Below are 72089 nucleotides of genomic sequence, written 5' to 3' on the forward strand. Positions count from 1 at the left end.
TATTTTAAATATCACCAACAGAAGTTCCAATATTAAATCCCACCAACCTGATGTAGGTTCCATTTTCCATTGCCTAAGCAAGTAGCTTTGTCCAGAGAGTTGCAATGCTTGGTTAACCTAGATTGAGTTGTATGTTAACTCCCATACCCGGTGTTGGGATGAGCTTCACTCAAAGCACCTTGTATTCGTCAGATTTTACTTGATTATCCGGCAGTAACAAAGACCTTAAAATCAAAGCTCACAACAGATGTTTCTCCTTTGTGAAAGCTGTGGATAGGCTGTGGCTCTGTTTCTGCCCATGTATCTTCTCCATTCTCGGATCTAGGCTGAAAGAACAGCTCTATTTGGGACATGTCACCTTCAAGGTAGAGGATAAAGAGCAAGAGTTATTTCTGTTTGTTTGTTCTTGTAAATGACTTGAAGTTTCAGCTTGGTACTGGTATATACTACTTCTACTTACATTATATTGACCAAAGCAAGTCATAAGGAAAAGCCTAAGAATGGAGTAGGGAAATATTACATAATATTTCTCTCACTGAAAGAAACCATCATGGCAATGGGCAGGGGTGAGAAGTCCTGTTCCTAGAAAAAAGAATGAATGTAGGATAATAATACAATCTACCATGTACATACTTAAAGAGTCAGAAAGTTTCATTCCCCGAGTAGATTTCCTACAAAATTATGGCACATTTCCACTACGATCATCTACTCTCACACTCTGAAGCTCCAGCTGAACTTTCACTGCGGAGTATCTCTCAATCCTAAGAGACCTAACATTAAGGTTGTATATGTCAAAGACTAGTCAGAATGTTGGGTGTCCCGTACAGGCTAGATAGGATGATGTGTAGCAAAATTAAAACAAAAAGGGAACGATGTGCCTCAGGAGCTATTTGTAAGCAGAGTGTGGAAGATCCAGAGTGAATAAGTGGACAGCAAAACTTAAAATCTGAGCTGAAACAGAACAGAGGTAGATCTACATGGATTGATTTAGCAATTTGAAAACAGTAAGTGAAAAATACAAAATGAAAACAGGAAGAATGGCAAGTTTGGGACTAAACTCCAATATGCTGTTAAGTTTAGTACTTTAGTACTTCTTCTTTAGAACTTTAGCACTAAAGTATTAAAGCACTTCTTTTTTAAGGTAAACAAAACATTATTATAAGTGTCCTTTCTTCCAGATTCTCTAGACTTTTTTCTTGGACTCAGGGACTATTTTCCTTCATATCCTATGTATTTAATCTCTGTCTTATTGATCTCATTGATTGATATCTAAGCTCTAATTAATCTATATATCTAACTGATTCAGGACCATTTATCACAGTAGGAACTTTTCAGTAAATCAATTGGCCATATGGGAGTTTTTCTAGGCACTCTAATTTTCTCTATTTTTAAAAAATTAATGTTGTATCAATGCCACACTCTCTATCACTAGCAACTTTTGATCAAAAATTGTACCTTTTGACATTGGTCTAATTAGTTATTACACAGTGGGAATTTACTCACAATTAAAGAACTAAGCAGCAGCAAACACATTATCCATGTATTGACAAACAAGATGCTTATGCCCAACAATAAAGCTTTTAGGAAGGCAAGAAATTTATGTGTGACAGCTCTTCATTTAGAAATCATCATGATATGTGACCACCAGCTCTAGGATCACCATGATAATTTGGATCTTAAGGAACCATGGTGCTTTTTTTTTTTTTTTTTTAGATGGAGTCTCATTCTATCACCCAGGCTGGAGTGCAGTGGTATAGTCTTGATCACTGCAGTCTCTGTCTCCTGGGTTCAAGCGACTCTCCTGCCTCAGCCTCCAGAGTAGCTGGGACTACAGGTGCCCACCACTATGCCTGGTGAATTTTTTTATTTTTAGTAGAGACGGAGTTTTACCATGTTGGCCAGGCTTGTCGGTGATCTGCCTGCCTTGGACTCCCAAAATGCAGATTAGAGGCGTGAGCCACCATGCCTTGCCTGAAAGAAAGCATTCCTCAGAGGAATGTACTTGCAGCTGATTGTTGATGATGTATACACCAGAAAATAAATAAAACTGCCAACTTGAAAAGAAAAATGAGACGTACAAAAAAAAAAAAAAAGCTGCTCTTTTCTCAATGAAACTGGTAATTAAGAGCAATGCAGTTTGTTCTGCTACTTATATTACCCATGTTTCATAATCAACATTTTTAGGCTCTTACCACTTTTGACTGTTTTGCAATTGATCTGATTCTTCTAAAGAGTTATGTATTTCTGAGATGAGTTTTTTTATTTGTTGATTGCCAAAAAATCTGCAAATGATAATACATAAAGGCACCTGAGTTAATTTGAGTGGCTTTTCCAGGGCTTCTCAAACTTTAATGTGCATATGATTCACTTGAGGATTGCGTTGCAATTCAGATTTAGATTCAATAGGTCTGGAATGGGACCTAAGTGTATGCATGTCTGATAAGCTGGTCTGATGTTGATCAGCTCACAAGTTAAACACCATATCAATGTTGTTGGTCTGCAGACCATACTTTGAGTAGCAAGTGGTTACACAGAAACTTAGAAATATTAAGTCAGCATCAGGCTGGGCTTAGAAAGTGGAATACAGGCACCACTGGGAGGATTGGAATCCCATTGTTCAAGGGCTGGCAACTCACTGGCTTAAACTGAAGATTTTATGTACTATTAAATAAGAGATGCCCTACCATGGGTCTCCACATCTTTGCCTCTGTGTTATTTGGATCCTAATCACCTCTTACCCCAATCAGTACAGCAGCCCATTAACCAGTCTCCCTGCTCCCTCTTCTGTCTTTTTAAAGTTCTTTCTCAGGCTGGGTGCCGTGGCTCATGCCTGTAATCTCAGCACTTTGGCAGGCTGAGGCTGTCTATACTTCATAACTATCCAAAATCTTTTGGCTATTGCTACATTTTTATTGCCCTTGGACCTTAGTTTTTTGTTTTGTTTTGTTTTGCTTTTTGAGACAGGGTCTTACTCTTCCACCCAGACTGTAGGGCAGGGACGTGGTCATGGCTCACTGCAGCCTTGACCTCCTGGGTTCAAGTGATCCTCCAGCCTCAGCCTCCCAAGTAGCTGGAAACATGGGCACATGCCACCATGCCTGGCTAATTTCTAAATTTTACATAGAGAGACAAGCTCCATATGTTTCCCAGGCTGGTCTCAAACTCATGATCCTTCTATCTCAACCTCCCAAACTGAACCTTACATTTTAAAAAATCTTTTTATTGCCACTTCCTTCTACTGCTTGACAGATAATACTCCATCTCTTAGTAGATGCTTTGAAGGGTGGCTTCCTAGTTCATTTAGAAAGACATACTAATCTTTTTTTTTTTTTTTTTTTTTTTGAGACGGAGTTTCGCTCTTGTTACCCAGGCTGGAGTGCAATGGCACGATCTTGGCTCACCGCAACCTCCGCCTCCTTGGTTCAGGCAATTCTCCTGCCTCAGCCTCCTGAGTAGCTGGGATTACAGGCACGTGCCACCATGCCCAGCTAATTTTTTGTATTTTTAGTAGAGACGGGGTTTCACCATGTTGACCAGGATGGTCTCGATCTCTCGACCTCGTGATCCACCCGCCTCGGCCTCCCAAAGTGCTGGGATTACAGGCTTGAGCCATGGTGCCCAGCCAAGACATACTAATCTTTGATAAGGCTTTAAAAAGGGACATAATCTTTTAGTGTCTAATCAAACTTTAGTACCTCATCTATTTAATCATGTGGCCAAAGGGTATTGGGAAAATGTCAAAGCCATGGGCTTGAATGTACCATGGTGAGGTCTGGATTCTAGGATCTTTGTGTCTCAAATTTCCTAACTCAGTGGAAAAGTACAATATTTGCATGACTTTAAATATAGTTGATGTTCAACAAGCATTTGGAAAACAAGTTAAATGCGTGATTGGGTTCGTAAAAGAATATATGTAACTTATTTCCAAAGGCCATTCCAAATTGAGTGTCAAAAAAGTGAGTATTAGTGGTTAAAGTTCAAATAATGGTTTTGATTCTAATATATATCTTAAATATGTGTGACATATATTAATATTAAGTTTGTAAAGTATATCAAATATATATTTGTTAAGTGTATGTATATGTATATATTTAATATGTATAATATATATTTAATGTATGTGTACATTATATGTATACATGTAATGTATGTATGTATAAAGAATACATATAACATGTATGTATAAGGTATACGTATAACACATAACATATGTATGTATAAGGTATACATATAAGGTTATATTTAATGTATGTATATACATTATATGTATACATGTAATACATATAGCATATGTATGTATACATAATTAAATATGTATGTATATATTTAATATATCTACATATGTATTAAATATATATATTAAATATATATCTCTACATATGTATTAAATATATACATATGTAGATATATTAAATATATACATAGAGAGAGTGCATGTGTGTAGAAAGAGAGAGAGAGAAAGACAGGATGAGAGAGATTGATTTAGTATAAGGAATTGGCTCGTACAATTATAAAGACTGACAAGTCTGAAGGTCTACAGTCAGCACAACAGAGAAGATGTAGTTCTAATCAAAGTCCAAAATCCCAAGAACCAAGAGACCTGATGGTGTATGGTTCTAGTCCAAAGACAGGGGGGAAAAAGAGTCCCAGCAAAAAGACAACTAGGCTTAAGGAATACTTCCTTACTCAGCTTTTTCATGCTATTCAGTCCTCAACTGATTGAGTGAGGCCCATCCAAGTGCAAGAGGGCAGTCTGCTTCCCTGAGTCCATGGATTCAAATGCAACGCCCTCACAGACACATCCAGAATTACGTTTGACCACGTTATCTGAGCACCCTGTGACCAAGTCAAGTTACATAAAATCAACCGGCAGGAACACTTAGCACAGTCCCCAGACCATCCTAAAATGGATGAATAAGAACTATTATTAGGACCCTGAATTCAGGCTTCATGTCTCCTGGGAAGACTTACTCCACTCCCTTTTAAGCAAGTAGCTGGCTCCTGCCAACTCTTCTTTCCATAACAGTTATAGTGCTCTAACGTTCAGTACCCAGCTAGGAAAACAGAGGCCACTCTGAAGCAGAATATTTAAAGCAGAGATAATTAATATGAAGAGCTACGTGGGTGAGGGAGGAGCTGGGGGGCCAATCAGGGTCGGGCTGTGTAAGAAACGGAAGCTGTGCCACTGCTGGGCTGGAGTGGCATCTGCCGCACAGGTAGGGACCTGCGCACCTGAAGTACTCTAAGCCTCTGGAGACAGCTGTAGGCACAGAGAAGACGTGACCCCACGCATTGAGGTATAAGGAACAAGGAACGCACTCTCTCACAGCCTGATCTCTGACCAATGTCCCAGTGAAACAGCCCAGTCAAAAGCCAGTTGATCCAGATCTGAAAAACATCTGCAGCAATTTGGTTCCTATCATTAGTAGATTACAGCAGAGGCAGGGTAAGGAATAGATCTGAAGCAGACAGGAACATCACCCACTCTGGCCACATTCCCCACAACTGTCTCTCATTCTCTCAGCTGCCCAAGACTGTAAGCTGCTTTGGAAAGGAAACTCTATGTATGAAACTCTGAGTATAACAATTTCCACAAAGTAGGTGTTTCCTGAATGTCCATGGATTTTGCTCTAATTGTTAATGCGTTTTTTAATTCTTTCCAGGTAACATTTGTTCTCTTTCCCCTTTTTAATACTTAGGGTGAGATTGCCAAACGCAGGAGGCTCCATTCCATTTGAATTTAAGAAAATCAACAAATATATTTTTTTTTTTTTTTTTTTTTTTTTTTTTTTTGAGACGGAGTTTCACTCTTGTTACCCAGGCTGGAGTGCAATGGCACGATCTCGGCTCACCGCAACCTCCGCCTCCTGGGTTCAGGCAATTCTCCTGCCTCAGCCTCCTGAGTAGCTGGGATTACAGGCACGTGCCACCATGCCCAGCTAATTTTTTGTATTTTTAGTAGAGACGGGGTTTCACCATGTTGACCAGGATGGTCTCGATCTCTTGACCTCGTGATCCACCCGCCTCAGCCTCCCAAAGTGCTGGGATTACAGGCTTGAGCCACCGCGCCCGGCCAAATATTTTTAAGTATAAATAGGTCACAAATATTGCATGGGACTTACCTACCTCCCCCCAGAAAAATGATTCCTTGTTTATCTGAAATTAAAATTTAACTAAATGTCTTGTATTTTTATTTGCGGCGTCTGACAGTGCTAGCTTTGGGAAATGCAGAAAGAATGCATCCCTGGCTAATTGTGATGTCTCTGCTTCACTGCATGTGTGTTGTGTTGATCTGCTTGTGCAGGTCTCTTTCAGTAACAGAGGGCATAAGAGCCACCAGAAGGTGTGATAATAAAGTCATTGCTGATGAAGACCAACAGGTCCTCTGACATTTTTCACAGTCTTTGAGGGATTTCAGCTGGTAGAGGAAAGAGCTTCAGTATTCTCTATGGGCTCTTCACCCTGCCTGCAAGGCGTAGGAGATGCCTGCTCTGTTAGCCTCACAGCAGATGGCCTAGCCACTGCACCAAACTTGCAAGTGGGTCACTGATGCCAGAAAGAACTGGGTTTGATTTCTGCGGCTGTGGCTGAAAACTACAGGCCAGTTACTTAATCACAGGATGTTATACTGTTCAAGTAGGTTACAAGAAGAGACTGGGTAGGTTTCAAACCCTGACTCTGACACTTAGTATCCTTGAAATTTGGGGCAAGAAGTTTACAGTTTCTGTGGCCCTGGTTTTCACATCTGTAAAATTATAATAAAAACAAATAGGCTGGGCGGGTGGTTGACGCCTGTAATCTCGATGTTTTGGGAGGCTGAGGTGGGTGGATTGCTTGAGCACAGGAATTCAAGACCAACCTAGGGAACATGTCAAAACCCCGTCTCTACAAAAAATACAAAAATTAGCTGGGAGTGGTGGTGCATGCCTGTAGTCCCAGCTACGTGGGAAGCTGAGGCAAATGAATCACTTGAGCCAAGGAAGTCGAGAATAACCAGAAATCTGATAGTCCCTCTTGCCACCTGGCTATATTTTCCCACACTTCAATCACTAAGTCTTGATGATTTTATTTTCAATACGTTCTCAAAGCTTGATCTTCCTTATGGTCTTAATTTCCATTAGTTCAATTGCCTTAATTCAAGTGGTTATCATTTTTCTCCTAGATCACAAATTGTTGGGTTCACCTCCAGGCCAGCTCTGCTTCCTCCTCATCGGGGCCTCTAGAATCACCTGTAGTCTGAAGCATCACAAAGCACGCTAGAACCTGATGGGTTTTATGATGTGTTACAAGCTTTATTCAAATGGTGATGAAAAACTATGGAAAGTTTTCAGGCATGTGAGGCATAGGATCACACTTGTTTTTATTCTTGCCACTTTCCTCTTTTATGCTACAGCAAAAGAAAATTTATAGTGATTTTTATTTACTAAAACTCTCCATGTCTGTGCTGAGTATTTTTATTTTTGTTTTTGTTTTGAGACAGTGTCTCACTCTGTCACCCAGCCTGGAGTGCACCGGCACAATCTCAGCTCACTGCAACCTCGGCCTCCCAGGCTTAAGCGATTCTCCTGCCTCAGCCTCCTGAGTAGCTAGAGCCATAGATGCACACCACCATGCCTGGCTCTTTTTTGTTTGTTTGTTTGTTTGTTTGTTTTTTGTAGAGACAATGTCTCCCTATGTTGCTCAGCCTGGTTTTGAACTCTTGGCTCAGGTGATCTGCCCAAATCAGCCTCCCAAAGTGCTGGGATTACAGGCTTGAGCCATGATGCCCAGCAGGCTGTCCTAATTTTTTCCCTCCAGTTTCATTCTTCTTCTTTCTCTTGCTTCAGAAGAACAGGATTCTCACACCCTTTGGCTTTGTCTTGGCTTCAGCTTATAGGAAATTCTAGAAAATCAGAGGGCTAGAAGAAGCGGAACTAAGGCTGTTTGTTCCCTGGCTTCTTTCCGACCAGGCCACGATTTGGCAATGGCTATTGTTTCTCTGATGAAGGGCATATTCTTCTTCAGGGCCACGACTACGGGTCTTGTTGAGTGTAGGTAATTGTTCCTTCATCTTGTGCCTTCAAGCCTAAGCGTGGTAACAACTCCTAGCTTTTCCCTTGCTGATTATCCTTGACCCTGTATTTAGATTCACAAATGGTCCCTTTCTTAAAGTCTCCTTGATCACCCCTATGGTGTGTGCTACCTGCTGAGACTCTGACCTATATGATGCTTTTGACCAAAACATGTTTCCCACTTTCCTATTCCCCATTTTCCTTGCTATGACTGGCTCATATTCAACTTTTGAGACTCACCTGAACCTGAAAATCCAGAAAAGCTTATCTGGAAGGAAAACACCTTTGAAATATGTGCCAAATGTCTTCTTATATCTTTACAATTGCATTTATCACTCATTATTTTAATGATCTATTTCCTCTACTGGAAGGTGAAATTCTTTAAATTGAAGTTACAAATAGGTGAAATTTGTTTTGTATACTGTTTCTAACACAGTCTCATACATAATAAGGTGCAATTAAATAAATAAATGAGTTGTTGAGAAATTTTTTGATCGAATTCCCATCATATAATACTTTCTGCAGTTTTGCCTCAGACTTCATTAATTGCACATCTCTAGGATACCCTCTTTGATAACAGACATTCATCTTTAAAACTGAAACTATCACAGGAACATTAAAGTGATATTAATCATTTATATATTGGTATAAATTAACTTAATAAAAATCTATCTGTTAAATATTAACTGATAGTGATAGAATAATAAATTTGATTGAAATTAGGAAATAATTATTTGGTGCCATTAAGCACTTTGAAGTTTAGGTAAAGCACAGTGGGGTATTTTAGTGATGATCCCATGGTTAATAATGAACCTATATTTCTGAGCATTGGAATAGAGGATCACAAGAAATTGAGCAAAAGGACTGAACTTGGAGAAATCTGATAGCTGATTACACTTCTGTTACAAAATATTGCCTGGATTTGATGGAGAAAAAAATAGATCACTTACTTTTCCTCCTCCTCAACTTGGACTATTTTTTTGCCTTTTTGCTTTATTTGCTGGTAGTTAATAAAGCATAAAGTCTTTGTTTTTTTTTATTACCAAGACAGTTTTAAGAACGCAATTCATTTACAAACTGTAAATTGGACTGCCAGTAGTTTTACCTGTTAGAGGAGGACACATGGGAAGTAGACAAGCCTCCTGTCCACCCCTCAGGTAGTCAGGTTTCTTGTTTTAACCTAAATGTAGCTTTAGCTTTGTGTAGTGCCATGATTCCTCTTTTGGCCTCTGGTGGTGGAACCATCCAGTGGGTTCTTCCTGCCTGCTACACAAATAAAATCAATTCACTGAGATCTCAGCATTGCAGTACAGAAAGAGTTTAATTAACACTGGCCCATGCAGGAGAGCTGGAGTTATCACTCAAATCAGTCTCCCTGAAGGCTTAAAAGTTAGGCTTTTCATTGACAATTTGATGGGCAGGGAGCTAGGGAATGGGTACTGTTGATTGGTTGGGGATGAAATCATATGGGTGTGGGAAATGGTTTTCATGCACTGAGTCTGCCTCTGGGTGGGCCTATAGGAGCAATTGAGCCATCAGTCACAAGTCTAGATGGGGTTAATCTGAAAGGTATCTCAAAAAAAGCCATCTTAGCTTCTGCAATAATAATGTTATCTATAGGAGAAATTAGGGAAGTCACAAATCTTATGACCTCTGGCCACATGACTCCTGAGCAGTAATGGATTATAGAAAATATGCCTACGTCTTAGCAGAGTTCAGATCTCTCTCATAATCCTATTCTTGTGGCCTTTCTTTTGTGCTATAAAGGCAGTTTTTGGACCCTGAGCAAGGAGGGGTTTAGTTTCATGGAAGGACTATTATTGTCCTTGCTTTTAAGTAAAACTATAAACTAAATTCTACCTATAGTTACTTGGCTTATGCCCAGAAATGACCAAGGGCAGCTTGAAGGTCAGAGCAAGATGGAGTTAACTATGTCATATTTCTCTTACTGTCATAATTTTGCAAAGGTGTTTTCAGTAAGTGAGATGCAAGCTACCAACTCAGTCTAACATGTTGTCATGTCATCCAGTACATGACAGTGTAAGTAATGCAGATACGGAGAGAGAGCTACCCACATCTACATGCCCCTAGTCATCCTCTTTTGATGTCTGATGCCTAGATCATAGTATATACTCAATAAAGTTTGTGTACCTTATTGACTTCACTAAAGGAAGAAGTACTATAAAAACAGAAAATGCCCAAAGTACCCAGAATCAACTGAAAGATATTCAAAAGAGGCAACCTATTTGCTAAGGAAGTGAATATTCCCACTATCCTTAGGATCCAGCGCTGCACTCAGTCAAGGACATAGGAAATAGTGTCCAGAGTTGGAGGTGCAAACCAGGATTGTATAATTTCCCAGTGTTAGATAACAACATTGCACATTCTATGAGCCATTTTGTAAAACTTCTGTGTAACATTTCTACTTTGTCATGAAATAGCATCAGTGCACTTTATAAAATGGATCTTTTTTTCTCATCTAGGCTTTGGAATCCACAGATATGCTATTTAATAAAGAACATAATGATTCAAATCAGCTGACCTTATATTATTGTGACATTTGAGTTTGGTCACAGAAATCTCTGAAAATTTCATCAATTAAAAGCTTTTCTTTTTTTGGAGGGGTGGTAAGGGATGAAGGGAATGGCAAGACTGCTGCCTACTACTATATAAAGGAGAAAGAGTTATGCCTTCTAATAGAACCACCAGAACAGCTTTTAGAAAAGATAGCATGTTTTTTTTCCCTGCTGTGCAGACATTTTGAACTTGCTGAGGATCCCAACTGTTTAGCCTATGTGGAGGCTGAAATATCAGCAGCTCCGAATGACAATGAATGCCCAATTGGGAAGGACATTAAAATGGAAACCACTTGAAGCAAGTGGAAAAGAGAAATCAATCAGCGTTGTTATTTTTTGCTTCTCCTGGAGAGCTAGCCAGGCCATGCAGGAAGATGGTGGCAAAAATTTGCCTTTGAAAAATCGCAGTGTAATTATGTGTCTACTAGCATAGTGCAACTCCCATTCAAGGAAAAGGCAGCATCACCTTTGCGTGTCAGGTCCTACGTTTCAGGATGCCTATTCATCACAATAATGGCTATAATACCACTGTGCATCTGTTTAATCTAATCCTTTAGATTTTCCACGGCCCTTTCACAGACATTGTATCATGGAGAGGCAGTATGGCGGGGCAGGAGAAGCATAAGACAGTGTGTGGGAGGCCTTGATTTTAATTTCACTTCTGTCTTGTAAGCTCAGCTAATCTTAAACAGATTGCCTAATGTCTCTGGCTCCTTGGCTGGAAAATGAGGATACTAATAATGATCTTAACGGGTTGTAGTGAAGGTTCTAGATAATGTTTATAAGGTACCTGTGACATAGTAGGTGCTCAGTAAAGAATGACCATTGTTATTACTATTGTGGGGCCATAGATACTTAGTCGTCTAAAGGTTCTCTAAGAAATCACTGACATGAGGCAAATTGATTAATAGGAGAAGACATATGAATTTATCTAACACATATACCCCAGAACCTTCAGAATGAAGACCCAACTTCCCAATGAGTTACAGAAACTTACATACCATCTTGAGGCTATAGGAAGAAGGGAAGCTTGGATCCTGGTAAAAAGGTTATGAGACTAGAAGAAAAAAAAATCTATTGAGGGGTAATAAGTAATTACTGGGGAGAATGATCAGAGCAGGAAACTTGTAAACAGCTCTCTTTGGAATTTAAATGATCTTCAGAGACTCTCATTATATTCATAAAAAGGTCACCTCAGTTGTGGTCACATCTTGGTGTCCTTTTCTGCATTAAATAAGAAAATATCAGGGAGGGGAAGAAAAAGCAATTCTTCTCCTTGGTAAGGCTGGATCTTAAGCAAGTGAAGGAACTTCAGTGTTTCTGGAGAGAAGGTGGGTGGCAGGGGGAAGGTTAGAGAGAAGTTGAGGTGTCTTCAGCTCAACATGTCACAATGCCATATTTTGGAGTATCAGTTTCTAAGCCCCAATATGCTAGTATTGTCAGAACCTCAAAGCTAACTCTAAAGTTAAACAGGGCATATATAAAACACTCAAAAAGAAATATGAGGAAACGGAGCTCAATCAGTGCTTGCTTAAGATAACACAGCCAGCTAGTAAAAGTACCAGATTTCCATGTCCTTGTCTTGAGTTCTTAGAAAACCAACACGTTAAATACTCTTTTCCTTTGGGAGAATACTGACAATAAGAATAGTTGTTAAAAGAGAATGAGGACGTAGAAAACCTTTCATCCATCTTTTACTTATTTAAATATGTATTTTTAAGTAATCAGGGTAAACCAAGCATACTACATATTGCAAATTAAATCCAATTTTCATGAATTAGTATGCACACATATCTATCGCAATGATGACTTTAGAAAAATACATTTTGTATACTTGCATAAATAATTCTGACCCAAAATGAAATTGGAGGGAGGGTATATTGAGTTTAAGTCCTTTGATTCCTCTGGGAACAATTTTATTTTCCTAAAATAATTATATTAAATTAGATTTATATTCCAGCACTGTGGGAGGCCAAGGCAGGTGGATCACTTGAGCTTAAGAGTTCAAGACCAGCCTGGACAACCCCATCTCTATAAAAAATATTTTAAAAACTAGCTGGGTGAGGTGACAGGCATCTGTCAGGTACCTGTAGTCCCAGCTACTTGGGAGGCTGAGGTAGGAGGATTGCTTGAGCCCAGGAGGTGGAGGTTGCAGTGAACCCGGATGACAGAATTAGACCCTGTCTCAAACAAACAAAAATTACATTCTTTGCTAGCCACAGTTGTTCACTCAAATTAAGCCATATAGTATGTTCTAGAAATACAAAAACCTGGAAAAGCCAAATGCTATATATTGTATTTTCCTTCAGTTATATAGAATTTTTTGTCCCTAATGATAGCAGTAAATTGCATAACTGAAATTGCAAACATAGGCATTAGAGTGAGGTGAGGGGTTGGGAGGAAGCTACTGAGGATCTTGTTAAATTATTGATTTAGGTAGTCCACAGATAGCAAATCATTATTTCGTTACCTAATGGATCTGCAGGTCTTGTACAACAAAGGATCTTTTAAGCAGCAGGATTGATGTTTTAAGTTGGGAAACAGTATATCAATAAAGGTCAGTGTGACAATATGATTTATTCAAATACGATGCTACTGCAAACAGTCCATTTTTACAGCCCAGAATAAATGGCAGGTATTTTTTATTCGTGTTTAGATTCCCCATTGAAATGTTTGAAATGTTTTATTATTTATTGTTTAAAATGTTTTATTATTTATTTTTGCCTTTTAGAGATGAAAGGAACCAATTTCTTTGCCTTTCATGTTCATTTCTAACTGTTAAGAGAAGGTAGGGACCTACAGCAAAAATCAATTGGTTAATAAAAGAGTTAATTGACTAAGTGCTTGTTCTGGTAGGTCAAAAGCACAAACAGTGCACATCCAATGAAAGGATGCTTAATTAAAATGGGGCTGGCCAAACTTAATGAAATTCTGCCATGTAGATAGAAATTAATGCTGGAAAGACAGCTGCATTTAGTATTATATTACAGAATGGAAGCAAATTAAAAGTAGCCCAAGTAGGCCTTTGTCTTAATGTACTCCACATAAGGGCACTTGTGGCCAGCTCAGCGGTTATAAGAAATTTTAAAAATTATTGTTTCTCAAAATACAAGAACCTGTTAGTTGTATATTTCACGTTCCAATATGGCACATGAAATATAAGCTGGGATAAATTAGTTAAGACTATTTTAATTTTTATAAATCATGAGGTGTGTTGAAAACTTGAATGAATGAAAAATTTTGCAAGTTTACTTCTTTGAATAAAATGGAAGAACATCTGCTGATGACAACTAATTGTATTCACAAACCGCACCATGGCAATACAAATGACTTTTTCTCCCAAGAATGTGAACATTCTAAATTGTGCTCAGAGAAAACACAAATTCCCTCTGTTTTGCTTTGTTTTGTGCTTTAGCCATGTGTATAATTTTTAAATTTTTAAAATCAGTTGTATTAAAGTAACATTTACAGACAACATTCACCAATTATAATATACAATTCAATGTGTTTCTCAGTAGGATTTTAAGATATAATTGACATGCAATGAGCTGTCCATATTTAAAGTGTAGGTTTGCATATGCACACACCTCTGAAGTCATTACCACAATCAAGATAATACGTGTGTAAGTTACTCCCAATAGTTTCTTCATCTCTGTTTTAATCACACTCATGGTCCCTCACCATCACCTCATCCCTTTACCAGTCAACTACCAATCGGCTTTCTGTCATTATTGATAAGTTTATACTTCCAGAATTTGAAATAGATAAAATCATACAGAATGAAGTTTTATTGTCTGGCTTCTTTCACCGTGTAAGTATTTTGAGATTCATCCATGTAGTTTCATGAATCAATAGTTCACACAATGAGTCATATCTCATTGTATGAATATGCCACATTTTTTTCCTCCATTCATCTGGATGCACTTGTGGGTTGTTTTAAGATTTTTACTATTACAAATAAAGCTTCTATACCATTTGTGTGCATGTAATACATGCTTTCACTCCATCTTGGTAAATACCTAAGCATGAATGGCTGGATCACAGAAGGTGTACTTATATGTTTCATTATTTTAAAAACTGTCAGTTTTCCAACATGGTTGTCTCATTTTATATTCTCATTAGAAGTGTATGACAGTTCCAGTTGCCCCACATTCTTGCCAACATTCATGCAGCAGTATTTCAATGTGGTTGTATTTCCCTAATGATTAATGATATTGGGCATTCTTTCTTTTAATTATCTGACATACAATTCTTTGGGGAAAAGTCTATTTAAATATTTTTCCAATGTCATTGGATTGTTTTGCTATTACTGAGTTTTGAGAATTTTTTATGTATTTTGCACACCAGTCCTTTATCAGAGATGAGATTTTGAAGCATTTTTTCCTTGCCCAAATTTTTTCCTTGCCTAAATTTAATGATACCTAAGGGTATCATTAAAGATACCAGTCTCTTAATGGTATCTTTTAAAGGACATAAGTTGTTTATTTTGATGAAGTCTAAATTATTATTTACTTATATTTCTTCTATGGATTATCATTTTGGTGTGGCATCTAATAAATCCTTGCCTGATCCAAAGTCACAAAGATTTTTTCCTACCTTTTTTCTGTAAGTGCTATAGATTTAAATTTTTTATCTATACGATTCATTTGGAGTTAATATTTGCATTTAGTGCAAGATGTGTATCCCTATCAAAAATGAATTGAACATATGTTTATGGGTCTATTTCTAGACTCCATCCTGTTTGGTTGGACTATTTGTCTATCATACTTGAAAAGATCATGTATTTCTCCTTTATTTAAGAAAGTAAACTACATTGATTGATTTTTAAACGTTAATTCGACCTTCTCCTCCTGGAATAAACCTCACTTGGTCATGATGTATTTTTATATGATTTTAGATTTTTGCTAAAACCTTAAGAATTTTTACTTTATTCATAAGGGATATTGCTTCTTAGCTTTCTTTTCTTGTAATTGCTTCTTCTAGGTTTGGTATGAATGTAATGCTAGCCTCATAGAACATGTTGGTGCATTTTCCTTCTTCACATTTCTGGAAGAGTTTGTGTAGAATCAGCATCATTTCTTCCTTAAGTGCTTGATAGAATTCTACAATGAATTCATTTAAGCCTTGAGTGCTTTTTCTGAAAGAGTTTTTCCTACAAATTAAATTTTATTAACAGATGTGGGCTTATCAGGTTGTTTATTTCTTCTTGAATTAACTCTGATAGTTTGTGTCTTTCAAAGGATTTGCCCATTTCATCTAAGTTGTCAAGTTTGTAGTCATAAAGGTGTTCATAATATTCCCTTGTTATTCCTGTAATATCTGTCATAATATCTGTAATGTCTGTAATGCTGTAACTTCTCTGAATTATTGAAGTTGATAATTTCGAGTGTTCTCTCTTTTTTTCCTGATCAGTCTGGCTAGAAGTTTATTTCATCAACCTTCTTAAAATATCAGCTTCCAGTATTCTTGATTTACATTATTGTTTTTCTGCTTTCCTACTTTATTGACATCTAGTCTAATTTTTATTATTTCTTTCTACTGCTTACCTTTGGTTTTATTTGCTCTTCTTTTTATAGTTTCTTTCTTTCTTTTTTTTTAATTTATTTTTTATTTATTTATTTTTTTTGAGACAGAGTTTCGCTCTTGTTACCCAGTCTGGAATGCAATGGCACAATCTCGGCTCACTGCAACCTCCGCTTCCCGGGTTCAAGCCATTCTCCTCATTCTCCTACCTCAGACTTCCGAGTAGCTGGGACTAAAGGCGTGCAGCACCATGCCCAGCTAATTTTTTTGTATTTTTGGTAGAGACAGGGTTTCACCATGTTGACCAGGATGGTCTCAATATCTTGACCTCATGATCCACCTGCCTCGGCCTCCCAAAGTGCTGGGATTATAGGCTTTTTCTAGTTTCTTAAAGTGACTTGGGCAGTCCTTGTTTTTATTTTCCTTTATAAGCATTTAGTCCTATAAAGATTCTCTCAATAGGCCAGGCATGGTGGCTCACACCTGTAATCCCAGCACTTTGGAAAGCTGAGGCGGGCAGATCACCTGAGGTGGGGAGTTTGAAACCAACCTGACCAACAGGAAGAAACCCCATCTCTACTAAAAAGACAAAATTAGCTGGGCATGGTCACACCTGCCTGTAATCCCAGCTGCTCGGGAGGCTGAAGCAGGAGAATCGCTTGAACCTGGGAGGCGGAGGTTATGGTGAGCCAAGATCATGCCTTTGCACTCCAGCCTGGGCAACAAGAGAGAAACTCTATCTCAAAAACAAACAAACAAAAAATCTCTCAACATATTACTTTAGCTTCTTCTTACAAATGCTGATGTAATATTTTTTATATTCCTTCAGTTCAAAATACTTTCCAATTTCATCTTTTATTATTATTCAGCTTATGTGTTTAGAAGGCTGTTATTCAGTTTATAAATATTGGAAGATTTTTATAACATTTTATATTCATTTTTTCTTAACTTTCCATACGATACCAATGTGTAGATAACACTCTGTTACTGATTTCAAATTATTTTCACTACAATCAAAGACCATACTTTCTATAACTTAATATATCTAATCTAACTTCGTTCAATAGAATAAAATCCTAACTTTGTTCAATGGAATAAAATACAATCAATCTTGGTCAATGTTCCATGTACACCTAAAAAGGAATGTATATTCTGCTATTGTTGGGAAGAGTGGTTTATAATTGTTAATTAGGTTAAATTGGTAGATAGTGTTTGATGCTTCTAAATGTTTATTGATTTCCATCTACTTATCAATTTTTCAAACCAGCATATTAACGTCTCCAACCACAGTTGTGACCATGCTTATTTCTCCTTGCAGTTCTATTAGATTTGTTTTGTATATTTTGAAGCTCTCTTGTTAGGTGCATAAATATGCTGTTCCTTCTTAATAAACTGACCTTACTATCATTATGAAATCATCCTCTTTATTCTTCATAATTCTCTTTACTCTGAAACATATTTCTTTAATATTAATAAAACCATTCCAGTTTTCTTTTGTTTAGTGTTAACATGACATGTCTTTCTATACTTTCACTTTAAACCTATTTTTGTTTTTATATGTAATGTGGGTGGCTTACAGGCAACGTATAGTAGCCACTAGGTCTTTTTTTAAAGCAATCTGATAATCACTGCATTTTGTTGGTAGGAGACACTGATCTTTTTTAATTGTTCATTTAAAAAAAAAAATGGTAGATAGTATTGTTTGATGCTTCTAAATTTTTGTTGATTTAAAAGAGGCTCTTCTTCTGTTACCCAGGCTAGAATGCAGCAGTGCAAACATAGCTCACTGCAGCCTCAAACTCCTGAGTTCAAGCTATCCTCACATCTCACCCTCCCAAGTAGTTGGGACTACAGGCACACATCATCACACCTGGCTAATTGGCTAATTTCCTTCTTTCTTTTTTTTTTTTTTTTTTTTTTTTAAGAGACAAGGTCTCAGTATGTTGCCCAGGGTGGAGGGAACACTGTTCATATCATTTACATTTACTGTGATTATTCGCATGATCTGGTTGACATCTACCATCTTGCATTTTGTTTCCTATTTTTCTCATTTGCTTTTTGTTCCCTTTTTTCTCTTTTTCTGCCTTAGTTTGGATGAAGTTTTTTTGTATGATTTTCTTTTACCTCCTTTGTTGATTAGCTAGCTATAACATTTTTGTGTGTGTTTTAGTGATTAGTGTTTATAGTATCTTTAACTTATCACAGCCTCCCTTCAAGGAGGGAGTCTAGTCACAGTCTACACACGCGCTGCTGAGCTGCCACGGGCTCCGTCCAGCTGCTGTGTAAACTTCTTCACGATTTTATTTACACAGGTAAGCTTCTAACCTCCTCGGCAATGGCAGACGTCTTTCCCCCTCCCTGAACTCAACTGTCCCGGGCTGAGCTCAAGCTGCTGTCCTGGCTGCCAAAATCTCAAACCAGAAAGTTTCAGTTTGCTGGTCTTAGTCGGGGTGGGACCAACCAAGCCAGATCACTTGACTCCCTGCCTTCAGCTCCCCTTTTTTCAGGGGAATGGGTGATTCTGTTTCACAGGCATTCCAGGTGCCAGCCAAAACGGCTGCCCAGATTTGTGCTGAAAACCCACGGTGCAGGCTAAAACAGCCACTTAAATTTGTGCTGGAAACCCACAGCGCTTGTTGGCTTGGTGGGAATCTCCCGGTATGTGGGCTGTAAAGATCACAGGAGAAGCAAAATATCGGAACCAAAGTGCTGGAGTGGCCAGAGAAGTCCCCAATGGCCTCTGTTGGGTAGGAGGGCAGGTCCTCCCACCCACTGCACTTCCCAGGGGAGGCAGGGCCACACCCTGCCTTGGTTTGCCCTCCTTGGGCTACACCCAATGTCCAAGGAGTCCCATTGAGATGAACCTTTTATCTCAGTTGGAAATGCGAAGATCACTCGCCTTCTGCATCAGAACGACACTATGGAGCGCTCCTATTAGCATCTTGGTGGAAGTCCTAGTTAGTATTTTCTTGCTGTTTCATTTTGCATAGTTGTGTATTGCTGTGTCTTTGATTTCACTAATACATTTTCTTTCATAGTTTTCCACTACTCTAATCCAGTTTATTTCAGACACTGTAGTTTTCATTTTTAAATGTTTAATTTCCATTTTTATATCATCCATGTCTACTAACACAGTCAATGTTTCCTCTAGTTTCTTGAACATTTAGAATACCATTATAAAAACTGTTTTAATGTCCTCGGCTACTAATTATATCTCGTCTACAACAATTATGGGTAGAAATTTCCTGGATTTTGCATGCCAGATAATTTTTAATTAGATGTCAAAACACTGAGGATTTTCCCTTATTGGTGCTGGACATTTTTTATATTCCTATATATATTTTGAAGCTTTGTTCTGAGACATAGTTAAATTAGTTGGAAACAGTCTGATCCTTTGTTGGAGTCGTGCTCCATTTTAGCACTTACATGTAAAATAGATGAACAATAAGGGTCTATCAAGTTGGAGGTCTGGGCAAGTTTCGCGAGCTCTAGAGAAGGAAGATAAATTCTACAAAGTTGCCATATAGTAAAATTTTAGGGATCCAGTGTTCAGAAGCATGCAGAGATTTGCTCACCTAAGTAAAGAATAAATTATTACATCTTATACCTTACTCCACAAAGAATGACATGCAACATCTGGTGGGCCTCTTGGGGTTCTGGACACCACATATTCTTTATTTGGGAATCCTACTCTTAGCCATACACCCTACACCAGGTGCCACAAAAGACTAGCATTTTTGAGTGGGGGCCAGAGCACAAAAGGAAGTGGTAGAAGTGGCTGCAGTATAAACAGCTCTGCCCCTTGGGATTTTTCAGCCAGGAGAACATAAGTTTTAGGACGTATTGTGGTTAAAAAAAAAAAAAAAATGCTGTATGGTGCTTATGAGAAGCCCCAAAATGAAAAAATTGCAATGAAGACCCTTAACTTTCTGGATCAGGGCCATGCCATCTGAAGCAAAGAATTACATGTCTTTTAGAGAAAAAAAAACATATCCTGGCATGCTTCTAGGCCCTGTTAGAGGGCCTGTACCTCTCGGGATCATATCAGTGGCTCGGTTCCTGACCAATAGCTCTACGGGCTATCCCTTATGAGCAGCTGCATCTCATAGTCAATGAAATCCTAGAGGAGATAATATAGGGCAGTTGTTAATGACAATCAAGCTATAGAAAGTTTTTTGAGACTCACAACAAATGTGATTTTTTACTTCTTGCAAAGGGGATTCTATGAAAAGAATCAATGTTCACATTATATTAATTTAAGCTTTTTGATAAAGATTTCAATGGAAAGGAAAAGGTCCTAACATTCCAGACTGATGATGAAGCACTGATTATGTGCTAGAACCTATGCAAGGACTTGGCTTCTATTATCCCAGTGAATCCATAAAACAAAACCTACAAGGAAATCATCATTACTACTCATTTGAAGATGGAGAAGTTGATGCTCAAAAAAAAAAATAAATAAGCAACTTATCTAAATAAACAGAATGTTGAGAAGAAATCTCTGTCTGCCTTCAAAATAAATTTTTGCCATATACTATTCTGTTCCTAATGCAAGAATGGTTAAAATATTGTATGATTTTTATTTGTTGACTTTATGACATAATAAATTATACATAGGTAAATATCACACACACACACACATGTATAAACACACAGTTTAATTGGGGAATGGAATAGCTCATTGCATTCCAAGGCTTTCCCATTTTCATTCCAGCCTTCACTCTCCTCTAGTCATCCTAACAACCTCTGTAGATTAATCTTAAAAATGCCTTTTAAAATAAAAATGATGGCTTCTTTGTGGATGTCCTATGAAACTTACAGCTGTCATGCATAATTTGTTTAATGCATATTTCTAGAACAAAATTAAAGACTCCAGAAAACAAAGTCATTGTATCTACATTATTACGGGATTTTAAAACTGAACGGTTCCTTTAATGCGAATTGATTTGCACAAGGTCACAGAACCAGGGAATGGACAAGCTAATTCTGTAAACAAATTTTAGCAAGTACCTAGTTATGTGACAAGAACTAGGATTATAATCATCTTCTATTACACAATTTAGTGCTCTTTCCAATATACCTAAAAACTAGTTCTCAATTACTCTGACCAAAACATAATACCCATGAGAGAGGGATTTTGCTCTGTTCAGTTCTGTAACACCAGCAAATTGAGCAGTATCTGGCAACTGAATATTTAATGAATTATTAGAAGAAAAAGTTAATGAACCATCGATTTTCAGACTGTGTAAACATCTTTTGATGATTTACAAGTTACTTAAGAATCTTGCCAGATTATCTTTGGAAATGTTAATAATTACTGCATAATTCAAGGATTTTAGAATTCTGATCAGAAATGTTTCTATTTCTCGTTTAAGTGGCATATATATGGGAATAAGTATTTCAGCTATGTGTGCTTTATGATTGCATTCAACATAAGCAGAGTTTATTCTTTCTTTTTTTAAAAAAATTGTGTTTGGGGTGAATTTTTTGTGTTTTCCTCCGTTGTTTGGGTACCATGCAGACACAGCCGGAATCTATAATTGGCCCAGCTATCATTGAGCCCTCGCTTACCCAATGGAACATCAGCTTTATGAAAGCTGGTTTGCTTTTCATGTTCACAGTAGTGTATTGAGTTTTATAAAATGAGGCTCTTGCAAGCCATTATCAGTAAGAGATAATAAAAGGCTAGTAGGAACCAGGTTTGCATTGCTTCTTTTTAGGGCATTTTACAAAGGTATACTTGGGAATGCTGTTTTTCAAAATCCTGTCCTGACAAGTTAAGTACTAGCAGTTCTTTGTTAAAAGAAAAATCTTTCATCTTTTTTTTTTTCTTCTTTTTCTATTTAGGAAGGTTTCCTTCCTCTGAGATAGCTTTCTTTGGTCTGCAATATGCCTATACTATGGTGGGCAGAAATTCACAGATTCTCTCCCTGCTACTACCCTTTATTTTGAGCATAGGAAAACTTTTAACTGCATATCTTGCTTGAATGTGAAGACAAGGCACATTCTTCATGTTTCGGTAATATTTATTCATCACTCACAAATATTTTCTGGGTGCTTAACATGGCTAAAACGATGACTTCTCACTTATGATTAAGCTTTATGTATGGTGGAAATGACTTCTACTGCCTGCCTTCTACATTCCAAACCCTGAGCCCTGTACTGACATTACATGACTTAATATTTGGAACATCCCCAAAAATGGGCATTAAAAAGAATAGATTTTTTTAACATGTTTGTCAAAAAATGATATTAGTAAGGTCTATGTATACATTGTAGAAAGATTCAGTCAAGATCATTTTTGTGATGATCTTGACTGAACCTTTCTACAATGTATGCCTAGACCAAGACATCACATTGTACCCCATAAATATAAACAATTATTATTTATCAACTTAAAAACTTTTTAAAAAGATAAATGAGATTTGGTAAAATTAAATCGCTTTCTAAAGGTCACAAAGATGGAAGACCACAGACTCTGATTTCAGGCTTATCTTTTAGCCTACAATCCTTATGCTCTTTATATGATAACAGATATTCCAACTTGAGAACTCCAGAAAGGTGCATACAGACACTGCAGGTCTACAACCTCCAATACAAGTACTGTGGTATAACATACTACAGGAAAAATATGAGAAAAATTTATAAATCAAATTTAGTGAACTAAATTAAACAAAATACATGAAGAAAATAATTTATAAAATAAATGAAATGTAAATTTTAAATTACTTTCAGTTTTAAAATACATTATGCCTTTATAAATTATGAAGATATTGAAAAATTTTAAATTGCTCCTTAGGTAATTAAACCCCTTGGCTTTGGTCATTTATAAAGCTATCATTAAAGTAAATTTAGCCAGGTACAGTGGCTCATGCCTGTAATCCCAGCACTTTGTTTGGGATGCCAGAACAGGAGGATTACTTGAGCCCAGGAATTCGAAACGAGGCTGGGCAACATAGTGAGACCCTGTCTCACACAAAAAATTAGCAAGGCATGGTGGCACGACCACAGTCACAGCTGCTCAGGAGACTGAAGCAGGAGGGTGGCTGCAGCCCAAGAGTTTGAGGTTGCAGTGAGCTGTGATCACACCTCTGTACTCCAGCTTGGGCAACAGAGCAAGACTCTCTCACAAAAAAAAAAAAAAAAAAAGTAAATTTAATGTCGTAAGCAAGATTTTAAGGGCACTGAAAAGAAAGAGAACCTTCCCTCGACATTATATTCAAGCAACCTCCAGGCCCCAGTCTTCTAGTCTGAAAAAGCAGGTTCCATCAGTGATTTTCAAACTGTGTACCTCAGAGCCCTGCTTTCTATAGAGGTACCCCAGAGGCCCAGAAGGAAAGCAGGTGAAACAGCACTGCTCCTAGCATTCCTATCTCATCCACCCAACCCCCACAATATATCTTCCAACAGAGGGCTGCATTTTAATCAGTTATATATCTTGGATTTCTAGTCAAGATTACCTTTAAAAAAATATTCCAACTTTTACAATAAATTTTTAAAATCAAGTTTAATAGCCATATGACCTTAATTTTTATAGTCTTCTGATTCAATGATTGTGAAGGTTGCTAAAAATAGTATTTGGTCTAGAGTAGAAATCACAAGTGCATATGCCTTCTGGGGCCAGATGCGGTAATTAATTTTGTTTAAAAAAAGACTGGTTTGAAACTATATAGGTGATGTTAATTTATGGCAACAAAAGAGTGCATGTCCTATACAGAAAATGTGGTAAACATATATGTATACACAATGAAATATATTCAGACATTAAAAAGAATGAAATTATGTCTTTTGCAGCAACATGGTTGAAAATGAGGGTCGTTATCTTAAGTAAAACAACTTAGAAAGTCAAATGCTACATGTTCTCTCTTATAAGTGGAATCTAAATAATGTATGCAGGTAGATATAGAGAATAAAATAATAGACATTGGATACTTGGAAAGGTATAAGGGCAGGAGGGAGATGAGGGATGAGAAATGACTTAATGGATACAATGTACATTATTTGGGTGATGATTACTCTAAAAGCCCAGACTTCACCACCACTCAACGTATCAGTGTAACAAAACACACTTGTACCTCTTAAATTTATACAAATTTTTTAAAAGAAAAAAAGAATGTGTGTCCTATTAAAAATTTAAACTCTGCATATTTGTCTTTAGCACTGTGCTTACAAGCAAGTCTACAGCTTCAAACATGTGACTCCCCGTCTACAAATCACTAGAATGAGAAACTCTGTCCAACAAGAACTCTTGAGTTAAAAAAATTGTAAGGGGAGGATTATGTCCGTATCATCATCATCTAGTTTTGCATGGGCATCATTACTGTTTCTTTAAAGAGGGGCCCAATAGAGACTAAATGCAGCTATGGTTTGTGAACCTTGTATCCAACTATCCACATTGGGGATAATGAAAATATTGATCAAACACAAACACATAACCAACTGATTATCTTTCATTTGTCCTCAATTTCCTGACATATAAACTGGTCTGTAAGGAATCCTAGCTCTGCCACTACCATTGTCCAGCCTGTGGTATCTCTTTCCCCAACTGTCATCCCAGGTGGGTTATTTTCAAGTAACACATCACAAATTCTCCACGCTGTCTTTTGCTAAGAATAAAATGTGTGTGTGAGTGTATACACACACACACGTACAGGCATGATGTGGATATGGGGAGACTTAATCCCTGCTGTTCATTGTTCACTGCATCAAAGGGAGGCTGCCAGACACTTCTCTATGAATGCACTAGTCTCAGAGCAGGGTCAAGAAGAGCCTTCTTCCTCTGGCTCCCAGCATTAGCTGTCTTATGTTTGACACCTCGTGCTGAGATGCCTTACTTGGTTGGAAGCTCAGCACTAACTCAGCTCAGTCTGATGAGGCACTGTCTGACGAGGCACTTGGAAGAACCAAGTTGAGGCTGTCTTGAAACTGCAAAGAGAGCCAGAGGGTCAGTGTAGTCAGTTTGTAAAGAATCAACCTGGCTAATGAAGGGGCCAGGAAAGTCTAACTCACTGGTGTAAGGCTGTCCTTTGATCCTACAGGAGAAAGGAATTAATATCTTTAGTTTACAGTAAATGTACTTAGTAACACTGAATCTTATATTTTTGTCCATTCTATTGTATTTTACCTTGACACAAGAGAAGTTTGCACAGAGCACAAAAGGAAGAGTACAATTCTCCCAGGATAATGAAATGCAATGACCTTGAAGGAATTAAGGAAATTGTAAGCAAAGTTATGGATACAAGAGAGTGAAACATAAGTTTGAGAAAAGCATACATGGAAGGAGTCAGAAAATATGTCACTGATCATTGTATTTCCTACAACATGCTCATACTTAAAACACACAGTTATAGATTAAATTGGACAATGCAAGTAAATTATTTCACACAGTTCTCGGTATATGCAAAGTGCTTGGTAAATGTTGGTTAAAATTCATTTTCAATGTTATTGTTGGAGAGAAAGGTTTTGACAATGCAGTAATAAATTCAGTGTTTATAAAGCTTATTAGGTGACTATGCAGAGCGCTTTACATATATTAACCCATCTAATCCATACACTATCCTATAAGATAGACATTATTACTATGTTGGATGATGAAACCAAGGCAGAGAGAAGTGAAATAGCATGCCCAAGATTATATGATTTGTAAGTGGTAGTCAAAATTCAAACCAATACAATGTGCTCCTGAATCCAGGGTTTGGTCACAGGCTCTGTGATCTCTCTAGAGCTCGATGGCCAGCAATGTCATGTTAAGAAATATCAATTTTATTTTCTTCAGTGAGAAGCTATTGATGTTGCTTTGAGGAAACTGAAATAAATCATGCCAAAGTCGAAGCATTGGAGAGTAGAGAGGCTACAGATATCAGAATTTTTTAGGAGACCGTGGAAAGACAAGGTACTAATCAAAGACAGTGATGAGATGGAAGCAGAAAGAAGAGAGACATCATATAATGGACAAAACTGATCTGAGGTGTGAGAGACAGAGTAGAATTTAGAGAGCTTTCCAGGTTTAAGTTAGGGTGAATGGAAGGAGGTGACACAGTTACCCACTTCCAAAGGAAAAGAACTGGGAACGTAAGCAGGATAAAATAGAATAAATGTAATTGAAGTGGAAGTTCTAGTAGGATGATGTCCTACTACTATAGTGAAATGCAAATGCTGCATAAAAATTGACTATAACTTTTTAAAGAAGGGATTGAAGTACCAAATGTTTAACCATGTTGGAGAGTCTAGCTAATAAACTTAGGCAAGAAAAACAAAAAGTATAAGGGTTATAAATGATGAAATAGAACTATCACTTTTCTTAGGTGACAGGACTGGCACCAATAGGCAAACAATTAAAAATCAGTGACTGTAACAAGTGACTCAATATAAGGTCAATACATAAAAATTATACACCAACAAAACTTAAATTGCTATAATAAAATCATTTATAATTGCTTCAAAAAAATCAAATACTTAAAGATAAATCCAGTGAAAGATTTGCAAAACTGCTACACTGAAAATAATAAAATAATATTGACAGCAATTAAAGAAAACAAAAAAAATTGTGGTGAGGTAACATTCATTGACTAGAAAATTCAGTATTATTAAGATATCAGTCCTTCACTAAAAAGATCTGTAAGTTAAATCCAACTCTTACCAAAATCCCAGCAGGAGTGTGACAGTGTACATACGTGTGTGTGTGTGTGTGTGTGTGTGTAAGTTTTTAAGCTAATACTAAAATTTATGTAGAAATGCATAAAGGTCAAAAAAAAGTTTAAGATTATCTTAAAGAAAGACAACAGGGAAGAGTTTATTTTGCCAGATATCAAAACTAATAATACAGCGACAATAGTCAATACAGTGCAGTATTGGTGAAAGTTAGACAAACTGACCAATGGACTAGAATATCAAAAAAAAAAAAAAAAACATGGTGAAACCCTGTCTCTACCAAAAATACAAAAATTAGCCAGGTGTGGTGGTGGGCACCTATAATTCCAGCTACTCAGGAGGCTGAGGCAGAAGCATCTCTTGAACCTGGGACGTGGAGGCTGAAGTGAGCAGAGCTCATGCCACTGCACTCCAGCCTGGGCAACAGAGTGAGACTCCTTCTTAAAAAAAAAAAAGAAAGAAAGAAAGAAACCCACACCCACACAGAGTAATTTCATTTCTGTGTATGCTTATGCAGTATGCGAGGGAAATAATATTCTTTTCAATCATTAGCACCGGGTCACCTAGATATCCAGTAGGAGAAAACAGCTTAGCTTCTACCATACACAAATGTTGATTCCAAATGGATTGTAGACCTAAGTGTACAAGAAAAAAAGTTTAATAAACATTGAGTAGGAAACATATGAGAAATCTTGAGATAGACATATACTCCTTTGGGATTGGCATATTTGTCTTTTTATTTTTAGGAATTTTAACTTTTATTTTAGATTCAGACGGTACATGTAGATCTGTCGCATGGGAACACTCTGAGATGCTAAGGTTTGGAGTCCAGATGACCCCATCATCCAGGCAGTGAGTACAGCACCCAGTAAGCAGTCCCTCACCCTTCATACCCCTTCCTTCCTTCCCACTCCAGCAGTCCCCAGTGCCCATTGCTCCCATTTTTATGTCCATGTGTACTCAATGTTTAGCTCCCACTTATAAGTGAGACCATGCGATATTTGGTTTTTTGTTCCTGCAATAATTCACTTAGGATAACAGCCTCCAGCTGCATCTATGTTGCTGCAAAGGACATGATTTTGTTCTTTCTTTGTGGCTGCGTAGTATTTTATGGTGTATATGTGCCACCAGTTGATTTGATGGACACCTAGGTTGATTCCATGTCTTTACTATTGCTGCAATTAACATATGAGTTCATGTGTCTTTTTTGGTAGAATGATCTATTTTCCTTTGGGTATATACTCAGGTATATTTTTCTTTTTTTTTTTTTTTTTTTTTTTTTGAGATGGAGTTTCGCTCCTGTTACCCAGGCTGGAGTGCAATGGCACGATCTCGGCTCACCGCAACCTCCACCTCCTGGGCTCAGGCAATTCTCCTGCCTCAGCCTCCTAAGTAGCTGGGATTACAGGCACGCGCCACCACGCCCAGCTAGTTTTTTTTTTTTTTTTTTTTTGTATTTTTAGTAGAGACGGGGTTTCACCATGTTGACCAGGATGGTCTCGATCTTTCGACCTCGTGATCCACCCGCCTCGGCCTCCCAAAGTGCTGGGATTACAGGCTTGAGCCACCGCGCCCGGCCAGGTATATTTTTCTTAAATAGAACCTCAGAATTTCTAACCATGAAGGGAAAAAAGTTATAAATTGTACCATATTAAAATTAAGAAGTTCAACTCATCAAAAGACACAATTAACAGCATATAAGGCAAGCCACAAACCAAGAAATATTTGGAATACCCATGTGAAAGGTTGAATAGTGTCTCACCAAAACACAGTCCAAGTCCTAACCCATTGTATGTGTAAAGGTGATCTTATTTGGAAGTAGAGTTTTTGAAAGCATAATTAGGCAAGAGTTTTAATATAAGATCATCCTGGATTTAGAGCGAGCCCTAAATCCAATGACCAGTGTCCATATAGGAGAAAGAGGAGAGATGTTTCAGACAGAGACACAGGGAGAAGGCTGCATGAAGATCCTCATGAGGATGGAGTCCGAGATTCAAGTCATGCAGCCATAAGCCATGGAATGCCTTCACCCACCAGAAACTGGAGAAAGCAAGGAAGGACAGATACCCAAGAGGAGGAAACAGCTTAGCTTCTACCATACACAAAAGTTGATTCCAAATGGATTGTAGACCTAAGTATACAACAAAAAAGTTTAATAAACATTGAGTAGGAAACATGAGAAACCTTGAGATAAGCATATATCCTATCTAGAGCCTCCAGAGGGAATGTAGCGCTGCTGACGTTTGGTAAATTTCTAGCCTCCACAACTGTGAGAAAATAAATTTTTGTTGTTTTAAACCAGAAATTGATGTAAAGTTATTACCATAGCCCTGGAAAATTAATACAACATGCAACTAGCAAAGGCTTGCATTCAAAATATGTATTCTTTTACATATATCAATAAGAAACAGACAACCAATAGAAAAAATGAACATAATACTTAAGAAATTCAAGGCCGGGCGCGGTGGCTCAAGCCTGTAATCCCAGCACTTTGGGAGGCCGAGGCGGGTGGATCACGAGGTCAGGAGATCGAGGCCATCCTGGTCAACATGGTGAAACCCTGTCTCTACTAAAAATACAAAAAATCAGCTGGGCATGGTGGTGCGTACCTGTAATCCCAGCTACTCAGGAGGCTGAGGCAGGAGAATTGCCTGAACCCAGGAGGTGGAGGTTGCGGTGAGCCGAGATCTCACCATTGCACTCCAGCCTGGGTAACAAGAGCGAAACTCCGTCTCAAAAAAAAAAAGAAAGAAATTCAAAAAATGCTCAGCATCACTAATCAGGGATATGCAATTAAAACCACAATGAGATGGTACCTGTGCCAACAAGAATGGCCATTATTAAAATGTCAAAAAACAATAGATGTTGGTGTGGATGTGGTAAAAGGGGAAGGCTTATACACTGCTGATGGGAATGTGAATTAATACAACCTCTGTGGAAAACAGTATGGAGATCGCTTAAAGAACTGAAAGTAGATCTACCATTTGATCCAGCAATCCTGCTACTAGGTATCTATCTACCCAAAGGAAAATAAGTCATTATATGAAAATACACATGCACATGTATGTTTATTGCAGCCCAATTCACAATTGCAAAGATATGGAACCAACCTAAGTGCCCATCAACCAATAACTTGATAAAGGCAATGTAGTATATATACACGACTGAACACTATGCAGCCATAAAAAGGAACAAAACAATGTCTTTTGCAGCAGCTTGGGTGGATCTGCAAGCCATTCTTCTAAGTGGAGTAACTCAGGAATGGAAAACCAAATACCATATGTTCTCATTTATAAGTGGGAGCTAAGCTATGAGTAGGCAAAGGCATACAGAGCGATATAAAGGACTTCAGAGACTTAGAGGTAGGAGATTGAGAGGGGAATGTGGGATTTAAAAAAACCACATATTGGGTACAATGTACAGTACTCAGGTGATGGGTGCACTGAAATCAGAATTCACCACTATATAATCCATCTATGTACCTAAAACCCACTCGTACCCCCAAAGCTATTGAAAAAAAATTTTTTTTAATAAAAAGATAAAATTAATGGCTGTTGTGTATGTGAACAGACATTTTATTTTACAGTTGAACAAATCTATTAATATATAAGCTGTCAGTATCTGTTTCACTATAAAAAAGAAAAAAATAAATTTATATAAAAGGGCATGCCTGTAGCAAATAAGTATATAAAAAGATGCTCAACGTCTTTTGTCATCAGGATAATTAAAATCAAAATGTGACAGAATGGCACAAATGAGAAAGATGGGCAGTGCAGAGTTTTGGCAAAGATGTGGAAGAAAGGAAACTCTCAGAAAGTGTTGGTAGAGGGAGGGGAAATGGGTACCACTCCTTTGGAAAACAGCTGAGCAATATGGGCTAATGATTACACTGGCCCTATCACTTAGCACTTCAACTCTATAAAGCATTTGATGAGGCATAAATCTTCACGTTATAAGTGAGGATAAAAGGGAGTTCAGGAAAAGTAAAACAATTTGTCCAAGACCTGAAATTCATGCCCAGGTCTATTATGCTCTAACGTTTCTGTACTATGCACAAGATTATTTCTCAGAAAACACACGAAACATTAGGGCTACATATCTGGAGAAAAATAAAAGCCCCAAGGTAGTTAGAGGAAAGGCCAGAAACATTCACAGTGTATGAAGTGAGAATATACAATAAATTATTTTTACTAGAGAAAATCTCTAGAATCATATTGCCTAATCCCCTCACTTCACAAGTCAACAAACAAGTCAACACCTGGCCAACTAGAAGAGCCAGGCTAAATTCCAGATCTTGTAATTCCCAGCTGCAAATATTTGCTTTTCCTCTGCAATCTTCCAATCCCAGTTTCTCCCAACATTCACACTTGATTAAATACCAAGTCACCCAAAATTGTCATAAAATGGGAGTTCCATGCATTCATCAAGATGAACAAAGCAAGGAAATTGACAGAAAGTCAATGTAGTGTTCTAATTCCATCAGCTACTCTAAGGACCAAATTTGATAGATTCAGTATGGAAGAGAGCAATTGCTCATTAACCAATAGTTGTTATGAGTACATTACAATAATTCAATCTGACCTCGAAGTCTTAACATTCCTTACCCTAGATGTCTCTATTTTCTGCATATGTTTTCTCATGATGAATTTTATCTCTAGATCTCAGAGCACTTTTAAAACATCCTACTTCCACTCTGAAGCATTTTCATTGCATTTCATGGACTATTTAAATGTTTTCTAAGTTTGTCATAAATTGAGGTGCTCCAACAGTTCCAAATAGAGAGATAAAGTCTAGCCCAGCGGGGGAAGCATTAAACCTCCTTGCAAGTCAGCAAAAGCAAAAGTGACAGCCCAGTAGCAATTTAAAATTACTCTGAGACCACAACTGCCAATTAAAGTAGACTTTCATGGTAACAGATGAACATCTGGTATCTTCCATTTAGAAAGAAAAATGTAAAAGAGTTTACATTTCTTGGTAATGAAAAACACAGATATATGCCTACAATGTTTTCGTTTGGGTTTTGCTTAAATTATGTATTCTTTCATTATGGCTTCCAACAGTAGTATAATGTTTCTTTTTTTTTTTTTTAAATAGCCATAAAGTGTTCATAACAACAACAACCAAAAAAAAAACTAGGCAAAAGTCAGAATTCATGATTCATTCACAGTCATTCTAAAAGCTGCACATTATCCTGCTCTCATCCCCTGTAAAAATAGATTGGGAGGAGATTATCCTAAACATTCTATTTGATGAAATGTACGTAATGTAAATTCTGCAAACACATTCCTGGGAAAAAAGACTCTCAGATCTCAGAGAAAGAAAGAGAGAGAGAAAAAGAGAGGGAATAAGGAAGAGAGAGAGCGAGGACACATACATACATAGAGACAGAGAAATGGATTTCTAATGATTGAGGTTTGAGTCTTATTTTATATTAATATCCTTCTATATATATGATCAAGTTTTAAACATGTGGATTATTTGATGAATTGTATTTGATTAAGGAAATCACACCTCATCATACCTTTTAAGACAAGATGAGGGTAACTGATAATCCATTTCAAGAAAGATTTCTTCATTCAAAAGTTACATCTTCTGAGAAACTGGGCCTTAATACCTCAATTTATGTATTATGTCTACTTCCTGCAATACCTGCATATGCCTTTACTCTAGTAATTAGTATTGAACCATATTGCTTATTGTCATGTCTTACAACGTTGCTTTCCCAAACACACTTTAATATATTTCTTTCTACTTCTTATCCATGAGTCACATTGGTCTCTAACATAGAAAGAACAGCAAATGAAACACTGATTAAATGAGCAACTGCTCATGAGAATCTAACAGAAAATTATCAGAAGTGAATCATTTCTGCCAATCAGTTACAGGTTTCAATCCCTTTGATTTAACATGAATATTTTAATTTCTCCTTGTGCTCAAAATCTATGCTTTCTACTTTCCTATTTCTTTAATGTGTAACCTAGATAATTTCAATAGTATTAATAGACAGCCTGTTACGCCCGTCACTGTCACATTCATAAGTACCATGTACACCTCTAGAAAAGCTAAACTTTACACATCTTAGTTAGGTAGTAGCCATTCCTCCCACATTGTTTGCCCATCATGTGGTCAAAAAGTTTCTGGCATTATTCTCTTCCCAGACATGTGATACACATGTCTCTATTCTGCTAAGTTAAGTCTTTTTTCATACTACTTCTCAAGGCCTGTGATGGGATCAGGAGACAAGATCTGTGAATCAAAGGAAGGAAAGGGAAAGGCAAAACAGCTGCATGATGTGAAATTACTTGTGGCTTTCACTGTGTGTCCAGTCCGCAAGGTGAGCAATATCACCCCTACCTCTGCATATGATGATATTAAATTATGGAGAAAATAGGTCATTTTATTCATCCATGAAGGCCTCAGCAATCTGTCTTCTTCATTTCTAGAGAATATAAGTGTGAAAACTTATCTGCCTCTATGAGACCATAAGCTCCTTGAATGCAAGGAGCTGTGTCTTACTTTGTTTCAAAGATACTCTTATCACATGTCACTTAACCCATTAATGTCTGTTAAGTAAATGAGCAAAATGTACCTGTTAAGTGCATGACAAAAAGTCTTTAGGTGGACAGCATAGGACTTTCCTAATCTGTAAAGACTTTGTCCTCCTATCACCTTCTTCAAGGAATATGAAGAACTATGATGTCTAAAGTTACAGTCTTGTATTAATCAGTTTCTCCATTTTTAGACAAGAAAGCTGAAGATCAGAGAAGTTAAGCAACTTGCCTAACGTCACTTAGATAGTATGTGAGAAAGTCAATCATCAGTTATATCTAAATTCCATAATTCGTGATTTAATTATCATGCTATTTTGGTTTAGTATCTGAAGCAGTCATTTGGGACATTTATATTGCTTAAAATTGCATATCCAAGCACAGACAAACCCTAGCCTTAGGAGTATAATTTATTAATTAGTATGCAAGACACACACTATACAATCAAAAGTTAACTCACTATATGCTACTCATTGGCATGTCCCCAACAGAACATCATTGTGCTATAAATATTTATGTAGACATAGAATTATCAGAGTGGAGAACAATTAGCCCAATCTTTTTGTGTGTTTTACCCAGATAGAAATGTTTCCCTAGAAATCAAGTGATTTCCTCAAGTCCTTCTGGCAAATGATGTTAGAAACAGAAATAGAGCCCAGTATCTGTCCCTAAGTCCAGTCTTCATTCTAATACACTAGTCTGCTTCTCTTATTATTAATAATTACTGCTTCTATTATTATTAAGTTAATATCAGAATTGTCTTGACTTAATAATCAACAAAGCCTTTGTAGCATCTTATGTTCCAGGTCTTGGGATTGCTTCTAGAGGGTACCAAGATAAAATATGTGTCCCATTCATATTTCACAGACCTCTTAAATGGAAAAGAAGTCAGCCCCTGTGAGTTGGACAAAACACACACATACACACACACTCACCCTTGGTATTCAAAGAAAATTTCCCATTTATTCTTACATCTCTTGCCTCCTGCCCTTGCCCTTCTCTTTATTTTCTCTGACCAGAGTAATTAGGCTATGAAGCTGAGCTAATCCCGTTAGTGCCGCAAGGACTTCTCTCACACTTGTGTGTCCCACAGCTCTTAGAAAGCCAGAAGGAATTACTGGGCATTGAATTCACCTTGCCAGAAAGATGACAAATGGGGAGGGAGGAAAAGGGAGCATGGATGCCCAGCTGACCTGTTCTTTAACCTTTTCCTCTGGAAGCTGTTCTTCCCTCTGTGGGTGTCTGTGCAGGCCAGAGGCATGGCTAACACTGCCCTTGAGATACAAAGGGAGCAAAGTTGACGTCAGCTCTTTCTTCCTGAGCAAACATTCCACTAATTCCACAGCCAGACAGCTTGCAAAATTGCCTTTGTAGGACTGCTGAGGTCTCCTTTCCTGTCAAGTTCACTTTGTATTTACTCAGCAAAGATGCACCTATCACAGAGTGCACCAGGAGATATGGTGTCAGAGTCGTGGTGAGCCCACTTCATGGATGATTAGCATTCTCTGACCCAGCCACCATTTTCAATCACTTGCAACCATAGACTTCTGGCTGCAGCAATTACTCCTATCCTTCAAAACCCTTTCCTCCTCAACAATATCAGAATAAGTTTGTTAAAGCACTGTGCTTTAAATGATGCCTTGCTTGGAGCTGTTGTCTTTGACATAGTCTGAATCAAAATGCACATATTCTAAACACACTTCTCCACAATTTAAATTCTGTAAATCTTATGCATATCCTCTGTTAAGAATTGTTGAGTGACATGAGTGACCACTTGTCTATTTAATTCACAACCTAAACAAAGTTCTTAAAATTAACTCATTTGATTTTTTTTGTTGTTATTTTTGTTATTTGTCTCCAGGAGATTTATACAACTCACTGTGTTTTAATTTTTATAGATACATGATAGTTGTACATATTTATGGGGTACATGTGGTATTTTTATGGAAACATACAATGTGCAGTAATCAATTCAGAGAAATTGGAATGTCCATCATCATGTTTGATTTTTACTGAGCATCTATTAGTTTCTGGTATTGTGCTAGAACAGTGCTCCTCAAAGTGCAGTCTGCAGGTTGGGAGTATCAGTAGCACCTGCGACTTGCTAGGAATGCCAGTTTTGGGGTACCACCCAATACCTGCAGAATTGGAACCTTCAGTGGCAGGGACACAGGATTACCTGGTTTGATAAGCTCTGCAGGTGACTCTCACAGGATTTCAGAAGCACTGTGCTAGGCTATACATAACTAAATGTCACTTGGAAAACTATCTGGTTCTTGAGATCTAAATATAATTGTTGAAACCGGGATTCTATGGCCTGAGTGTATTCGTTTGCTAGGGCTGCCATAAAAAAGTACCTCAGAGGCTGGGAAGATGGCCGCCTAAGAACAGCTCAGGACTTCAGCTCCCAGTGAAAGTGCAGACGGTGAGTGGACGCCGCATTTCCAGACGAACTCTTATTGCCCACAGACCAGGCAGAGGGGTCGCCAGCATCGCAGTCCCAGCCGGTGCGGCTGTTTTGGCCCCCACGGGGCTGATTTGACCCGCGCGGCTGCTGTGACCACTCCCTGGTGCTGCGGTTCTCTGTACAAAAGCCACTGGTCTGGGAGCCCTCTTAGCTGGCGAGCAGAGCCTTGAGACAGCAGAGTTGCCAATTCAGCTGAAATAGCGAGCCAGGCCAGGAGATTCCTAGGCAAAAAATCCGCCAGGAGCCGGCGCCGCAGTTCGAGCCGACTCCGTGAGTCGCAGCACGGGAGATCCCGGCGCCTTTTCAACAAGCGACCGGAACCCGGGGTCTTTCAACTTAAAAGAAAAGACTCTGAGTCAGGGAGCCAGGTGATCAGGCTCAGTTGGTCCCACCCCTCCACCCCCAACAACAACGAAAACAAAAACAGTAATTGGAAACCCTCTGGGTTAAGCCCTTCAAACCAAGCACAGCTGAACCAGGACGGTCCGGCTCAGTGGGGGAGGGGCTTCCGCCATTACTGAGACTCTTCACCGCTAGGGAGGCAGGCTGCCATTGCCGAGGCAACCTGCCACAACAGAGAGAGTCCCCCATAACAGAGGCGGGGCCACCATTGCCGAGACAGTTCTAACTACGCCCATATAAAAAGGACTACAGGGAAGACCTCAGGGCAGCTGGGCGGAGCCCACAGCAGCTCAGCAAAGCCCCTGCGGGCAGGCAGTGGCTAGGCCTGCTGCTAGCTGGGCGGGTCAGACTTGAAAGAAAAATCAAAAAAGGCAGTAGTGCAACGGAAACTCATAAAGCTCCAACTCCCCGGGACAGAGACAAACAACAGGTGGATAAACCCACAAAAATGGGAAGAAGCCAGCGCAAAAAGGATGAAAACTCCTGAAACCAGAACACCTCTCCTCCTAAAAGGGATCACAACTTCTCACCAGCAAGGGAACCAGACAGGATGGAGAAGGAGGGTGATGAAATGACAGAATCAGACTTCAGAAGGTGGGTAGTAAGAAACTACAATGAGCTAAAAGAACATGTTCTAACCCAACGCAAAGAAAATAGGAACCTTGAAAAAAGATTGGACGAACTGCTGACGAGAATGGACAGCATAGAGAGGAGTATAAGTGAATTGATGGAGCTGAAAAACGCAACACGAGAACTTCGTGAAGCATGCACAAGCTTCAACAGCTGAATTGACCAAGCAGAAGAAAGGATATCAGAGATCGAAGATCAACTCAATGAAATAAAAAGAGAAGGCAACAGAGAAAAAAGCGCAAAAAGGAATGAACAAAATCTTCAAGAAATGTGGGACTATGTGAAAAGACCTAATCTACGTCTGATAGGTGTACCTGAATGTGATGAAGAGAATGAATCCAAGCTGGAAAATACTCTTCAGGATATTATCCAGGAAAACTTCCCCAACCTAGCAAGGCAGACCAATATTCAAATCCAGGAAATACAGAGAACACCACAGAGATATTCCTCAAGAAGAGCAACCCCAAGGCACATAATCGTCAGATTCACCAGGGTTGAACTGAAAGAGAAAATGCTAAGGGCAGCCAGAGAGAAAGGTCGGGTTACCCACAAAGGGAAGCCCATTAGACTCACAGCAGATCTCTCAGCAGAAACCCTACAAGCCAGAAGAGATTGGGGGCCAATATTCAACATCCTTAAAGAAAAGAACTTTCAACCCAGAATCTCCTATCCTGCCAAACTAAGCTTCATAAGTGAAGGAAAAATAAAATCCTTTGTGAACAAGCAAGCACTCAGAGATTTCATCACCACCAAACCTGCTCTACAAGAACTCCTGAAAGAGGCTCTACATATATAAAGGAACAACCAGTACCAGCCACTCCAAAAACACACCAAATGGTAAAAGAGCATCAACACAATCAAGAATCTGCATCAACTAACCAACAAAACAGCCAGGTAGCATCAAAATGGCAGTATCAAATGCACACATAACAATACTATCCCTAAATGTCAATGGACTAAATGCCCCAATCAAAAGACACAGACTGGCAAATTGGATAAAAAGCCAAAACCCATCAGTGTGCTGTATCCAGGAAACCCATCTTACATGCAAGGATACACAAAGGCTCAAAATAAAGGGATGGAGGAAGATCTACCAAGCAAATGGAGAGCAAAAAAAGGCAGGAGTTGCAATTCTCATCTCTGATAAAATAGTTTTTAAGGCAACAAAGATCAAAAGAGACAAAGAAGGACATTACATAATGGTAAAAGGATCACTGCAACAAGAAGAGCTAACGATCCTAAATATATACGCACCCAATACAGGAGCACCCAGATACATAAGGCAAGTTCTTAATGACTTACAAAGAGACTTAGACTCCCACATAATAATAGTGGGAGACTTTAACACCCCATTGTCAATATTAGACAGATCAACCAGACAGAAAATCAACAAGGATATCCAGGACCTGAATACAGACCTGGAACAAGCAAACCTAATAGACATTTACAGAACTCTCCACCCCAAATCCATAAAATATACATTCTTCTCAGCACCACATCACACCTACTCTAAAATTGACCACATAATTGGCAATAAATCACTCCTCAGCAAATGCAAAAGAACAGAAATCATAACAAACAGTCTCTCAGACCACAGTGCAATCGAGTTAGAACTCAGAATGCAGAAACTAACTCAGAACCGCACAGCTTCATGGAAACTGAACAACTTGCTCTTGAATGTTGACTGGATAAACAATGAAATGAAGGCAGAAATAAAGATGTTCTTCGAAACCAATGAGAACGAAGACACAACATACCAGAATCTCTGGGACACATTTAAAGCAGTCTCTAGAGGAAAATATATAGCAATGAGTGCCCACATGAGAAGAAAGGAGAGATCGAAAATTGACACTCTATCATCAAAATTGAAAGAGCTAGAGGAGCAAGATCAAAAAAACTCAAAACCTAGCAGAAGACAGGAAATAACTAAGATCAGAGCAGAACTGAAGGAAATAGAGACACAAAAAACTCTTCAAAAAATCAATAAATCCAGGAGCTGGTTTTTTGAAAAGATCAACAAAATAGACAGACCACTAGCCAGATTAATAAAAAAGAAAAGAGAGAATAACCAAATTGATGCAATAAAAAACGATAAAGGTGATATCACCACAGATTCCACAGAAATCTAAACCATCATCAGAGATTATTACAAACAACTCTATGCACATAAACTAGTAAACCTGGAAGAAATGGATAAATTCCTGGACACCTGCATCCTCCCAAGCCTAAACCTGGAAGAAGCCAAAACCCTGAATAGATCAATAACATGGTCTGAAGTCGAGGCAGCAATAAAGAGCCTACCACCCAAAAAAAGCCCAGGTCCAGATGGGTTCACAGCTGAATTCTACCAGACATACAAGGAGGAGCTGATACCATTCCTTCTGAAGCTATTCCAGACAATCCAAAAAGAGGGAATCCTTCTCAAATCATTTTTTGAGACAAACATCATCCTGATACCAAAACCCGGCAGAGACTAAACAGGAAAAGAAAATTTCAGGCCAATATCCATGATGAACATAGATGCAAAAATCTTCAATAAAATACTGGCAAACCGATTGCAACAGCATATCAAAAAGCTCATCCACCATGATCAAGTAGGATTCATCCCGGGGATGCAAGGCTGGTTCAACATACGCAAGTCCATAAACATAATTCACCACATAAACAAAACCAAAGACAAAAACCACATGATTATCTCAATTGATGCAGAGAAGGCTTTCGACAAAATTCAAAAACGCTTTATGCTAAAAACCCTCAATAAACTAGGTATTGACGGAACGTATCTCAAAACAATAAAAGCTATTTACGACAAAAAAATAAACAGCCAATATCATACTGAATGGGCAAAAATTGGAAGCATTCCCGTTGAAATCTGGCACTAGACAAGGATGCCCTCTCTCACCACTCCTATTCAATATAGTACTGGAAGTTCTAGCCAGAGCAATCAGGCAAAAGAAAGAAATAAAGGGTATCCAAATTGGAAAGGGGGAAATCAAATTGTCTCTATTTGCAGATGACATGATTGTATATCTGGAAGACCCCATCATCTCAGCCCAAAATCTCCTGAAACTGATAAACAACTTCAGCAAAGTCTCAGGATGCAAAATCAACGTGCAAAAATCACAAGCATTCCTATACACCAGTAATGGACTTCAAGAGAGCCAAATCAAGAACGAACTGCCATTCACAATTGCTACAAAGAGAATAAAGTACCTAGGAATACAACTAACAAGGAACATAAAGGACCTCTTCAAGGAGAACTACAAGCCATTGCTCAACGAAATAAGAGAGGATACAAACAGATGGAGAAATATTCCATGTTCATGGTTAGGAAGAATCAACATCATGAAAATGACCATACTGCCCAAAGTAATTTACAGATTCAACGCTATTCCCATCAAGCTACCAATGACCTTCTTCACAGAACTGGAAAAAAACACCTTAAACTTCATATGGAACCAAAAGAGAGCCCGCATAGCCAAGTCAATTCTAAGCGAAAAGAACAAAGCAGGAGGCATCACACTACCGGACTTCAAACTATACTACAAGGCTACAGTAATCAAAACAGCACGGTACTGGTACCAAAACAGAGATATAGACCAATGGAACAGAACAGAGGCCTCAGAGGAAATACAACATACCCACAACCATGTGATCTTCGACAAACCTGACAAAAACAAGCAATGGGGAAAGGACTCCCTGTTTAATAAATGGTGTTGGGAAAACTGGCTAGCCATGTGCAGAAAGCAGAAACAGGACCCCTTCCTGACACCTTACACCAAAATTAACTCCAGATGGATTAAAGACTTAAACATCAGACCTAATACCATAAAAACCTTAGAAGAAAATCTAGGCAAAACCATTCAGGACATAGGTGTAGGCAAGGACTTCATGACCAAAACGCCAAAAGCAATGGCAACAAAAGCCAAAATAGACAAATGGGACCTAATCAAATTCCACAGCTTCTGCACGGCAAAAGAAACAGTCAGTAGAGTGAATCGGCAACCAACAGAATGGGAAAAAATTTTTGCAGCCTACCCATCTGACAAGGGGCTGATATCCAGAATTTACAAAGAACTAAAGCAGATCTACAAGAAAAAAACAAACAAGCCCATTCAAAAATGGGCGAAGGATATGAACAGATAGTTTACAAAAGGAGACATACAGGAGGCCAACAAACATATGAAAAAATGCTCATCATCACTGGTCATCAGAGAAATGCAAATCAAAACCACATTGAGATACCATCTCACTCCAGTTAGAATGGCGATCATTAAAAAATCTGGAAACAACAGATGCTGGAGAGGATGTGGAGAAATAGGAACACTTTTACACTGTTGGTGGGAATGTAAATTAATTCAACCATTGTGGAAGACAGTGTGGCGATTCCTCAAGGACCTGAAAATAGAAATCCCATTTGACCCAGCAATCCCATTACTGGGTATATATCCAAAGGATTATAAATCATTCTACTACAAGGACACGTGCACACGAATGTTCATTGCAGCACTGTTTACAATAGCAAAGACCTGGAACCAACCCAAATGCCCAACGATGATAGACTGGATAGGGAAAATGTGGTACATATACACCATGGAATATTACGCAGCCATCAAAAACGATGAGTTCACGTCCTTTGTAGGGACATGGATGAACCTGGAAACCATCATTCTCAGCAAACTGACACAAGAGCAGAAAATCAAACACTGTATATTCTCACTCATAGGCAGGTGTTGAACAATGAGAACACATGGACGCAGGGAGGGGAGCACTACACACTGGGGTCCGTTGGGGGGAAATAGGGGAGGGGTGGAGGGGTGGGGAGGTGAGAAGAGATAGCATGGGGAGAAATGACAGATACAGGTGAGGGGACGGAAGGCAGCAAACCACACTGCCATGTGTGTACCTATGCAACAATCTTGCATGTTCATCACATGTACCCCAAAACCTAAAATGCAATAAAAAAAAAGTACCTCAGACTAGAGAGCTTAAACAGCTCACAGCTCTGGAGGATAGAAGTTTGAAATCAAGGTATCAGCAGAGTTGATTCTTTCTGAGGACTCAGAAGGAAGGATCTTTTTCAGGTCTCTCTCCTTGGCTTGTGAATAGCTGTTTTCTCCCTATGTTTCCTCCAATCATCTTTCCTCTATGTGTGTCTCTGCTCTCTTTTTATGCATCTGTCAGTCATATTGGATTAGGGTCCACTATAATGAACTCATTCTGACTTGATTAGCTATGTAGAGACCCTATCTCCAAATAAGGTCACATTCCATAGTACTGGGTGTTATAGTACTTCAACATACAAATTTGAGGGAATATTCAACTCATAACACTGGAGAATTTCCTACATTTCAATATATGTGTGTATTAGTCTGTTTTCACACTGCTATAAAGAACTTTCTGAGACAGAGTAATTTATAAAGGAAAGAGGTTTAATTGACTCACAGTTCAGCATGGCTGGGGAGGACTCAGGGAACTTACAATCATGATGGAAAGTGAAGAGGAAGCAAAGCACCTTCTGCACAAGGCAGAAGGAAAAAGAAGTGCCTAGCAAAGAAGCGAAGAGTTCCTTATAAAACCATCAGATCTTGTGAGACTGCACTCAATATCACAAGAACAGTATGGGGAAAACCGCCCTCATGATTCAATTACCTCCACCTGGTCTCTCCCTTAACACATGGGGATTATGTGGATTACAATTCAAGATTAGATTTGGGTGGGAACACAAAGCCTAAGCATATCAATATGTTAGTCTGTTTTTATGTTCCTATAGAGAAATACCTGAGACTGACTAACTTATTTTAAAGAAATACCTGAGACTGGCCCATGGTTCTGCAGGCTATGTAGAAAGCATGGGGCTGGCATTTTATTGGCTTCTCATGAGGCCTCACGAGAAGAGGAGCATTTACTCATGGCAAAAAGTGAAGAGGGAGCAGGCACACCATGTGGAGAGACAGGGAGCAAGGGAGAGAAAGGGGTGGCTCCATATTCTTTTAAACAACCAGATCTCACATTAATTAAGCAAGAACTCACTTATCACCAAGAGGATGGTGCTAAGCCATTCATGAAGGATCCACCCCCATGATTCAATCACCTCCTACCAGGCCCCACCTCCAACATTGGGGATTACATGACAACATGAAATTTGAAGAGGACAAACATACAAACTATATCTGTATGATCTTCCAAATATCAAGCATTGGGCTAATATGTAGCTTTTGCTATCACACTCACTCTTGTAGCACCCTGGGTGTGACACTAATCTTTGGTTCCCACGTGAATTCTAATAATGCCACTTTTTTGGAGAGGTTTGATAGAATTTATTGTACCTTGAAGATGGGTATTATGGGGAGAGGAGCCTTGATTATGGCTTGGCTCCTGCCACTACCTCTTTCCTCTTCTCTCTTCCCCTTCCACTCTTTATGGAATTTTTTAAACCACAGGCTCTTTGCCAGAGCCATGCTAACTACCAATGACCCAAAGATGGTAAAAACACCACTGTGATCCCTCTCATGTACGTGGAGAGTCTATGCTTCAATATGATAATCATCATTTATGAAAAGATGGTTAAAATTCATGACCATATGGCATTTGCTTGTGATTTGCTTGGTACAAACATTGTTAATTATGTCACTTATTTCAGTTTCTTGAGAGGAAAAATCATCATCTTCCTTATGCAAATGGTTTCTAGGCATCTGACTTTCAGATGCTTGGATGTTGTGAATGATCACATATTTCTTTATGAGTAGCTGAAATGTAAACCCATATTTCATCACAGCTCTATTAACTTTATTGTTAGAGTTCTTGCTGTCTTCCTCTTCCCATGGACATTGACCTCTTATTACTAGTTCAGCAGAAGCACTGTCAATGTTAATATCAATGTAAAGCTTCTCTACTTTTTGGGGGGTAAGAGGGAGTGGTGATTGTGACATAACTAAATCCCATACAGCACATCAAACATTTATTAATCAGGTAGCATCTCATATCAAGTAAAGTACCTCAAACTTAAAATGGCTCAGCAGATGTCTGGATGTCACCTCCCTCAGCCCCTCCCTTCTTGTCTTTCCCAGTAAATGGTACCATCATCCCCCAGGAGTTAGCACCAGCTTTCACCTTTCTTCACTTCCCACACCCAATCCATGAGCAAATATGTTCAATGATGCTTCAAAAAATAGATCCTAAATTGGAACACTTCTCACAGCCTCTATGTCTTCCATAGTCCTAGACATCACACTTTTTGACTGGATATCTGAAATAGCCTCCTGGCTGTTCCATTTCACCTCTCAGTACAGACCTCTCCATTAAAGTATCCCAAGTAATCATTTTAAAGTTGAAAACATTTCACAGTACTTCTCTACTTAAAACCCTCCAGTGCTTGCCTAGTATGTTTAAAATAAAATCCAAACTTTACTCAGATTTATAAAATCATGCACGTTTTCCCTCCTGACTTCATCTACTACAATGCTCATTTAGGACAGGTATAATACAAAATACAACATACCCACCAAGGATTGTCTTCTTTAATCATCACAATAATGCTTCTGTAGATTGCCTGGTAGAAAGAATATGAAAGATATAGTTTTATTTCTTTATTTATGAGACAGGGTCTCACTCTGTCACCCAGGCTGGAGTGCAGTGGTGTGATCACAACTCAACACAGCCTCGACCTCCTGGGTTCACATGATCCTCCCACCTCTGCCTCCCAAGTAGCTGGGACCACAGACACGCACCACCACACCTGGCTAATTATTATTAATTTATTTTTTTGCAGAGACAGGAGTCTCATTATGTTGCACAAGCTTGTCTCAAACTCCTGGGTTCTAGTGATCCTCCCACTTCAGCCTCCCAAAGTCTCTGGGATTACAAGCATGAGCTATCATGCCCAGCCAACATGTGAATTTAACATCATTAATTAACTTGTCCAAGTACATAAAGTTAGTAAGTTCTGCAACTGAAATTGACACCTGGTTTTTAACAACAACTAGCAGTTATTACTTACCACATACCAGACACTGCACTAAGTCCTTTATACCTGGTTACTCATCAAATATTTATATCAGCTCTGTGAGATAAGTCTTACTGCCACCTTCATTTTAGGGATATGGAAAATGAGACTCAAAGAGATTATTAAATAACTAGCTTGTGGTCACACCACCAGTAAGCGGTAGAGCTGGGGTTGAATCTAGGCAGGTGGCTCCCATTTCATGACTCTAATGCTAATAAGTCTTTTCCTACCACTTAAACTCGCCACATTTCAGCTTCCTTATCTTTAAAGTGCAGTTAAGGCACTTACCTTGCAAGGTTTTTTAAGTATTAAAGGAACAATCTAAACACGAAATTCAAAAAATAAAAATTAAAAATAATTGCCATTTAATCACTGTAATGAGAGGGAAACTGGCTCAGGACTTAAGTGTGGAATAAAATAAGAAATAGAAACCTCTATACTTGATAGTAATTAAGACAAGGTAAAGGAAATAGAAATAAGAACATCAAGAACATAAACACAGATCAATCCAAATACATTTTTCATATGAAATGCCCTGGGGATAGTGGTGGCCAAACTGAAGACATAAATGGCCTAAAGTTCAGTATCTTACATATACTAAGTCCAAGGAATTTAGTTGAAGTGAGATAATAATTCCACAATGTTCATTTTCACTGCTCCTGTGTCCTCTCCCTCTGCACTTAATACCCAGCCTTCTTGATGCAAACCTAGCAGGCAGCATAGTGGTGTGATCCCTGGAGGAAACCACTTGGCACCTGACTCTTACATGGTGTAAAGTCTATGTCCTGCTGCCTTTCACAGTTTTATTTGGTGATGATTCACAGGATGGCTCCTGTGGTTCTTGCTTCAGTCAGGGGACACAAAAGTGGCAATCTGACTTGCAAGAAAAATTAATTTTTCTAAGTTGGCAGCCACTGTGACGGTTTGGGGGCCTCCCATTCCTAGCTAAACTCCATGGACCACAGAGAGGAAAAAACAAAACTATCTATGCAATCTCTCTCTGTGTGTCTCCCAAAAGACACTGTACCAGCTGTTTGTAGCAAAAATGAATGGATATCCACGTTGACGTTTATGTAGCTGTCAAAGGATTCCCCCTTTTTCTCTCCTCATGCCACTCTGCTTTCTGCCCTCTCTATTCAAGTAACCAGCCTTCTGTTTCTCCAACTCCCTTACCTCCACTCTAACTCAGGGACGTGAACATGGTTCTTCCAGGAACACTATCCTTCCTGTTTGTTATGAATTTAATTATGTCCCCACTAAAAGATATGTTGAAGTCCTAACCCCAGTATCTCACAATGTGACTTTATTTGAAAATAGGGTCTTTAGAGAGAGTTAAGTGAAAATGAGATCATTAGGATGGCCCTAATCCAATATAACTAGTGTCTGTATTAAAGAACAAACAAAAGGTCAGGCACAGTGGCTCCTGACTATAATCCCAGCATCTTTGGAAGCTGAAGCAGGCAGATTGCTTGAGCCTAGGAGTTTGAGACCAGCCTGGGCAACATAGTAATACCCAGTCTCTATTAAAAAATAATAAATACATAAATATTTTAAATACATAATTTTTTTAAAAAATGAAACTTGGACACAGAGACATTTACCAACAAAGGGAAGATGATATGAAGACACATAGAAGACAGCCTCCTACAAGCCGAGCAATGCTTGAAGCTACCAGAAGGCAGGAAAGAGGCCCAGTACAGACTGTTCCCTAGTGCATTCAGAGGTCATATGGCCCAGCCAACACCTTGACTACAGGTTACTGGCCTCCAGAATTGTGAGACAATATATTTGTGTTGCTCTAAGCCACCCAGTTTGAGGCACTTGGTTACGGCAGCCCAGGAAACCCATACATGGCTCTGTGCAAGGCTCTTCATTTTTGACCTTTCAGCCTAAGCTTAGCCTTCTCTGGACATCCTAGCTAAATTACCTCTGAATACTCTTATGCCTGCACTTTTTTTGTTTCCTTCAAAGTGCTAACCACAACTGACATCTATTTAATCTCTCACTTGTTTTCTTTCTCTGTCATTATGTGTGTGTGTCTCTGTGTGTTTGTATGAAATGTAAATTTCCTAAGGGAGTCTATTAGTCCACTCTCACATTGCTATAAAGCTACTACCTGAGACTGAGTAATTTTTAAGCAAAGAAGGATTAATTGACTCAGTTCCACATGGCTGGGAGATCTCAGGAAACTTACAATCGCACAAGGGGAAGCAGGCACTTTCTTCACAAGGTGCAGGAGATAGTGTTAGCATGTAAACGAGGAACTGTCAAACACTTATAAAACTATCAGATCTTGGCTGGGCGCAGTGGCTCAAGCCTGTAATCCCAGCACTTTGGGAGGCCGAGGCGGGTGGATCACAAGGTCGAGAAATCGAGACCAACCTGGTCAACATGGTGAAACCCCGTCTCTACTAAAAATACAAAAAATTAGCTGGGCATGGCGGCACATGCCTGTAATCCCAGCTACTCAGGAGGCTGAGGCAGGAGAATTGCCTGAACCCAGGAGGCGGAGGTTGTGCTGAGCCGAGATCGCGCCATTGCACTCCAGCCTGGGTAACAAGAGTGAAACTCCATCTCAAAAAAAAAATAAGAAAAACTATCAGATCTTGTGAGAGCTCACTCACTATCATGAAAGCAGCATAGGGGAACCTCCCCCATGATCCAGTCACCTCCCTCCCTTGACACATGGGGATTACAATTTTAAATGAGATTTCGGTAAGGACACAGAGCCAAATCATATCAGAGAAGAAGCTATAATTTTCTTGTTCACGTTTGTATTTCAAACATCTGGCATAGTGTCTGGAACACAGTATTTGCTAAAGAAATATACATATTTAATGAATTAACAAGAACCTAAAAACAAAAGCCAAATGAAATTTTTAAAATAAATAACAAAGGAATAAGCACAAATAATGCCTTCTGAGACATGTCCTGAATGTTTGAGAGTTTGTCCCACCAGGATGCAATTTTAAAGTGTGTCCCCAATGGGAAGCTGCCCCAAACTCTCATTAAGATCCTTCTTTTTTCTTTTGCCATTAAGCATCTCAGAACTTTTGACTCATGTTACATCTCACCAGATTTGTGAGCTTGTAGGGAACCACTCAATATTCATTTGGAGCCTCTGGGAAGTCTTGCTGAGGCAGGCTCTGTAGGCTTCTCCCTTACTTGGTGAGAAAGTATTGATCAAATGAGAGAGTGATTCACGAGATATCAGGGAGAGTGAGGGGAATGGCAGAAAAGCTTGGCTGGGTTATTTACTGGCCCCTGCTGGCATCTTCATGCCTGGAAAATCAGCATTAGGGAAGGGAAACATAAAAGCTGCCTCTCATTGCCCATAACTCAAAGGTCAGAATTGAATAAATGCTAATATTGCACAGAAAATTGCCTCTGAAAAGTTCCTCTCTTCTTAGATCTGTATCCAACATGCAAATGTAGTGGTGTTTTATTTTTCTTCTTTAATTCCAGAGGGTTGTAGATGAGTATACCATTTTCACATCAACAATAGTGAGAATTTTCATCTTGGACTTCAATTCTGGATTGCACAGTTTAAAAGGCAGATCACTGAAAGAGTACACAATTGGAGATAGCTCATAAATAAGATCATAGAAAGGTAGCAGAAGGAGGATGTAAAATCATAGAATGCCATAATGACTGAAGGATGTAGTGATATCTATCCTAGAAAACAATATGTTATAATATGTGGCATTCAGGAAGAAATAACTAAGACCAGTGAGTATGACATAAGATGTAACAGGACTTTGGCTCAACTTACAGACTTTTCTAAAGAAGAGGCCATTCTCTGGTCTGTTCTATAAAGGAGTCATCTAAGGATGTTGGAGTAGGCCTTCTACAGACTCCTTCAGCCCTAAAAGTTAGTAATTTCATTAAGTTTTCCCCAAGGTTCAGCTTGCCTCAACCAGTCTTGATTTCAGAAAGACTTAAAATTTGTAAACCTTATTCAAAGAAGCCCAAAGATGGTGAGGGTTGCGTATTTCTGTTCTTTTCACTTTAAGATTCTCTTGCCCCAGAGGCTAGCCATTTGGCATAAAGAAGAAGTAGCTGCTCTGTCCATTTTTTCTTGCTCACACTTGGTACACAAAGCTTTCCATGATCTGGCATCTGCTTACCAATTCAGACTCATCTGCTTTACTCTGTCTCCATCCTGCCAAGAGGTCACCTCCTGAAGAAGTCCCTTCTCTGAATTTCTTGCAAAGTACACAGGTTTGCATAATAAACATGTTTTCATAATTGTGCTTATCACACTACACTCTGAGTGTCCTATTCCACACAGATTTCATGACAGCAGAGCTTGAATTATTGACATCCAAATATCCATTGCCTAATAGACTGCCATGCACAGAGTAGACCCTTAATAAAATACTTTAAATGAATCAACTATATCCATAGTCATTTGAAATTGAATATAAAGCTTTTCAGGCCGGAGACAACAGCCCTTCTATAGGATCTAGTAAAATGTATAGAGGTCTTTTCAAACTACTGTTCGTCATTGAATAAATGGATTTATTATCCCCAGCCTAAATATTTTATTCTTCTTAAACTATATTAGTATTTACTATTACTCATTAACAGAAACAGTATTGTTTATTAACAGTATCAGTATTTTTGGACACTTGTCTTACCTTGCAGCTTTTCTTCTCTCTTCTCTTTGATTTTTATTCCTTCGTCCATCCTTCAATTTCAATCCTTTGCCCTTCTCTGGTCACTAAACTTCTCTTTATTCCCTTAATGTATTTCTTTCTCTTCTTCTAAAACATTTTAAAGCTGTATGTTAGATGCCAGTAATAGTGAATTTTATGTTGGAGACCCAGAAATTAGAAAAGCATTCTATTTATGAAATGATCTCATTATTTACAGGAAAAAAACAGACAAGTGAACCAATCACCAAAATAAAGTATGATAAATGTGGGATAGAGCACCACAGGAGCACAGAGACAAGGTATCTACCCTAACAGGAAGGGCCTGGAATGCTTCCCAGAGAAGGTGATGCTTGATTCTGTTTTAGTGTCCTACCGTAAATCGACTTGCCCACATCCCATAACTAGGATCAATATTCTACAAATGGAAGATTAAGGGAAAGACTATTTCTATGTCCCAAGTGAACATATCCCCAAACTACTGGTTATGAAAGTCATGAGTATCTTCAATTCCTGTAGGAGCCTGTGGTAGCTGCCTCTTTTCATTCTAGTCATCTTTATAATGGGTACTAACTGCTGAAGGGCCATTTTGATCTTCTAGTGATCCACATCAGCTGTTAGGAGTGGTGAGAGGGAGTGAGAAGGTAGATATGAGCACAGACAGATTTCCATAACTAAAATATTGTGAAATACTTAAAATGTTCAATAACTGAAAAGCTGCCTAACTACATAGCAATGGAAGATGATGAAATAGAATAAGAAATGGAATAAGATGAAATATTAGAAATCCAATAAAAATTATGGTATGGATCTATATTTATTGACTTGGGAATAGGTTCTTGACATATTTTTGAGTGGAAAGGCAGTTCACAGCGCAGCACATATAGCCATATTTTACTTAAGTGAAATATACATAATCATTGATGTGCCCTAAGGGACATAGAGAAGCATCATGGCAGAATATTAATCAAAATCCATCATTATTTACTTCTCTGGATGGAGAATTTGTGTTGCAGTTATCTTTCCCCTTTGTAGAGTTGTGGATTTATCTGATTTTTTCAAAATGAGCGTGTCATTCAAAAAGCAGCAGTATCATTTGAGAGCAGGGCTCCGGAATCTGACTGTTAAATTCAAGCTCTTCCGTTTACTAATTTACAAACCATCAGCAAGCTACCAAATTACTTTGTGCTTCAATTTCTCATCTGTGAAATGGGAAGAGTAACAGTAACTAACTCAAGTAGGTGGTCTAAGGATTGAGAAACAGGGACAAAATGCTTAGAATAGTCCCTGGCACATAAGAGCTCAATGAATTTTAATAATTGTGAAACCACCTTTGCAAAATTACAACAGTAAGAGAAATCTGGCATGGCTGACTCCATCTTGCTTCTAGCCTTAAAGGTTGGCTGTCTTTGTTCATTCCTGGGCATGAACCAAGCCAGTTTTGGGAGAAATTTAGTTTATAATTTAAATGATAATAGCCCTTCCCCAAAACTAAACTGCCCTTGTAAAACTAATGAAAAGTCACCAAGTTAAAAGGATGAGAGGGGCCTGAATTCTAAATAATTACCACTCCTTATTCCAGAGGTCATAAGATTTGCAACTTTCCCAATTGCTCTTGCAGATAACACCACTATTGTAGAACTTAAGATTGTCTTTTTGAGATATGTTTTCAGATTTTTGCATTTCTGACAACTGGATGGCCCCACCTGAACCCACAACCAGTTCTGTGGTCCCCATCCAGGAACTGACTCAGCACAAGAGGACAGTTTTGATTCCCTGATTTCATCTTTGACCTAACCAATTAGCATGGTCCCTAACCTAGCCCCCTGCATACCAAACTATCTTAGAAAAACCCCTAACCTCCAAGTCTTCAGGGAGAGTGATTTGAGTAATAACTCAGTCTCCTGCGTGATGTGACCAGCTTCCTATGCAGTTAACTCTTTCTTTACTACAATGCTGTTGTCTTTATTTGTACAGCAGGCAGGAAGAACCCATTAGGTGGTTACAATTGCTACAATGATTATTTAACAAAAGTAATGTAAATTATACAATTGAAACTGTATGACTTACTCCTTTACCTTCTTCAAGTTCCGAATCAAATTTCGTCTCATAGAGCATTTCCTGGGCCAACCTAAAATTGCAAAAAGCTTTCCCATTCAGTCCACAACCCCCACCATAAGTACTCTCTCTCCTCACTTTTTTTCTCCAGAATGTCTTTCCCTACGTTATTTTTCTTCCTAGCACTCACTACCATTGAACATACTATGTAATTTATTTATTTATTCTGTTTATTTGGTTTGTCTCTGTCCAGTAAATATTTGGCCTAATGGCCCATGAAAAGAGGGATTTTTGTCTGCTTTTCTATTGCTGTATCCTCAGCACCAAGAGCAAGATTGTATTTGGTGGACACTCAATACGTATCTGCTAAATTAATGAATGTTGATAAAGAGTTTGTGATAACAATATGTGGTATATACTGGAGAAGTCGATTCAGCTTGTCCTTTTAGTAGTAAGTGGCTTAACCAAAAATACCCACTTAGTGAAGCCATATGAGGCTATTGTACCTGCACAGCCACTGATTTATCTAGAGAGGAACATTGACCCAAGAGGGACCAGGAACCATCAAGCGGATGAAGCACAAATGGTCTCTCTCCTACTGAACAGGGAAATGGTAAGTAGTCATGTCAATCAGACTTGCTTCTTCTGGAGCTTTTTCTAGATATGATAGCAAGTATGATCCAACTGTTAAGGTGAAGAGAAAAGATTCATCAGCTGAGTGTGGTGGTGCATGCCTACAGTCCCAGATACTCAGAACGCTGAGGCAGGAGGATCATTTGGGCCCAGGAGGTTGAGGCTGCAGTGAGCTGTAATTGGACAACTGTATTCTACCCAGCAGACCGAGAAAAACTTTGTCTGAAGAAGAAAAGAAGAGAAAAGAAAAGACTCCTGGAAGGAAGGAGATAGAACAAAGTCAAGAGGGAGAGAAAGAAACTGACCTGAGCTGCCTCAACTGTTAACAGCTCTTGGTTCCAAATCCATTCAAGAATCACATTCTCCACTGTTGCTTTTTTTTTGTTGGCTGGTTTTCCTTTGGGAGCATCAGTTTCCAGTACGTACAATCCAAAGAGCTAAATTAAAAACTGAAAATGGGTTAATATACAAAATTATCACTGAATATGAATATTGTTACCTTTCTAGCTTTTTAATTTATTTTTATTTTCCAATATAATCTTACCTAAGAAATGCCTAACATTTTAAAGTTATAGGCCAGGCACAGTGGCTCACATCTGTCATCCCATCACTTTAGAGGCCAAGGCAGGAAGATCATGTGAGCCCAGGAGTTTGAGATCAGCTTGGTGAGGATAGTGGGACCTGGTCAGTACAACATTTTAATTTCTTTAAAAAATTAGCTGGGCATGGTGGCACGTGCCTGTAGTCTGAGCTACTCAGGAGGCTGAGGTGAAAGAATCCCTTAAGCCCAGAAATTGGAGGCTGCAGTGACCCATGGTCACACCGTTGCACTCTGGCCTGGGCAACCGAGCCACACTATGTCTCAAAAATAAATAAAATAAAATAAAATAAAATGTAAATGTAAATGGTTTTACATGAATTTCTTTATAAATTAAAGACTCCTCATATTTATAAATTGCATGGTGTTTGCATATTATTACTTTTATTACACATGGAAAAAAATACTAAAAGTAAATGACCCATCATGTCATGTCACAAATGGTTTCTTCCGCATAGTGGAATTAGGAATTATTAATTATCTTTGGTAATATGTTTTAATATTTATATTCCAAATTTGCTACAATGAGCATACTAAAAGCTCACATTTTAGATATTTAAATATCAGTAGATAAAGAACACTCAATATTTATATAAGTGTTTGTTCATTTATTCATCAAGAAAACTAAAATGAAATGCCTACCATTTGCCACCTAGCTCCGTGGAATAATAAATAGGCTGATGTCATTAGTAAGTTTCAAGAGTTTTTTTGAACTATTGGCCATAATATGCTTGTAAATTAATATTATATTTCAAAACTATTGTGAAGTCTAATAATACTTTCTTATGTGGAAATTAATTGCTTTTGAGAAGGACAAGGTGTAGAAAAGCTTTTTTCAGCTATACCTTCAGGGATGTTGCTCAGATTTTGATGTTTTTACCTGTGGAAGAAGATGAAGGTCAAAATGTTAATTTTGCAATCATTAATATTATGATTCTAATTATTACCATTATACATTTTTATAGTATGTTTCATCTTAGAGACTTGCAGTAACTAACTTCTTTGTCTACGAGCTGATTAACTCTGAACCTAGTCTGATGAAAATTTCTAGATGAAAAATAAAGTAGATTGTCTTAATGGGGTTCATAAATCTCCCATAAAGTAGAATGAAACTAACATGGTTAGTTTCACCTTCTTTCAAATTTGATATAATCTGAGCTGAACAGAAACTGACTGAAAAGTCCTGAAATTGTCTCCCCCAGAATGTGAAGAGTGACAGTATCAGATCCAGCAGTTCCAGCAAATGCATTCAATTTTGAAAGGCCAGTTAGATAAGAGAATATTGGCACAACTCTCCAGATATCCATTCCTCAATTAACAATGTCATTTTCTGTTTTTCTAAGTGAAGACTTGGAAGCTTGTCTTGGCATTATGGGTCTCTGCTTGAAGCTTATTCTTTTCACAGATGGTGACTCTTCTGCTTCTGCAGCTTTGAAAAGATGTGGTTATAGGTAATGGGGGTTGATGGAGAGAATGGAAATAGTAATATCCAGGCCAAGCACGGTGGCTCATGCCTATAATCCCAGCACTTTGGGAGGCTGAGGCGGGTGGATCACGAGGTCAAAAGATCGAGACCATCCTGGTCAACATGGTGAAACCCCGTCTCTACTAAAAATACAAAAATTAGCTGGGCATGGTGGCACGCACCTGTAGTCCCAGCTACTCAGGAGGCTGAGGCAGGAGAATTGCTTGAAACCAGGAAGCGGAGGTTGCGGTGAGCCGAGATCGTGCCACTGCACTCCAGCGTGGGTAACAAGAGTGAAACTCTGTCTCAAAAAAAAAAATAGTAATATCCATATAAATGTTATGATTATACCATTATTCCTTCTGGGCCTATATGCTCAACTTCCTACTTTGCAGGAGCCCATATGTTAGTGAGAAGACAGGCCCCTATCTAAACACACTAGTGAAAGTCAACTATACGGGTTTTCCTATGTGACTTTCTTTGACTTTGCACATCTAAGAAAAAAGAGAGAGAAAAGGTTACGCTTATGTGAGTATTACCACCTGAATTCCTGTTAGATCAGCAGCTGCATTAGATTCTCATAGCAGTGCTAGTTCTATTGTGAACTGCACACAGGTGGGATCTAGATTGTTTAATCCTTACGAGAATCTAATGCCTGATGATCTGAGGTGGAACAGTTTCATCCTGAAACCATTCCCACCACCCCCACCCCAACTGTGGAAAACTTGTCTTTCACAAAACCACCTCCTGTTTCCAAAAATGTTGGAGACCACTGCTTAAGTATGATTATCTGTGTGTAGTATGGGAGGTATGTTGATATATGTGCTAAATACTTCTATGCATAAAGCACTTAGTATATCCACTCTGCACTTTGCTCCAATAAACTTCTTTGCAGCCAAGTATGTGGATGAGTTTCTAATGTAGAAGACATTAGAGAATTCCTTCAAGAAAAAAAAATCAACTAGAGAATATTGTGAATCAAGAATGATTATTCTGGTTTTTTGATATCTTAATTTTAAATCCCAAATATCTGCCCTTTTCTACCCATCAACATTTCAGACAGCAGCCTACTATAAAGCCATTTGAATTCTAGCCAATAGTTTACGTTTCAGTACCCTCTCTTTCTCTGATAGCTATTGGAGGAGCAATTGTATTTCATGCTTGGACTCATCCAGAAGTACATGAACAGAGGCCATTTTCTCTGACACAGTTTCTATTTCATGGAAAGATCCTAACAAAGAAACTGTTAGAGTTTCTAGTATCAGAAACTTTCACATCAATTTGCATGTCACTGTCAGACATCAGCCAGGGAGCCTACTTTTGGCTCTTCCAAGAAGGTCAGATGCTGAACCATCAATAACTGGCAACAATGACGAAAAGATGGAGCTATCTGATGAGAACTCGATGGAATCTGTCACTGGAAACAGGTTATCTTTGCTGAACACCTGCAATGTTTCTCTTGTAAAATACATCTTTCTTCCGAGTGAAAAGTAATAATGCCCACCTGTTTAATGGGGAGTTCATATATTCAAATTTTATATGGACAAATCTAAAAAAGAAATAGACACTGTGTGTGTGTGCACATGCACATGCATGTGTGTGTGTGTGGCAAATGAGGGGGGTTTAGTATGTCTCATATGAAATAGACCCAATTATTAGGAGTCATACAGTAAGTATGTGAGGAGTAAGTGAGGAGATGCTTTAAAAGACTTATAGAAAAATATTCTGAATAGCTTTACTCCTAATAGCTAACATGTAGAGACAATACAAATGTTCATCAACAGGAGAATGGCATATTCATGTAAGTTGATACACTGTGGTGGTATTTTTTTGTTTATTTGCTTGTTTGTTTTGTAGAGTCAAGGTCTCACTATGTCACTCAGGCTGTTCTCAAACTCCTGGGCTCAAGTGATCCTCCCACCTTGGCTTCCCAAAGTGCTGGGATTATAGGCCTGAGCCACCTTGCCAGGCTACTGTGTTTTACTGATATAATGGAACACTATTCCACAATTTTTAAAACTAGCAAACTATTGATACACACAGCAACACAAATAAATCTCAAAAACTTTATTTTCAGAGAAGTCAGAAACAAAGGACTATATACTGTAAGATTCCATTTATATTGAACTCCAAGAATAGGTAAAACTAATGCCAAATATTTTTATGGATCCCACTTGAGATACACATAGTTGAATCTTGCATTCTACACATAATGAAAACTGATGCTGCTGAAGCCAGTTGGCAAGGTTATGAGAATAGCTGGCAATGAACCTAAGATGTGAATTCCCAGACATAGGCTGCCTTCTCCTACCTCTTATTTATGCAGTGAACACGTTTGTGGAGCCTAGCCTTTCCAGGTACTGTACCAAGCATGAAAATCAAATAGCAAAAATAAAGTTGGCCTATGCCCTAACTGGCAACAAAGCATAGAGGGCAAGAACATATTTATTGCAGAACAAATACATTGAGTTGATAACATGTAAAAGAAAACTCAACAGGGTAGGGATTGTGTGTCGCACATCTTTCAACACTTACCCATACCCAAGAGAGGAATTTTCTAGGCAACAATTTTAGTCTTTAGGTACTGATCTTCTTTTAGGAGGATACAGAATCTGAAGGTCGTTCTTAAATGCAGCCGTATGGAAGGAGTCTACCATTTCCTGCCATGTCTTCAAATTCCTTCCCTGTCTCATCTCCTTTGGGAAAGCTAAGAATTTCTTTCTCTTTTCTTTACTGAAGCACATATTCCAAGCTGTAGATTTTTAGCCTCTACTTGCTTCCCTCACAATATTGTGAATTTCTTGAGGAGAGAGTCTGATGTCATTCATCTCAACATCCACTGAGCCTAAAATGATGCCAACACCCCTCTGTGACTATTGGCTTGACACTACACCTGCCTGGCAATCTGGACCCTTTCCATCATCCAGTGATGAATTCTTACCCCGAGTTCTATAACCTCGTGTGTCCTATGCTCTGGAGGGATAGTGACTCCATTATCTAATGTAAGACATGTGTGTGTTGATCTTGCATTAAGCCGGAGTCCCCAAACTTTAGAGGATCATCCATTCTATTTCATCATTAGCTCTTTCTCATCCAACCTAGAGATCAAGTCATACCTAGGGCTCTTGAAAGAGGAAAGTAATGTGGAAAGGATGAGTCTTTATCTGATTCAGTACATCGCCTTTGCCCTCCTGAAAGCAGTCATCTGAACACACAAGGAGCGAACAGCCTTCAGGGCTAAATTCTAAAGTTCTTTTGTGAAATTACAAAATTCACAGAGCGAAAAATAATTTTCCTTGGAAAACCATTCTTGTATACAATGATGAGGAGACAAAATGGTTAACAAAGAAATAGACAACCCAAACTGATTGCTGTCAGAAAGAAAAAGAAAAGCCTGGTACCTTAAATACTTTTTCCTTTCCTTTCTGCTAAACAATATTGCATTCTAGACAGCAGTTCAGATGGAAAGAATAGAAATGGTGCATGAGTCTACCTAGCACAACCACCTCACTTAATTTGATTTGAGAGAATATCTGTCAAGATGCTTGTGGCTCAAGCACTGACTGATTAGGGACTCTCCTTCCATCCCACATCACCTCTCCTAATGTTATTTAACAAAAAAGTTAGATGCTGCTATATGGAGCCTCAGAAATGATAAAATAAAGGAGGTTTTAATATTTTATTGCTATTGTTCTTCAGTTTTTTGTTCATAGTTTCTTTCAAACATATCATGGAGAGCATACTTAAATTTCATCATAATAACAGTTGAAACACACTTTTAAAAACAGATGTATTAGGACTCTTTTGCCATGAGCATGTGTTCGGTTTAAGAATATTTATTCAGGACCCAAAATATAGCTCTAGGCTTTTCTTTTTTCAAGTTCAGTCACGAGTTGCAAAGAGACTTCATTATGAAAATTTAATTGAACCACGTGGTTTTGTGTCAATATGCACTGTGAAATATTTTCCTTCTGCCAATTGGAAAGACATTGTTCTTAGCTAGGTTTATAAAATTCTACCTCTTTCATTCCTCTCTACCATTCTGAAATAGATCCAGTTTCTGGCAAATTGAGACAGTAAGTAGAATTTATTTTTTCCTTGTAGTTGTTTTATTTTCAAAAAAAAAAAATAAGTACAACAAGGAAAATGAAGCAGGACTGAAATAAATGGCTGTCAACTCAACAAACCTTAAGTAAATTTTATGCCTGGTGCTGCCATTGGTATTCAATATCATTAGATATTTTACCTTGAATAATCACTGATGGACATTGATTTTGTCTTTGCTCTTCACAGCACAGCAAAATTAATGTGAAAGTCAGACTCAAATGAGTCCCAATGGTGTCCTCCGATCTATCTCTGCTGAGAAGCACATTTCAAATACAGAAGAAATGGCAACCAGCTGAGACCCAGTGTATCTTGTATTGTAACAATTAATGGATATGAATAGCCCTCACAGGAGTGCTCAGGTTACCTTTATATCAACTTTGGAGGTGAGAGTCTGAAACAGTTCATTGAGGTTAATATGTAGTGGTTTTATGCTTTGATTAATTCTCACCAATTAAAATGATGATGTTTCTCTTTTTTCACATTATATTTTTGTAATTATTCTTTTAGGTATATGATGTAACCATGAAATGTCAACAAGGGGGCAATAATTGCATAAGAGTTTAAAGTTAAAGAGAAAATATTTTCCTGAATGCATTTAAAAAAAAAAAGAAAAAGAAGGGAATGATAGAATGTAATGTGATATTTAGTGAGAGCAGTAGCAGTGAATATGAGTAATGGCACATAGCTCTTTATCCTTGAATCAAGAGAGAACGTTGGTGATCTGTCACGCTGATGGCACCTGAAACACCACCTACCACTTATTTGTTTCAGACTAATTCAAACCATGTGGGAGAACACTGGAGAAACCATCAGCAACCATTTTAGTTAAATTTTGGACTATTAAAGATTGTGAATTTTTATAGACAGGTAATGTTTCTTGATTTTTGCATGGCCCAGCACCCAACCCAGTTTTTCAGGCAGAAGAGCTAGATCGTTGTTTAATAAGGTTTGAGGTGTAGAAAAGAAAAGACTTGCTTAACGTTATCTTCGTGTAGCAAATATAGCTAGTGCTTCATTCTTAAGTCCAGGCTCTCACTTCTGAGCTCTGTACTGACCAATGGCATTTAGTGACAAACAGATGAAACTTTCTGACTAAAGAGATTTCTGGTCACCCGAACAGTCTTGGTCAGGTGTCTACCATCTTATCACTAGGTACTGTCTTCAATGATTGACAGCAGGAGTTAGTGGAGAAATATCTCAGCATCAGCATCCTTAGATCATGGGTGGGAAAACTCTGAGGGATAATCTGCAATGTCCACCAGAGCTTCTTAGAAGGACTGATCCCAGGGGCTCACAGCACTAATTATTACAGTCCCATTATTAGAGTCCATATTTTCTTCTTTCCCTTCCTTGTCTCACTTTTGCATCCCCCTACTGGTGCCTCTTGGAATTACCTTCTGCATATGCTAGTTGTAGTTCTTGTAGGGGGTCAGCTTCTAGGAAAACCCAAAAAAAAAAAAAAAAAAAGATGGCGCATAGCATCCTTTGCCATGCTGTGTTTTAAAAGGCAATGCAACCAGGCAGCTTTAATGCTCAGTTCCAGTACCTGCAGCTTAACACTTCTTTGCATTATACTGACATTTTCAGGCATGCCTATTAACTGTAGACCTTCTGTAGGTTACAGCATCTTCTCTGGGACTACAGCAGTGATCACACAAGTAAAAATGATCTAAGTTAATCAATCAGACTGCTTCATGGACAGGAAAAAACAATAGCCAATAATCTATCTTCAATACTTTTCCAGTTCAATCTTATCCCTGAAGCTGTCTGTGCAACACAGACTGAAGAAGAAATCTGACAATTATTTGGTATAATTTAATCAAAATAGACAGCAAATCAAATAATACAAGGCATAAAGTTACATAAGGACTAGATTGCCTCTGTGTTGGTGACACAACTGTCAAATGACCAATTTAATCTCTCCTGAATCTTTGCCTCCATTAATGGAACTGATTTAAATGTCATCGGATTTTCTTTTTACCATTTTCACAATCAACAGAGTTTTGATCAATGACATTGATTTTTCTCAGTCCAACTCAGCATTTTGAAATATATTATGTCTAATATTAAGACCAGATAACTGTATGTTAAAAGCAGATGCTTCCATTAATAATCAATGAAAGGTCAGAGGGGCAAACACAAGAGATACTTAAGTAAAGGATCCTTGAAGGTACATACTGTTAATTAAACTTATTACCAATCCTGCGACTTTGAAGAAAGTGCCTGATCCCTATGAGCCCATGTTTTTCATCTCTACAATATAAATAATAATTTCTAATTTTCAAGGGTTTTATGAAAATTAGAAATAAGATATCTAATGTTGCCAGTATATACAGCAAGTGCTTAGAGTAATAAATTCTGTTTTGGTATTGCTCAGTCATTCCAGGCTAATTTCTAATCCAGTTGTATCAATTGCCTCTGAAATTGGTCATGTTTCTTTTGGAAAGCTTTGCATGTCATGTTTCTCTCAGTTCACATAGGACCAGTATTGGCCAAGTCTTTCATATGCGTACAATTTCAATCAAATCAACAAACAAATAAAACTTTGCATGGGCAGTTCATGAGGTAGAATTAAAGGTGCCTGCTTCTCTAAGTGATGGGTTTCCACAGAAAGAAAATACAATTTTAAGGTAAGCCTAACAATTTAATAAAGTTCAAAATGTCACTAATTTAGAAAGAAAAAACTAAATTTGAAATTATTATTATTTTGGAGTTTATGTTTTAGAATTTAGCCTACTAAATTTTCAGCTGTAATGAATAACAATTATATTATTCCAAAGATTAAGTAAGATGATGCAGTTAAAATACATAGCACAAACGGGCATGGTGGTTCACACCTGTAATCCCAGCACTTTGGGAAGCCAAAGCATAAGGGTCATGAGGTCAAGAGATGAAGATCATCCTGGCCAACATGGTGAAACCCCGTCTCTACTAAAAATACAAAAATTAGCTGGGCGTGGTGGTGTGTGCCTGTAGTCCCAGCTACTCGGGAGGCTGAAGCAGGAGAATTGCCTGAACCCAGGCAGCAGAGATTGCAGTGAGCCAAGATCGCGCCACTGCACTACAGCCTGGCGCCTGGTGACAAAGCAGGATTCTGTCTCAAAAAATAATACATAGCACAGTAGTTGGCACAAAAAGCCCTCAAATAAGTCTGACTTAATTTTAAGAAAAGAACATAAAATTGCATTACTATTCTTGCTATGTCATCGTACAAGATACTTTGGATGACATATTATTTTACTCTAATGTTACATTATAGAGCTATTAATTATATAACATTTCCTTATGCATTTAAGACCCAGAGACATCATTCATAAAGAAACAGAATTTTAAGTGCCTTCTTCATTTTGTTCTCTATAAACCATTTGCCTTCTGTCTTGAAACTGAACAGCAGGGAAATATTCCCAACCATTCATTTTCAATGATCTAAATTTAAGATTTTTGGTTTTAGGGAGAATAAAATATGCCAGTCTAAGGACTTGTTTCTGCCTCTGGACTCAGATTGTCAGAATAAGATGCATCCCATGGCACACAGCCCAATTTGTAAAAATGATCTGAGTTAACCAAAAACAATTTTATATCTAGAAAGCATTGCTAAGCTTTCCACTGGGATTTGTAATCTCAGAAGGCATGTAATCCAACTAAAAGATGAAATTTTTCCTATCTTATTAAAAGTCCAAAAGATCATGACATGTGAGTTTTATGACACAATAACATGATGTTCATGCATACACACACACACACACACACACACACACATGCCCACACTATAGTTGGCATTGTTATTTTATACACCATTCATTTCATGTCAATTTTAGAGCTTTCCACCAAGCAACTGCTTGGAAAGTTAGTGCTATGTGCAAAGAACCTTTTACTTTCAATAAAGGAATGTGATGTGGGTCTTTTCCACCTTCAAATCAGAAGGTACATTAACTAAATTTGGATATTAAATCATTTAATAATTTATAAGGAAATAAATATGACATAAAAGATTATTGCAAAACCGTACTGCTTGCTTTCCTCTTACTTATAACTGAAAAAAACAATTGGTCTTGTGAATTGCTGATTGGGGTGGAAATCAGAGTGGGGAGCTCATTTTTAAGTCATTTTTAGTCTTATATCATTCCAAGGATTTGTCAGCATGGACTTAAACACCAAAAATGAATCCGGCAACCATGATCCTACCTTATAAATGCTCCATTCTGGAACCAGGATGAAGTCAGGACTTCTTTCCTATTTTAATCATAACCTATTGCCTGGCATATACCAATAGGCACCCAAAGCCAACTTCTTTGCAAGAAAATTAATATTAGGTCTCATTACTTGAATAAAAATTAAATTTTGCTGGTTAACTACATAGGATATGACAGTATGTTAGGGAATTTTCTTGAAGTTTTTGGATAGATTACAATCACTGCAGATTTGAAGGTCCTTTTTGGTTTGAAACACAGATAGATATAAACTTAAAATTATCTTTCCAGAGCCATGCATTCATTAAAGGTCCAAAGTACCCATAGATAAACTGAATTCTGGAATCCCAAATAATTTTGTAAGAGGTAAAACTCAAGAGAGAAAAGTTTAGCAAATATGTCCATATTTTTCCAATTGCCATCAAATTCTCTTCAAGTTGAGCACTGTTATCACCAGTTTAGGAATGGAAACTGAGGCTCCAAGAGCATCAGTAACTTGATAAAAGTCATGTGATGTAGCAAGTTATATTTTGCAAAGATAATTGCAACAAACCTCTTATCCCACATGTTCCTCTACAACGTGACTTGTGGTAAAGTCTATGGCGCTTTCCCTTTATTCTGGGTAACCTTGTGAGTACTCTAACCCATCGAGTATGGCAAAAGCAGTGAATGCAGTGCTATTTCACTTCCAAGGCTAGGTCACAAAAGCCCATACCACTTCTGCTTTGCCCTTTTGGGATGCTCACTCTGGGGAAAGCCAGATACCATGTAAGAGTCCCAACTACCCTGAGAAATCACGTTTACATGTTCCAGTCATAAGCCCTTGCTGAGCTTCTAGCCAATAGCCAACATCAACTGCCAGCCATGTGAGTGCCCCAGCTTGGATATTTAGCCCAGCCAAGCCTTCAGATGACTGTAGCCCTCGGCAACATCTGGCTCTAACCACACGAGAGACCCTCGTTGAGGACTTTCCAGCCTGGCCCTTTAAAATTTAAGAATTTCCAACCCACAAAATCATGACAAAATAAAATGCCTGCCTTAAGCCACTAAGATTTTGAGAAATAATAACTGGGATATGCAACAAATCATCAAGATAGGATTTGGAATTGGGAGGGTCTAATCCAGGGATATGATTTTTCCCATTGTTCACAATGTGGAGTTTTGGTGGAGAGAACACATAGCTTTCAAATCACCTTTCTTTTAGTGAATCGATGGTTAAATAGGGAGATCCAATCAAGACTAAGGTGGAACAAAGGTAAAAGAAAGTAGTAGGTACGACGTTGAGACATAACAATCAGTAAGCCATTAAGCTAAACCATAAGCATAAAAGGAGTCTTTGAGGATCAGGAATCTGGATCAGTTCTTGTGAATTTAGGGGTTACTTGGCAGACAAAAATGTATCAGAATAACGGTGTCTACTTTATCCCCACTTCCCAGAAATATCCTGTCTCTAAGAAACAAAATAAGGCAAGTACTTGAAAAATGGAAAGTTGTTTAGATTTTAGCTTTAACACAACTCACAAAAGGGATCAGACAGTTAGTGAATGCAGATATCTAGTGGAAGCAAGCATCTCTCATACAGATGAAGCAAGCAATTGAATTTGTTCTTGTCAATTATCATCAAACAAGATATACTGAGTGTCCATGGTTAACAAAGAATCCTGAGATGGGGGAGAAAAAGGAACAGCTTTTAATTTTTACCCCTAGGAGCTTTAGCAAGCCCTCTAGGGATAAGGAAAGCATGTGTGAAATACGTGAAATGATGGCACAATTAACTTGCTTTTTGCTTGAGTACATGTACTTCCACCAAGAACCTGAGGCATGATAAAAACAAGGAGAGAGGAATCCTGACATAAGAGAAGTAGTTTAACATTAGAAAGCTCAAAGCAGACAGTGTTTTTATAGCAAAACTGTGGGATAATTATTTTTCTCATTGCAAGTAAAAAGACAAGATTTAAGAGGTAGGTGATTTGCTCAAAGTCACACAAGAGTCGAGTTTGGTTTTGGAGCCCATCAATTTAGAATCACACTTTCTACTTATTGTGCCATGAAGATGGAGAGGAACAAAGATGTACAGTAGAAACTGAAGACTCGGCTCATGATATCTCAAAATATAGAATTAATAAGAATTAATGAGCATGCCCCCAAATAACACTAACAAAACCCATAAGTACATGCATGGTAACTTGCCTTCACATTCACTACATCACTTGATTTTCTGAATCCTTTGGTTCCTTTCCTTTCTTTGAGTTTAATTAAAGCTTGAATTCCTATCGACTCTGCTGAATTCCTGAGACCATCTTTATACATGCTGTCTTTGTGGCCTCCAAACTGCCTTTGAGGACTCCAAACTGCCTCAAGCCACGTATGTGTAATCAAACCAAATAGTTTAAAAATAAATAAATAAAACTTTGTACACATTTGTTTTGATTCCTTGATAAGAACTAAGCCTGAGAAGTCTACTTTATATTCACATTTATTCATGCTTTCAAACTATTTTCCCTCCCTTAGACTTCCCTGTTTGATTGTTAAGAAACCTAGATAATCATACTAAAAGTGATCAGAGAGAAAATTTTACCTGGGTCTGAATTTGTCAGAATTGTTTTCCGTGACTAGGCAGGGCCTGAGTATGACATTAAAAATGAAGGGATGACTTAGATCATCAAGAAATGTAGAAGGAACGTTAACTTCATGAGGGGGTTGAAGGTTCAACCATCATAAAATTCACATTTCTTATTTTTCAGTAATATGTGTTTTTACATAAATTTTAAAATATAAGATAGATTTGCCAGGCATGGTGGCTCACACCTGTAATCCTAGCACTCTGGGGAGCTGAGGCAGGTGGATTGCCTGAGCTCTGGAGTTCAAGACCAGCCTGGGCAACATGGTGAAACCCCACCTTTACCAAAATACCAAGAATTAGCCAGGCATGGCAGTGTGCACTTATAGTCTCAACTACTCGGGAGGCTGAAGCAGAAGAATCATTTTTGAACCCAGGAGGCAGAGGTTGCAGTGAGCCAAGATTATGCAACCACACTCCAGTCTGGGCAACAGAGCAAGAATCCATCTCCAAAGTTAAAAAAAAAAAAAGATAGACTTATGTCAGGCATATACTCTGCCCCAGGCATTTCTCTGTGTATTTATATATGATTCATATTAATAACTAATGGGTTTTGGACAGAAATACTAGCTAAAAGATGGAGGCTCCAAGACAAGCTAAATGGTAGCACAGACTAAATCCAATCCTTGTACCATGGAGACTTTTTTCCGTCACAAGACAGGTGATGTAAACCTAGCAGACATGAAGTCTTAAAAAGATAATTACTTATAGAAGACTCTTTCTCAAATGCAAATTGATTCCTGGAGGAGTTACCTTAATGCCCCCCTCCATTCTCCCACAGCACTTAGTACTTTCAGGAGAGCTCTTCTACACTTAAAAAATAACATTATTGGAATTTTAACTGTATTTCAGGGGCATTGAAGAAAGGACCTAGATGTTTACAGCTTTCAACTTTTTTAAAAAGCCAAGTACTACTCCCTAGCTGTGTTGATTATAAGGTTGTTTTTTTTTTTTCATTCAATTCTTTATTCTAACTTAATCTTTAGTATTAAATTTATGATGAACACCATCAGTTAAGCAAAAATTTGCTCTGCTCGCTGCCATTTGCCTTTCAGCTGTATTTTCACTTCTATAGACTGAATGTTTGTGTCCCCCACCCCCCAAATCCATATGTTGAAATTCCAACTCCAGTGTGATGGTGTTAGGAAGTGGGTCCTTCGTGGGTGACTAAGTCATGAGGGTGAAACTCTTACAAAGGGGATTATTGCCCTTCTAAAAGAAATTCCAGAGAGCTACCTTACTCTACCACTATGTGAGAACAATGGCAAAAAGTCAGATGTCTGAAACCCAGAAGAGAACCCTCACCAGAACTCAACTGTTATCACCCTCACCTTGGGCTTATGGTTTCCAAAACAATGAGAAATAAAATTCTGTTGTTCATAAGCCAACCATTGTATGACATTTTGTTGTAGCAGCCTGAATTGACTAAGAAAGAAGTTGATGCTGAGAAGTGAATTCAGCATATGGATGACAACGAAGATCATCGAAATTCAGGAGACAGTTGAAATCCAATCCAAGGAAACTAAGGATTACAACAAAACGATACAGGAGCTAAAAGACAAAATAGCTATCTTAAGAAAGAACCAAACTGATCTGGTAAAACTGAAAGATTCATTACAAAAATTTAATAATGCCATCAGAAGTATTAACAGTAGAATAGACCAAGCTGAGGAAAGAATCTCAGAGCTCAAAGATCAATTCTTAGAATCAGCTCAGTCAGACAAAAACAAAGAAAAAAGATTTAAAAGGAATAAACAAAACCTCTGAGAAATATGGATATATGTAGAGAGACAAAACTTACAACTCATTGGCATCACTGAGAGAGAGGAAGAAAGAACAACCAACTTGAAAACCATATTTAAGCATATTGTTCATAAAAATTCCCCCAATCTCTATAGAGTTGGCATTCAAATTCAGGAAACTCAGAGAACTCCTGTGAGATACAATACAAGATGACCATCCCCAAGGCACATAATCCTGTGAGATACAATACAAGATGACCATCCCCAAGGCACATAATCATCAGATTCTCCAAAGTCAATGCAAAATAAAAAATACTAATAGCAGCTAGAGAGAAGGGTAAGATCACCCACCAAAAAAAATCCCATCAAGCTAACAGTAGACATTTCAGCAGAGCCCTACAAGTCAGAAGAGATGGGGGACCTATATTCAGCATCCTTAAAGAAAAGAAATTCCAACCAAAAATTTGATATCTAGCCAAACTAAGCTTTAAAAGCAAAAAAAATTAAAAATCCTTTTCAGACGAGCAAATGCTAAGGGAATTTGTTACCACCAGACTTGCCTTCCAGAGGTCCTTAAGGGAGGGCTAAATGTGAAAATGAAAGACCATTACCTGCCACCACAAAAACATACTTAAGTGTATAGACCATTGACACTGTAAAGCAACTATACAATCAAGACTATCTAACAAGCAGTTAACAACACAATGACAAGATCAAATCCTTGCGTATCAATATTAACCTTGAATATTAATGCACTAAATGCTCCACTTAAAAGGCAATGAGTGGCAAGTTAAAAAAGCAACACTCAACTGTATGCTATCTTCAAGAGACCCATCCCATATTCAATGACATGGAAAAGCTCAAAGTAAAAAGATGGAGAAAAATCTATCAAGCAAGCAGAAAACAAAAAAGGGCAAGTGCTGCTATTCTTACTTCAGACAAAATAAACTTTAAACCAACAATGTTCAAAAAGGACAAAGAAGAGCATTATATAATGATAAAGGGTTTAATTCAATAGGAATACTTAAATAACATATATATATATATATATATATATATATATATATATATATATACACCCAACACTAGAGCATCTAGACTCATAATACAAATTCTTAGAGACCTACAAAGAGACTTAGATAACTACACAATAATAATAGGAGCCTTTAACATCCCACTGACAGTATTAGATCATAGGGGCAGAAAACTGCAAAGATATACAGGACCTGAACTCTATGCTTGACCACATAGACCTAATAGACATCTACAGAACACTCCATGTAACAACAACAAAAACAGAATATACATTTTTTTCATCTGCACATGGCATATACTCTAAAATCAACCACATGCATGGCCATAAAGCAATTCTCAACTAATTGGGGGAAAAGCAAAATCATACCAACCACACTCTCAGAATACAGTGCTATAAAAATAGAAGTCAATACCAAGAAGATCTCTTAAAACCATATAATTTCATGGAAATTAAATGATAAGCTCCTAAATGACTTTGGATAAACAATCAAATTAAGACAGAAATCAATAAATTCTTGGGGGGAAATGGGGGAGGGACTGGGGGGTGGGGAGGTGGGAAGAGATAGCATGGGGAGAAAGGTCAGATACAGGTGAGGGGGTGGAAGGCAGAAAACCACACTGCCATGTGTGTACCTATGCAACAATCTTGCATGTTCTTCACATGTACCCCAAAACCTAAAATGCAATTAAAAAAAAGAAATCAATAAATTCTTTGAACTAATGAAAACAGAGATACAATGTACCAGTATTTCTGAAATGCAACTAAAGTAGTATTAAGAGGAAAGTCTACAGTGCTAAATACTCACATCGAAAGTTAGAAGGATCTCAAATTAACAACCTAATATCACAACTAGAAGAACTAGGGAAACAACAGCAAACCAACCCCAAAGCTAACAGAAAAAAAGAACCCAAAACAAAGATGAACTAATAAAACTGAGATGTGAAAAACTATACAAAAGATCAACGAAACCAAAAGTTAGTTCTTAAAAAGAATAAATAAAATAAATAAACCACTAGGTAGACTAATAAAGAAAAAGAGAAAAAAAAATCCAAATAAATGCAATCAGAAATGACAAGAGGGACATTAGCACTGACCCTACAGGAAAAAAAAATCCTGAGATTATTATAAGCACCTCTATGCACACAAACTAGAAAACCTAGAAGAAATGAATAAATTCTTGAAAACACACAACCTTCCAAGATTGAACCAGGAAGAAATTGAATGACCAATAATGATTTCCAAAGTTGAATCAGTAATAGAAAATCTACCTACCATAAAAAAACCCTGGACCACATGATTCACAGCCAAATTCAAAACAATGTATATTTAAAAAGCTAGTACCAGTCCTACTGAAATTATTTCATCAAATCAAGGAGGAGGGACTTCTCCCTAACTCATTCTATGAGACCCACATCATTCTGATACCAAAACTTGGAAAAGACACACAAAAAGGAAAACCAGGAAAGTATCTCTGATGAACATGGATATAAAAATTCTCAACAAAATACTAGCAAGCTGAATCCAGCAGCACATCAAAAAGCTAATCTACCACAATCAAGTAGACTTTATTCTTGGAATGCAAAGTTGGTTCAACATACACAAATCAGTAAATGTGATTCATCACATAAACAGAACTAAAAACAAAAATACATGATCATCTCAATAGATGCAGAAAAGGCTTTTGATAAAATTAAACATCCCTTCATGTTAAAAAAAAAATCTTCAAATTAGGCATCAAAGGAACATATCTCAAAGTATTAAGAACTATCTATGACAAATCCACAGCCAACATCATATTTAACAGGCAAAAGCTGGAAGCAGTCCCCCTGAGAGCCGGAATGAGGCAAGGATGCCCACTCTTTCCACTCTTACTCAACATAGTACTGGATATCCCAGCCAGAGCAATCAGGCAAGAGAAAGAAACAAAAGTCATCAAATAAGAAGAAAAAAAATCAAGCTGTCTGTCTTCACAGATGATATAATTCTATATCTAGAAAATCCACTATTCTCTGCCCCAAGACTCCTGCATTTGATAATCAACTTCAGCAAAATTTCAGACTACAAATCGATGTGCAAAAAAACAGTAGCATTTCTATACAACAACAAAATCCAAGCTGAGTGCCAGATCGAGAGCACAATCCTATTCACAACACACAAAAAGAATAAAATACCTAAGAATATAGCTAACTGTGAGATGAACAATCTCTACAATAAGAATTACAAAACACGACTTTCAAGATGGCCGCCTAAGAACAGCTCAGGACTTCAGCTCCCAGTGAAAGTGCAGAGGGTGAGTGGACGCCGCATTTCCAGACGAACTCTTATTGCCCACAGACCAGGAGATACCCAGGCAGAGGGGTCGCCAGCGTCGCAGTCCCAGCCGGTGCGGCTGTTTTGGCCCCCGCGGGGCTGATTCCGCCCGCGCGGCTGCTGTGACCACTCCCTGTTGCTGCGGTTCTCCGTACAAAAACCACTGGTCTGGGAGCCCTCTTAGCTGGCGAGCAGAGCCTTGAGACGGCAGAATAGCCCATTCATCTGAAATAGTGAGCCAGGCCAGGAGATTCCTAGGCAAAAAATCCGCCAGGAGCCGGCGCCGCGGTTCGAGCCGACTCCGTGAGTCGCAGCACGGGAGATCCCGGCGCCTTTTCAACAAGCGACCGGAACGCGGGGTCGTTCAACTTAAAAGAAAAGACTCTGAGTCAAGGAGCCAGGTGATCAGGCTCGGTTGGTCCCACCCCTCCACCCCCAACAACAACGAAAACAAAAACAGTAATTGGAAACCCTCTGGGTTGAGCCCTTCAAACCAAGCACAGCTGAACCCGGACGGTCCGGCTCCGTGGGGGAGGGGCTTCCGCCATTACTGAGACTCTCCACCGCTACGGAGGCAGGCTGCCGTTGCCGAGGCAACCCGCCGTTGCCGAGGCAACCTGCCACAACAGAGAGAGTCCGCCATAACAGAGGCGGGGCCACCATTGCCCAGACAGTTCTAACTACGCCCATATAAAAAGGACTACAGGGAAGAGCTCAGGGCAGCTGGGCGGAGCCCACAGCAGCTCAGCAAAGCCCCTGCGGGCAGGCAGAGGCTAGGCGTGCTGCTAGCTGGGCGGGTCCGACCTGAAAAAAAAAAAAAAAATCAAAAAAGGCAGTAGTGCAACGGAAACTCATAAAGCTCCAACTCCCTGGGACAGAGACAGACAACAGGTGGATAAACCCACAAAAATGGGTAAAAACCAGCGTAAAAAGGATGAAAACTCCCGAAACCAGAACACCTCTCCTCCTAAAAGTGATCACAACTCCTCACCAGCAAGGGAACCAGACCGGATGGAGAAGGAGGGTGATGAAATGACAGAATCAGACTTCAGAAGATGGGTAGTAAGAAACTACAATGAGCTAAAAGAACATGTTCTAACCCATCGCAAAGAAAATAGGAACCTTGAAAAAAGATTGGACGAACTGCTGACGAGAATGGACAGCATAGAGAGGAGAATAAGTGAATTGATGGAGCTGAAAAACGCAACACGAGAACTTCGTGAAGCATGCCCAAGCTTCAACAGCCGAATTGACCAAGCAAAAGAAAGGATATCAGAGGTCGAAGACCAACTCAATGAAATAAAAAGAGAAGGCAAGAACAGAGAAAAAAGCGCAAAAAGGAATGAACAAAATCTTCAAGAAATGTGGGACTATGTGAAAAGACCTAATCTACGTCTGATAGGTGTACCTGAATGTGATGAAGAGAATGAATCCAAGCTGGAAAATACTCTTCAGGATATTATCCAGGAAAACTTCCCCAACCTAGCAAGGCAGACCAATATTCAAATCCAGGAAATACAGAGAACACCACAGAGATATTCCTCAAGAAGAGCAACCCCAAGGCACATAATCGTCAGATTCACCAGGGTTGAAATGAAAGAGAAAATGCTAAGGGCAGCCAGAGAGAAAGGTCGGGTTACCCACAAAGGGAAGCCCATTAGACTCACAGCAGATCTCTCAGCAGAAACCCTACAAGCCAGAAGAGACTGGGGGCCAATATTCAACATCCTTAAAGAAAAGAACTTTCAACCCAGAATCTCCTATCCAGCCAAACTCAGCTTCATAAGTGAAGGAAAAATAAAATCCTTTGTGAACAAGCAAGC

This window comes from Saimiri boliviensis, chromosome 1, assembly GCF_048565385.1.
Source record: "Saimiri boliviensis isolate mSaiBol1 chromosome 1, mSaiBol1.pri, whole genome shotgun sequence".
In the NCBI taxonomy this organism is placed as follows: Eukaryota; Metazoa; Chordata; class Mammalia; order Primates; family Cebidae; genus Saimiri; species Saimiri boliviensis.